A 60948-nucleotide genomic window follows, 5' to 3' on the forward strand; every position below is an offset into this window, starting at 1 on the left:
ATCTAGCATGGTTTTGTTTTGTTTTTGCTTTTAGAACCATGGACAGCACAGCAACTCTCCTCAGCCCTTTCCTTCTCAAGCAGAAAGAGCTACACAAGTGACATCTATGTTTAAAATTTCACCACACATACATCCCATTGTAGTTGTTTACAGTACCAGGTCGATCTCAATGAATGCAATATCCCACTGTAGTTCTGACAACCGTGTTCCTTCAGTGTGAATGCTGGGGGCTACACTATAGTCTCTCAGCTCCACAATATGGCACTGTGTTTTCCTTCATTAATCTATCCCTACAAATTGTATTTATTGCCTTTCTATGCCAGCCCTTCTCCAAGGACGTCAGGGTGGCATACCATGACTTTCCACCCATTTTATCCCCACAAAAACGCTGGGGGGGGGTAGGTGAGGCTGAGGGTTAGTGACTGGCCCAAGGTCACTCAGAAATTTTCACGGCTGAAAGGGGTCCTGGCTCTGTGCTCTAACCATGCTGGCTCCTCACAAGCCGATAGAAACCAAATATCCAACTTGGAACTACTACTCTTGTTTCTTGTTTCTTTTTGCATTATCCAGTTCTTTTAGTATTATGTTGCCATGAGAAACTCCTACCATTGACTCAAATTATTGATTAAAGATTACAATTATATCAAAGTCTTCCGATAATATCCTCCAATTTCATATTCAACACTTTCTTTCATCCCTTTTGTCTGGTTTTCTCCCTCTCCTCCTCTAAATTTGTCCAGGCAACCTTCCTTTTCTGCCTATCACATCACTTTCTCTTGCCTGCTTTCCCTCAGTTTTCTAGTTTCAGCCTATGTGCTGCCTAACAGTCATCTTATCTTCAGTTGAAAGACCAGGATGTTGCTGTAATTTGATAATGCTAGTTTTACTCTGAAGGTCAGACTTGTGTTTTGCTTTCAGAGAATGGGAGGCTAATTACTTGGGGAAATAGATCTAGCACTGTGATAATCACACAAGATTTCAAAAACGAATAACATGCTGCAACTAAACAGACATAAATATCATTTTTATTCTTCCAGTGACTGAATTCATGTATTTTTTGTGTCCTGGGAAATATTGTTTTATATAGAGATAATGGAGTTCTATCCTGTTTCATTCTATATTAAGCCAGATCCAGGCGCTCTTGGAGGAAACTGGTTTTCTAGATCCACCTCACTTGAAGTCTAGGCTCAATGTTGGCACAGAAACTGCTTTGGTCACCCTGTATGATTTAGGGTGATGATTTAGGGTCATTTTTCCCCTCAAAAATTATCTCCTGTAGCACAAATGGATGAACTCTTGCCTATTAATGACTAAAATGAGGTATATTCCATTGAAATATTTAAAAAGGTCATGCACAAACTGTTTTTAATTTTTTTTGTATGCCGTTTTACCATTTCATAACATTGTATTAACAATTCTATATATATTTCGTATCAAATTTGGACACAACACCACATTCCACAATGGGGAGTGTTCTTAGCAACATAGGGTATACAAATGTCACACCTGTGCAAGGTAAAAGCCCCTTTTTGGGACCTCAAAACTCAGCCAGCAGACCCTGCCAGGCATGCTGGGAAAAGAACCTACAGGAGAGGTAGCAAAACATCTTCCTCTAGTGGCATCTATACTGTTACTGCAGCTAAAAAAAAGCTTCCTTGTGTGTTTGATGGCCCTATATAATGTTGTATATATGTGACTCTAAAGCTTGAGTTCAATTTTATATCTGCTTACAGTGACTTCAAAAATGGTCAAAAAACTGATAAATAAAATTTTTAAAATCATTTTGTGCGTGAAGTTTTTTTATCAGATCTCTTTGAAAGTAAGATTTTATCTAATCTTTAATGAAAGCTCATCAAATTATGATACAGGGAAATAAGGTTGTAAAAAAGTCATCACCCTAAGATTATCTCTGTCAGGGGAGAGGCAGGGAAAATGTGTGCCTGTTAGTTTTCCTTGGCTTTTGATACTATCAACCATGTTATCCTTCAGAAATGGGTGTCTGAGTTGGGAATGGGTGGCACTGCTTTGCTGTGCTTTCAGCGCTGCTTGGTCATTTCTCAGGGTGATGCTTGGTGAGTGCTATTCAGCCCCGTGGAGCCTTCGTTGTGGGGTTCCTCCTGGTTTGATTTTATCCCTCTTGCTGTTTAACATCTACATGAAACCACTGAGTGGGGTCGTCTGGAGCTTTGGAGTACATTGTCAGCAATATGCTGACGACACACAGCTCTACTTTCCATCCGCAGGTGGATGTGTGGAACCATTCTCTTGCCTCAGTAATGGACGGGATGAGAGCCAACAAACTGAGGCTCCAACAAGATAAGACAGAGCCACTGTCCGTGGGTGGTTCCCTAGACAAGTGTCTATGTTGATTTAATGCCTTTGATATGAGGCCTTGGGATAGAAAGTCAAGGCTGATGGACAAAACCACTTTGTATGCTCAGATATTACGAAAGCTGGCCTGTGAACACTGTGGAATAGTTTTGTGAACGGTTCAAAATTCAGAACACATGCTGGTTTAGCACAATTTTCAGGACCCTACTGAATACAATGTTTCTATGATTTACAATGTTTCAATAGGTGTACATCTCTGGGAAAATCTCAGTGATTGGCCTAGGACAGGGGTCAGCAAACTTTTTCAGCAGGGGGCCGGTCCACTGTCCCTCAGACCTTGTGTAGGGCCGGACTATATTTTGAAAAAAATATATGAACAAATTCCTATGCCCCACAAATAACCCAGAGATGTGTTTTAAATAAAAGGACACATTCTACTCATGTAAAAAACCAGGCAGGCCCCACAAATAACCCAGATGCATTTTAAATAAAAGGACACATTCTACTCATGTAAAAACATGCTGATTTCCGGACCATCCGTGGGCCGGATTTAGAAGGCAATTGGGCCGCATCCGGCCCCCGGGCCTTAGTTTGGGGACCCCTGGCCTAGGACATATGGGGGAAGGAGGTGATTAAAGCATCCTGAGACTAAGTTGTTTAGGGCAAAACACAAAAATGTAGGTTTTAGTGGAAGTATAATCATTATTATTTTCTAACAGACTCAAGGTGCCTTCAGACTGTCACCATGTCATGGGAGCGATTCAAGTGGATTCCAGAAATGTAGGTGTTTTCACTTAAAGTTGATTAAAGCCCTCTGTCACAACAAATCTACTTTTAAATAATAATAATAATAATAATAATAATAATAATAATAATAATAATAATAATAATATACTTTTGCAGTTAGGAGAGTGACAGGAAAATGCACTGAAAAGTGTGGGATGAATGCATGATTAAAGGGGAGGTGTGTTAACACCCCAAAAGCAAATCAGGATGAATGCTCATCGCTGTATAAATGCCTCAAAGTCAACTGCTGTGTGATGCAAATTCCCACCTGAACAATGAGGACAGTCAATTTTGGGGGAACATGGAATCAATCTTTCTTTAATACTTCTGATAAAAAAAATCATTCGCTATTTGGAGATGGGAAATGCTGAACACTGTATCCCATAACATTTGATTTGCAACTAAACTAGCTTTACTACCCTCCACTGGGCAGTTTGGTTAATTTCTATCCACTTCGAGAAAATAGCTGTAGCTGATACATCACTGCCTTTTGTTCTCTGGCCTCAAAAGATGAGACCTTTTCCTCTTCCTTATGCCTGGCAAACATACTTGGTACACTCTCACCATTAAAACATTGCTGATGAAGAATTAGCGAAACAGGGCCTTGTCCTGGGATTTTCCCACTGGAATTAATTTTTATTTGCCTCACTATCATACTGGAATTGATTCCTATTTGAATTCATCCTGTCATTATATAAATAAAACTTTTTGAAGACTTACTTGAAATTCATCTTCCTTCTGTCCTGAGTTCTTGCAGTTTACTGTTTATTTCTGGACTTCACCAATTTCTATGGTATTAGTGAATATTCACATAACACCTCAGCCTTTGCAGGCAATTGCAGGGGGCTGACAGGAATGTTATGGGTGCTGACTAGGCAGTATTGTTGATAAGCCCATAAACAGTCCTTAGGAGAATATTTATATAGCTATTAGCCAAGCGAACAAGCAAAGGAAAACAGACTTGGGAAAATCTGGTTTTAGGCTGTATTCTCCAGAGCTGCCAAATTCAATAGGACTTCCTTCTGAGTAGAAATGACCCCCAGCTGCACTATACATTTGAAGCAGTACCATACCATTTAACCTGTGGGTTTAAATTTTTTGTGTTGTTGTGTTTTTTTTAAAAAAAAAAAGTGGTGAAGGGTATGCCTGGGAAGAGAGCAGCTGGGGAGAGGTGGGGGGGGGGGCAAATCGCCATGGCTCAGGGTAGGGGGAGGTATGGTGTGGGAGGTGGGGCAGGCCGGGTAAGGGGCATGCCATTTGCCAGCCCCTCCTTGAACCTGGGGGAATTACCTAGCCCCAGGTCTAGGGCTGCTGTTGCTGAATGCCAGATCAGCTCTGAATAAGACCTCCCTCATCCATGATCTGAGTAAGGATGAGGAAGCTGATCTAGACTGTATCACTGAGACCTGGGTAGATGAGCAGGGTGGTGTTGGTCTCAGCCAGCTGTTCCCACCTGGACACTCAGGTGACCCTTGGATGTCCAAGTTAGGGATAGTTAGGGATAGTTGGCAACGCTTTGCAGTGGTTCTAGTCCTACATGGATAGTCATTTCCAGAGGGTGATGCTTGAGGAGAACTATTTGGCCCTGTGGAACCTTCTGTGTGGGGTTCCTCAGGGTTCAATTTTATCCCCTATGCTATTTAGCATCTGCATAAATCTGCTGAGTGGCGTTATCCCGAGGTTTGGAGTATGTCGTCAGCAAAATGCTGATGACACACAGCTCTGGCCAACAAACTGAGACTCAATTCAGATTATGAGGCACTATTAGTGGGTAGTTCCCCAGACTGGATGGAAGGGGAGTGGGTTCCCCAGATTGGATGTAAGGGGAGTGGGTATGCAGCCTAGGCACACTCCTGGATCCTTTGCTGTCGCTTGAGGCTCAGGTAACCTCAGTGGCACAGAGTTGCCTCCATAATCTTCAGATGGTGGCCCCTTTCTGGACACCCCCCCCAAAAAAAAATCATTTTCTTTTAAAAGAGCACCCTCTTAAAGGAGGAATTGTCCATTTTCTGAGAGAAACAGCTAATATGTACATCGAATTTGTTTTAATACTTCTTGTTTCAGAAAAATTGTTATATCCTTTAAAGCAGGCATCCCCAAACTTCGGCCCTCCAGATGTTTTGGACTACAATTCCCATCTTCCCCGACCACTGGTCCTGTTAGCTAGGGATCATGGGAGTTGTAGGCCAAAACATCTGGAGGGCCGCAGTTTGGGGATGCCTGCTTTAAAGTGATCCACATTCCAGTATTGCTAAGAACAGGAAAATTATCTGATGAAACTGAGTTTGGGAGCAGGGGTGGGAATCCTGCTTCTAAGCCAAAGACCTTCTCTGCCCCCTGGTGGAGAAATATTAAAACAACAAAGTGTTGCCTTGGGATTCTCTTGACAGAATAGAATTTTACATGCTGAGTTGCAGCCAAGTGAGGTGCTCATTTAAGCAGAGAACTGCACTGCTGGGATGCCTCTGTCGATGCTATCAGAGTGTGGCAGCTTCTGCAATCTTAGGTAATTAACCTTAATAATAAGGACATGAAATCGTGCACCATATAACAAAAATCAAAATAATTGGCCAAAAAAGCAGTGGCATGCTAACTTCAGATTACAGGGTTGGAAAGGACTCCAATGAATCGATTTATTTTGGTCACTGACCAGAGTGCAACATATACAACAGCAGAGAGCATACAAACATAAATAGACTGAAATTAAGCTCTATAAGCTAATTCAGACATAACACAGCTAAAATATATGTTGAAACCTTAATCGCTAATTTAAAACATATTAAGACATTGGCCGTTAGATTCATTCAAAGCTTGTCTCCTTAATTTTATAGCAGCAGAACAGAATTTAGCCATTCTTAAGGTAATCTCTGGTTCCCTGTCCTCTATTAAGTATTTTAAGTAATAATCACCAGTTCTGCTTGGGGTTTGCTGCATGATTGGAGTGATAAACATAGAGCGTATAACCTTGTAATAGTGACAATGTAGTAGAGCTTGAGTAGCCATTTCAGCTTCCTTCAAACCACATAGGCATGTTCGCTCTGAATATGGTTTGCCTTCAGATCTACTCTGCAGTAATGCTGATGGAAGGACATTAAATCTGGCAAGGTTCAAAGCTCTTCTAAATTTTGGTATTTCTGTTTTGGATAAATACCTCGCTGGAGTAAACCACCTCCCATTATCTGTAATTTCTGGATACCTTGTCATTTCACTCATGTGGCATTGCAGCTAAAAAAATCCCATATTCGTTGCTTGCTTGTGGATGTGACTTTCTCATATCCCCCGGTTATCAGACCCTCGGCTTCTCAGTTTCTCTTGCAATGAGGATTTCCATTTTGTTTGACATGTTTCCATTAAAGTTAAGGGTGCCAGACCTACCAGGAAGAAAATTAGTCTTAGCCAATAATGGATCTTCAGAATCCAACTGCCACATTGGAGACTCAGGAGGGAATCACCAGCAGAGAATAGATTTTGTTTGTAGAATTTCAAAAGGGGCAGTGTTTTGTTAATTGCACGCCTGGGAGCCATATGTCAGTTGTGACATAACTTTTGCTACAAATACCTGGGTGGCTGCGGGAACATATGGACCTCCTTTCCCATAAAAGAACCTTGTGATTGCATTGATGGTTCTTTGGACATCCAAGGGTCACCTAGCCCAACCCCCCTGCAATGCAGGAATCATAGCTATAAAAAAAATATCACAGCTAAAGAAATCCCTGATTGTGCTTGCTCTATGAAAGGAAACAGAAATGTGTTTGTGTAATGTTAAAGCCTAGCTACCGGGTAGTGCTGGGGTCCACACCACTGAGCCTAGGGCTTGTCGATCGGAAGGTCAGTGGTTTGAATCCCCGCGACGGGGTAAGCTCCTGTTGCTCAGTCCCAGCTCCTGCCCACCTAGCAGTTCAAAAGCACATCAAAGTGCAAGTAGATACATAGGTACCGCTCCAACGGGAAGGTAAATGGCATTTCTGTGCACTGCTCTGGTTTCGCCAGAAGCGGCTTAGTCGTGCTGGCCACGACCCGGAAAAACTGTCTGTGGACAAACGTCGGCTCCCTCAGACAGTAAAGCAAGATGAGCACCGCAACCCCAGAGTCATCCGCGACTGGACTTAACTGTCAGGGGTCCTTTACCTTTACCTTTACCCATATTATGGGACACTTGATTATTTAAGCTGGTTTTGTTGTTTGTGTGCGCCACCTAGATGGTATGGGATATGTCCCATCGGCACCTCTTAATATATCCCAGCTTTAATTATTTATTAAATTTATATACTCCCCTTCATCTGGGTATCGCAGGATGGTTTACAGCATAACATCAAAAATTATGATGAATCAGTCATTACAGATAGCAATCAATAACAATACCACACACTAATAAAACTGAAATGTAAATTTAGCCATAAAACACACCAAGTCTCTAATTTAAGGGGATAAATCTGAGGCTCTTGCACCAAAGTGTGTACTGTTACATGATCACAAAAATGGTGTTGCTCCAAGTAAGCTCCACCCCCTTCCCTTCTCATTCATCATCAGCACACCCCTCCCTTATGATGGCTGCTTAAGGCCAATTGCCTCTTAGCTCTTTGCTCTCCTACTTTCACTGCTCGCCGGGTTCTGGGAGAAGGGGGTTATGGAATGCTTTCTAGTGATAATGTGTCAGCCAGCTACTCTGGCTCTGCTTACCCCCCTCCTCTTCTCCCATTATCTCCCAGTTTTGCCCCTATGCCATCTCTGAGTCATGACCTTCTGCAAACCACTGTTGTGAATCTATGCTGTCTTCCGCTTCTCTGAAAGGGGGAAGAGGAGAGGGGGGAAGTCTCCACCGTTCGTCTTCAGTCCAGTCCCTGACAGCTGACTGGACAGCAGCTGCCCATCCTTTGTCCTTTAGATGGGGGGGGCTCTTTTCCATTAACAGCTTCTGCATATCTGAGTGGAAGGTTTAAATGGCCCAATGAGGTGGGCTCCAGCTGATCGTCAGTAAGAGAGAAGCCCTATGTAGAGTGCATTGCAGTAGTCCAGTCCATTGGTAACTTCACCAGAGTTGTGCAATCAGCTGAAGAGCACAGTGACAAAGCTGGATTGAGGAGCATCCCAAGGCTGCAAAGCTGCTCCTTCAGAGGGAGTGGAACCCCATCCAGGGCTGACTTCTCAGACATGAGAACTGCTCACAAAGCCCGTGTCTTGCTGGGATTCAAGCTTACAGTTCTCAAAGAAATACCTAGGAGGGAAGGGGAAAGCCCAAACTGCCAATAATCTATGAGAATTGTGAGCTTCGGTAGTCTTGTTAAGCTTTTACACATGAACCTTAGGTGAGTAATTTTAAACATTTCTATACAATGTTTTAAAGAAATGTATAAGTATTTGTGGTGTATCATATGAATGTATACAAATTTATTACCTAAGAAAGAGTCCGCCCCCTGAGGAAACCATTCCTGTGAAACAGGAAAGAAGCTAGCCGCCCAATGCATGATACATCGTAGCACTTTATTATCGGACTTGATTATTGCACTTTATACTGGACTTTTAAGACTTTGAGCATGAGATTTTGTACACATTTTTGAATTTGAATCTCTTTGTATGTGTGAAGGTTGTTGGTGCATATACATTTAAATATTTGCACTTCACGGTTGTTTACCTTTTCATTGTTTTGCTAACATTACCGTGTTGTCTGTTTGTTGCTGGGATTCAAGCTGAGCTTATTTTACCTCATCCAACCCACCATTGCATCTAGGCATCGGTCCAAGGCCCACACAGTCTCTTCTGATTCTTATGTTATGGGAAAGTACCGTTGGGTGTCATATAAACAGAGTGCTTGACTATTTATATTATTTATCAAATGTATATCCTGCCCTTCCTCCCAAAGGAGGAAACAACAAGCAATAAAACAACAAACACATCTTAATTGCAATGCAGATGGAGATTTCTCTAAGTTCTGACAAGTGTACATTCCTTTCCATTTGGCTACCAAGCTGGTGAAACTAATAATCATTTCTATGTTTTTGTAACAACTTGCCTATAGATGCAAAGAAGTTGGTGACAAGCAGGTCACATTATTGGTTTAAAATATAGGACATAATTTCTTTGGTAACCCTGTGACCCTGAGAAGATACAAGTTCTCCTGCAAGAAAACATCCCAATTCAATTGAAACGTCCAAAAACTCTATGATCATTAACACAAGAAACATAAAAACAAATATTCCCAAAACTAGGATTTATTTCCTTTGTTTTTCATATGTGATGCCAGATCTTGCAGGGGAGAAAGCAGATGCACCCAGGTGGCATGTTGAGGGTTAGCAGCAAGATTATTGGCTTCAGGGGCATAGGAAGGGGTGGTGCGGAGTGTGTGGTGTGCCCCAGGTGTCATCCTTGAGGGGGGTGACAAAATGGCACACAGGTGTGTGTGGCACTTACCGTGGGACCTGGCCTGCAGTGCCCCCAAGCCACGCGTCTCTCCTGAGACTGACACAGTGGCTCAGGGCCCCGCACTGCCTGGAACAGCAGCATGGGGTTTGCATCTGCCAGGCAGACTCTGTGGGCAGCTCGCCGCACCGTCCCCCTGGGCGGATCCCGCGACACCCCCATGGGCGGCCCACCCTGCCCCCACCGCTCCAGGTGCTGGAGCAGCTAGCCACGCCCCTGACTGGCTTGCTAAAAGCTGACTCATTTTACTTACTAACTTTACTCACTAACTGACGTACCTTAAACTGAATTCTGTTTTATATTTATGTCCACACAAAAAATCAATACCATTCTTATAGCCCATGTCCCATGCTATTAATTTAATGTTAATTCAATTCAATTCACCCTTATTAATTTTGATATAAATAATATGCACCCACAGGGTGTAGGCCATCATTATGATCATGATTTATTTATTTATAGCACATAAAAGGCCGCTTTCCACATGGCCAAGGGGGCGGGGCCCAGACTCACCTGCACTACTAAAGAGGTGCCTGGTGAGACCAGAGGGACATCAACAACAAACCCTAACTATTGGATTCTTTTGCCCCATCTTTTTGTGCCTGCCAAACAGCCTTGTCATACTTATGATAATATTTTATTCTCCTGTTATTTATGCTGTTTTAAATGTGCATTTTATATTTGACTTCACTTAGCAATGGTTTTGGGTTGTTGTTTTTTAAATGTTTAAGATTATTATTTTTATGTTAACTTTGTTTGTGTTAAATATATATTCTGTAGTTGACCACCTCTGTAATGTTTTATTTTGAAATCTTTAAGATAGTATCTTAGTTTTCTGTTAATTATGTTGCTTTGACTGTATACTGTATATTTGACTTTCTTCAGAAATGTTTGCTTCTGGATTGTTTTATTGATGTTTTAATATGCTGTAAACCGCTTTGAGGTTTTTCTTAAAAATATAAAGTGGTATAGAAATGAAATGAAGAAGAAGAAGAAGAAGAAGAAGAAGAAGAAGAAGAAGAAGAAGAAGAAGAAGAAGAAGAAGAAGAAGAAGACATATTACATTTGTGCCACTGCCTATGACCCAAATCATTGCCTGGTTGCCACTAAATTTGTCAAGGATTACTAACACAGCAAACCCAGTGCTGCTTTTTCAAAGATGATTCTGTTGCAAACAATTAATATAATCTTTGATAGAATATCAACTCAGATCAATGCCAAAACTGAGAGTACCAGAATCCTAAATGAATTTTTTGTCTTTTTAAAAGGCCAACAGATAATGCAAATGAGTAATTCTGCCAATGTGGCTCTTAAGTATTCCGAGGACTTGGACTCTGTAAAATTTACTTTGGAGCTTTAGGTATTTAAAAACAAGCTCAATTTTAAAGTGGAAATACAGCACAAAGTCACTGCACATCTAATTAACAGAAACTATTTACAGGATGCATTTCCCAATTTCTGCATTGCCCTGAGAATTTACACAGCCCTTTCAATGGTTTTGGCAACCTGTGAAAGAAGCTTCAGTAAAATGAAGTTAATTTTAAAAACCCAACTATTTAAGATCAACGATGGGTCAAGAACAACTAACAAGCCTGGCAATCTTATTTAATGTGAATGGTGTTGCCAATAAAGCCAACAATGATGATGTCATAGTTTTGCAGAAAGAAAGGCCAGAAAAGTTAAATTATAATGTTTATTTATCAAACATCAATCCCAAAGTTTACATCAAAGTAAAACACTGAGGTATCCAAATGTACACAAACATTGAAACTATTTTTGTTACAAATTAGATAAATCATTCATTCACATAAAATAAATGCCTGTGAACTGTGAAATGGAATTTCCTGCATTATATTGGTCACTCAATCAGGGAGCAGGAGGCAGCATTGCAGACTTTTGCCTCCTTCTGCAAAATTTCTTGATTCATCCTAATCCCTATGCAACTTTCGGAAGACCAGTCCGATTAGATACATCTTTAAAACAAGACATACATATAAGCAAGACAGCAGCCAGAGAAAAGAAAACCCATACATATTGGTACCTGCTCCTCCCCATTCTGTTATCCTTGGAAAATGAAGATACCACATCAGAAAACAGCCTGGCACCATTGGTTTAAGATTCCCGCTAGGGAGAGAACAGACACACTGCATGTGAAAGCCATGTGTGGCTGAGGGCTGTGAGCAGTGTGGGCTGCTGGGTGTCTATGACTGGATTTGTGTGTGAATTTGTGCGTGTCAAGCTTGGCAGCCAGCAGTTCAGAATATAATCTGATTAACATGGTTTCATCCTCTTGTTTGAGACTGTGATTCTTAGCACACACACGTGAAAGTATGGTTCGTGAAAATAATCCATGACACAAACTAGTAAATACAGCTTCTTCTTTTTTTAAAAAAAGAAATCAGGTTGAAAATCAAATGAACACATTTTGGTGTGCAAAGCTAGGCATGTGGTTGATATCTCCTGTATGCTTGGCTGTTTTATAAAGCTCAGGGATACTGCCTATGTAACAAACTGCAATAATGTGCACAGCAGTGTATCTAAGGTTGCAATCTTATACACTAACTTGGGCATTTTACTTAACTCAATGGGACTTTCTTTCGAATAAACATACAGAGGATGCATGAATGGCTGATACACCAAGAATTTATTCCACCTCTGCTATGAAGCAGAGTAAATTTACAAAAACAACAAATCTTCTTAAAAGCTATTCTCAACAGCTCTCTTTCCCTACTCGTGTATTTTATTTTATTTTACATTTTATAGCATTTGCTTGCCACTTATTACATAAAAGTTTTTTGGGCAGCTTATGACAAATAAGTAGAAAACAATTGAATCACAAAGATGTAATACCATAAAACCCAAAGCTCCAAAAATACATTCGTTGCACTCCCAAATTTAAAATAAAGATTTAGGAACTGAGAAGCTCGGGCTAGATAGGTTACTTAAAAGGTTTGGGTGATGAGAAAGGTCTTCAATTGGTGCCAAAAAGACCACAAAGGTGGTGATTCCCTGGAAAGCCTGTTTGATAATCAGGTGCCACTCCCCAAAAGGCCCTCCCCCTGGTGCTTACCCACGTAGCTTCATTTGGCAGGAACACCTCCTAGAGCAGGGCCTGCAAAGAGGATCTTAAAAGTTGGGTAGGTACGTATGGAAGAAAGCAGTATTTCAGGTAACTTGGTCCCAAATTAATTTGCACTAAAATCCCATTATCTTTTCTCAGAAGCCTCATTCAGTTCCTTTGCACTTTTGTTGTTTAGTCGTTTAGTCGTGTCCGACTCTTCGTGACCCCATGGACCATAGCACGCCAGGCACTCCTGTCTTGCACTGCCTCCCGCAGTTTGGTCAAACTCATGTTCGTAGCTTCGAGAACACTGTCCAACCATCTTGTCCTCTGTCGTCCCCTTCTCCTTGTGCCCTCCATCTTTCCCAGCATCAAGGTCTTTTCCAAGGATTCTTCTCTTCTCATGAGGTGGCCAAAGTATTGGAGCCTCAGCTTCACGATCTGTCCTTCCAGGGAGCACTCAGGGCTGATTTCCTTAAGAATGGATAGGTTTGATCTTCTTGCAGTCCATGGGACTCTCAAGAGTCTCCTCCAGCACCACAATTCAAAAGCATCAATTCTTCGGCGATCAGCCTTCTTTATGGTCCAGCTCTCACTTCCATACATCACTACTGGGAAAACCATAGCTTTAACTATACGGACCTTTGTCGGCAAGGTGATGTCTCTGCTTTTTAAGATGCTGTCTAGGTTTGTCATTGCTTTTCTCCCAAGAAGCAGACGTCTTTTAATTTCGTGACTGCTGTCACCATCTGCAGTGATCAAGGAGCCCAAGAAAGTAAAATCTCTCACTGTCCTTTGCACTTACTCCCATGTATAAGATTGCAGCCTTCAATAATTAACCACACCCAATATTCACATGAGGCTTCACACCTTGTCTCAAGTGCGAACAATGCATGGGTAGGTTGCAGCAATACAATTTACCAGTGTATTTTATTAGCCAGACGAGTGTGTCATTAAAGAAAACACCCTGCCAAGTTCCTCTAAAGATGAATGTGATATAAGCATCTAATTGTGTTGACACTTATTACTATGGAAAGCATTTTTTAAACATCGTTTTATCCTTACCAAGTCTGTTTTGTTTTGCTAATGTGTTTCTCTTTCCTAGTTTAGAGCTGTGTTCCAAGGGGAGCATACAGCAAATGAAGAATGACCTTGAATAATTTGTTTTGTTTGTGCTGCAGCAAAATCACAAATGGCTCAAGTGATGGCACACAGTCACACGGGGGAGAACTGCTGGCAAAATTCAGTGCACTTCAGCGCACACTGCATCAATTAAAGTATATATTTAAAAACTGGATCCTCCAACAAGGCATGGCTAATTTATTTGATGTTGTTTTTAATCATTTATTTATTGCTTGCTGAGATTATTAAAGCAAGACCCAGACTTATGTAACCGCATGGGGATGGGATCAAGAACTGAAGATGATCCGAAATTATTTATAAAACAAACTGGGGTCATAATAAGGAAAAAAAGAATTAGAGGGTCTAGCTTCTTAAAAGTGTCCAGAAAGTGGTAGACACATGATGCTATTCAGCAGTGCTTTTTTTCTGGGGGTACACATATCCCTAAACATTTTGTGTTTGGAGGGAGCCCACAGAGAGAAGGTGGAGGGAAGTCCCATTGTAAGTATTGTTGGATTTACCTGTGATCTGCTTGATAGGTGAATCACGCCCAAAGGGTCTAATGCAAGTATTAATGGGATGTCACTCAAAGTTATGAAGTCAAGATTAAAAACTATAGACACTTTGCCCTTGCAAAGACACCATTCATATCAATGGATCTTAAGCAGGAGAGCTTCCTGTTACAGGGATGGGGAACTTGTTTGCCCTGACCATTGCCTATGCTAGCAGGAGTTGATGGAAGTCTACCTGGAGAGGCAAGGCTTCCCCATCAGTGATCTCTATGCCTGTCTGCAAGAGACCTACTGGGACTTTAAAGCTGGGTCAAAGCTTTATAACGGTCATATACCAGCTATTAAAACTAAAAATGCTTTACAAAGCTATGGGAGTTGTCACTTGGGGTGGATATAAGAGTCTATGAGTTTGAAGGGGCTATGTTTCCAGAGGGCGGGTCTAGCTGGCCTTTCCCCAGGTGCTGCTCTAAGTCATCAGTTTCGTACCCGAACGGAGGAGCTACTTCCCAGACCAATACCGAGTTTGCTATTCCATTGGCTGTCTTGTTCGGGGGGGGGGGGTAGACTGGTCCTGCGGATCTGCGTGCAGAATCTGGCTACCGTCCGAGTTAACTTTTGCTCCTTTCCTAATAGTAGGGCATTTAGTTTGGTCTTATCTGGGAGGTCGGCCAGGCTCTCCAGAATGGGGGCGATGGTATCTCTGCGTGCCTTATCGTACAGAGGGCATCTAAAAAATAGATGTTCGGGGCTGCCTACTTCCCCCAATGGGCAGGAGCAGAGTCTCTGCTCGTATGGAATCTTTCTGAAGGAGCCTAACAGCACTGGCGAGGGCAATGCCGAGCTTCGGGCGAGCGTGAAGGTTCTTCTTGAGTTTCTGGATTCAAGGTAAAAGAGATACCCTGCCGGGGCAGCAACGTATTTCTCGTTTTCAGCTACCGTAGGATCATGAAGGGTTGTAGCTCAGTGGTCAAGCATCTGCGTTCAATACAGAAGGTGCCTGGTTTAATCCCTAGCATCTTCAACTTGGGCTAGGTACCAGTATGTCCCCTATGTGAAACTCCAGAGAGCTGCTGGCAGTCAGTTTAGACAACATTGAGCTAGATGGACCAATTGTCTGACTTGGTAGAAGGCAGCTCCCTACGTCCCTGGGATGCAAATTGACAAAACACAAAAGGAAATTCACTGGTGCAGTTACAAATTGTGAAATTCACTGCCACAAGCCATTTGTCTAGATGGGTTTCTAATGACAAATCCATGAATAGAACTTTCAATAGCTATTAGCCGCAGTACCCAAATCAAACCTCTATGTCCAATATGTTCATAGGTTATATATACACACCTCTGAGTACCAGATACAGTACATTGTTGCCAAACAGATAATGTCCACTGTGTTCACCTGATGCTTCTGAGCATCCAGAGGTAAATGGCAGGCTGTGCCAATAAAAGTAAATGAATTGTGGCCTGGTTCGGTGCCTGTGCAATGCATATGCTCTCAGTAAATCTTCCCCAGGTAAGTCATTTTAAAACTTAAGTTTTATTTTATTTTCCCCAGCCCCTTTCCCCTGTATGACTTCTAATCCACTGAACATATAATTCAGATAAATCACTACTATGTGGCATCAATATGCTCTCTTACTAATTACTATTGATCATTCCAGCACAAGAGGCATGACACACCTGCAAGTCCCACAAGTGATGTTTTTGCTTTCATATGATAAATGCTATTGAATAAACCTTATTACTAAACAGGAGTCTCCCTGCAAATGCTTAAAACACTAAGAATAGTGAGCTCTTTGCAGATAGCTCACTGCATCACTGCAGACTGAAGGTTCCAATTCTGCAGGCTGGTTTAAAAACAAGCAAAGACCCAGTACATAGCAGGCTACCTTATAACGCTGGTCCATGTAGTTTAGTATTGGTTACAATACCTGTATACTAACTAGCAGCATCTCTCCAGGATTTTATTTGGCAGTCCTATTAGGTTCACTGGGATTTCCCGCACGTATAGGATAGCAGGCTTACATGCACGTCAGAGCCAGTTGGACGGGACCTGCCTCGTTAGAACAGAGACGTCAGTATTTAAATCGCTGCACGTTACGCACAGCATTACTAATGTAACGGAGCTTCCACAGGCTCCTTTGCTTTCCTTTTCAGAAAGGTCATCATAGGATCAAAATCAAAACGAGATAGGCCAAACAAAACAGTTGCGATGGTAAGGTCGGCAGGTTAAAAGGAGAAAAAAAAACCCACCAGTAAATGGGAACAGAATAAACTGCGACCTTGTATTTCAGGAGAGCGAGTCCCGTTAATCTCAATTACTCTTACTCCCGGGTAAACATGCATTGGATCGGTCACGATCCTTTACAGTAGAGGAAATCGTTTTTGGGTAGTGGGTGGAGATTTGGGTACGGGGAGATACTTCCCAGTAAACATGCATGGGACGCTATCCGCAGGATCGGGCTGTTGCAATGTCAAAAGAGAGGCAACTCTGGTCAGGCGGCCGTCAACTTTTCTTTGCTTTGGGAGGGGTGGGCTGCAAAGAGCGAGCGCGCAATGCTGCAGAAGAAGAGAGGGGAAAGAAAAGCCCGCACAAAATGCGAGCGCAGGTTGCTGCTCGGCTCGCGTTGCATTTGCCGCGGACGCTGCTCTGCTTCGGGGGAGGACTCGCGCGGCTGCGGCTGCTGCAGGCATCGGAGGAGCATGGCGGGGATGTTTGGCTGCCAGGCGGGCTGGCGAGCGAAGGAGAGGAGAAGCGAGGGGGGCGGGCGGGCGGGCGAGCAAGGAGGCATTTCGGGGCGTGCGTGCCTGTGTAGGACTCCCCCAGCAGCGCCGAGGAGGCCGGGCCTCCACGCCAGCCAGCCCGCGTCGCTTCCCTCCTCCTCCTCCCGGTTCGGGGGGTCCCCGGGCTCGGCCCCCGAACGCCCCTCTCTTCCGTTCGCCATGTCATTTCCTGTGCTAATAAGATGGTGGTCACGGCCGGGAGGGAGGGAGCCGCCGCCGCCTCCTTCTCCGCCGCCAAGCCCGGCCCGCCCGGGGGACCCGTCCTCGCCTGGGACTAGCGCGCCAGGCTGGGCTGGCCGGGACGGCGCCGAAGGAGGGGGACGGCGCCGCGGAGGGCCGCCGCCGCGGGCAGAGCCGGGCTGCCCCCAGACGACGAGCCAGGGCCCCGCAGCGACGAGGTGAGTCAGCCCTTCGGTAGCCAAGGTGGCCACGGAAAATGGCTGCGGAGCGAGCGAGGGGAGGGCAGCGGGCGGGCGGGCGGGCGAGCGAGCGCCAGCCTAGGGAGCCGCGGACGGAGCCCTTGCCGAGGAAGGGGGCGACTGTGGAAGGGGGGCGCCTCTTTGCACAACGCTCGCCCGAGGGCGCGGCTGGGCGGGCAGGTAAGTAAGTAGCCGCCTCGCTTCCCTCTCCACCCCCCTTCCTCCTTCTTTGCTGGGGCGAGCGCTGAGCTCGGCCCCTTCCTCTCTCCCTCCCTCCCCTTCCAGCGCCTCCTTCTCTTCCCTGCCTGCCTGCCCGCTCGCTCTTTTTTCTTTCCCTCCACCCCTCCCCGTTTCATTAAATCCGGTGAGTGACGTGGCCGCGGCCCAATGGGCGGTCGCAGAAGACGGCGAGCGTTCGGGGATGGAACGTAGGGGCGGGCCGCGAAAGAACGGAGTGACTTTGGAAGCGCCGTCGCGGGGAAGGAGTGGGGAAGGCGAGGCTGGCAGGCGGGAGGGTCGCGTCTGTGTCTTCTCGTCTTCCGTTCTTTTCGCCCTGTCCAAGGGAACGGAGGGAGAGGCCGCGCGGTCCGCAACCGGTTGCAGCTTAAGCTTGCCGTGCAACAACATGCATGGGGTGGGGAAAAGCGGCGCAGTGGTCACGAGACGTTGCACCGGGAGGCCTGTCTTTGGGTTGTGGGTGGGCGGACGCGTGGGACTGGAATGGGCTCCGAGGGAGGGTGGATGCACGATTTGTACCTATGAGCGTTTGGTGCGGGTACGTGGACGACAGGGAGGTTTGCACCGGTACTGTATATGGACGTTTGGTTTGCAGAACGCATCCACAATGCCTTTCCGGGCAGGAAGTAACCAAACAGTCGGGACTGCGAGGGTCCTTGTTTTTGCGTGCTTTCCTGCTCCCCTAGAAGGGCGAGGTGGATATTGCAAACGTATTCTTCAGTTATACATACCGGTATACTGTATCTCCCCAACACAAATAATCAGAAACTGATCTCTCTCCCCCCCCCCCCCAAACACAAACTATCAGAAACGGGGGCAAGTCTAGAGGTGTTTTAGCTTAGTGAAAAAAGGAAGTGGGTGAGGGGAACATGAAAGGTGGGTAAAATGATGCCTCATGCTTCATGTAAATTCCTATAAATTCTAATTATTGTTGATACAAAATACCTTTTGCTTAATTACTTGTCCCCAATCTAAGCAATGATGATTACTAGACATCATTTCATATCTGTAATAAATTTTGGTATGTACACACAACTTTGTTAATCTATTCAGAAACGTTTATCTGAATGTTGATTGCTGTTTTGCTTTTGTTTTTGACCAAAATTGTTGCGTGTCGTATGCTCTAATGTAAACAAAAATACATCTCAATGCAACCGTGTTTAAAGATTAAAATGAATAAAACTAAGTTAGAAAAAAAATGATGCCTTGTGTGGTGAAAATGAGTAGCAAGAAATGTCTCAAAACCTGGGGTCATCCAGGGAAGCTGAATGATTGCAGATTAAGGGCATACAAAGGAAAGAATTATTTCACACAACATGTAAATTAGGCTTCTGCTGCATTGTAAATCTAAAGCACTTGCATAGGACTTTAAGCAGTTCAGCCTTCTCTCAAAGAATCCTGGGAACTATTTTGTTGAGAGTGCTCAGTGTTGTTGGGAGACCTCTGTTTCCCCTCAGAGCTAGAGTTTCCCGAGTTTCCTGGGAAGAGTGATTGGTTCTTAAAGCCTTCTGGGAATTGTAGCTTCATGAGGGGAATAGGGTGTTTCCCAAAGGACTCTTAACAAACTACAGTTCCTGGGATCTGGGGGGGGGGGGGAGGGAGAGAAAGTGCTTTAAATGTATACAGTGGTGCCTTGGTTTGCGAACGCAATCCGTTCCGTGGAGGCGTTCGCTCGCCGGTAGAGTGCTTCTGCACATGCACGAGCTGCGCAGATTGCGTCTGCGCATCTGACGCCGCGGAACCCGGATGTAAACCCTCCTGGGTCCGCAGCGTTCGTAAACGGAGGTTTTTGTAAATGGAGGTATGCGTAAACCAAGGTTCCACTGTACTGCAGATGGGGCCTCAAACTGTGGAGTCTGTTACCGGCTGTGATGGCTCTGAAACGGGATTAGGTGAAATCATGAAGGATAAGTCTCAATGGCTACTAGTCAAGAGAACTGCTACCGGGTTTCTCCAAAAATAAGACACCGCAAAAAACAACAACGGTGGCTTATTTTCAGGGGATGTCTTTTTTTATTAAGTATGGTACAGTTTAACCTACAAGGTTAAACTGCCTATCACTGTGGGTTATTTTCGGGGTATGGCTTATTTTTGGAGAAACACGGTACCTCCAGGATCAGACACAGCATGCCCCTGGATACCAGTTTCTAATGAGAAACAGCAGGAGAGGGCAACTGTGCTTGTGTCCTGCTTTGGGCCTCTCAAATGCATCTGGTTTGCTCTGAGAACAGAGCGCTGGACCAGATAAGCATCTGGTTTGATCCAGCAGGGCTCTTTGCTTGATTCCTTTGCATTGGTTATAATAAGAATATCCATATTGGTCCAGGTCAACTTTATGCTGCTGAAATGATTCTTCCTTTATGACCTATACCAGGCATCCCCAAACTTCGGCCCTCCAGATGTTTTGGACTACTGTTCCCATCATCCCTGATCATTGGTCCTGTTAGCTAGGGATCATGGGAGTTGTAGGCCAAAACATCTGGAGGGCCGCAGTTTGGGGATGCCTGACCTATACTGTAGTTTAAACAAATCTTCATTGGACTGACTACTTGAGTATAAGCCACACTGGAAAAGGGCGTGCATAGAACTGTAGCCCCTGAAGGAGTTGAAATACTGTATAAAGGACATATCCAAAAAATGATGTACACATGTAGCCCCAAGTAGTTGGATGAACTTGTCTCTGTGTGTGAATGAATTGGCATTACCAGCTATATGGAAAGGGAATATGCACGCTTAAGTTGTTAGAACTAATTCTGTATTGGTGGTCAAGGAATATGATTTATCCAGTTTTGCAGAGAAAACGTGGCAACCAGAATTGAATTTTTTTGTTCTTCTGTGCTTGCTCAAACATACTCTCCATCATTTTTTAGATTACATTTGTGCAGTAAATGCAAATCATCCTAACACTAAACAAATATTTACTATGTTTTTGACACTTTCTGGTTGAATTCTAGAATTAAGTTGATAGCTTGTTGGTTCCTATTTGAAGTAAAAATAATAGTTAAGCATGCTACCATTTGCCATTTGTAGTGTAGTATATAAATACATGCAGTGGCATATGAAGAAGTGAATTGCTGTTTGGCATGGAATGCTTTTTTATTAGATGATTTTTGAGGGATTTTGCATTAAGGCTGTTGCAGAAGAAACAAGATTTGCATGTTTCATGTTGCAGTGATAAATACTTGGGAGATTGATTTTTATTCAGTGTTTAATAAGGTTGTGATCCTGTGCAGTTTACCCTCCGAGAACAAATCCCAAATAAAGCGTTTGAGTAGTGGGAGCTTTTTGGCTCCTAGCTGGGGTGGGCAGTTCTATCCTAGTTGTGTATTTTCCACCCCACTTACTTCTCCATCTGTATATAATCTCTGTGGGTGGTAAGGTGGTTGAGTGAGTGGTCTCTCTTGGCAGCTTAATCCACACCTGGACACCAGTTCTCTGCACTGAGGATCTGTCTGAGCATGACACTGAGAGCCCTGCTGGATCACCAATATTCTGTTCTTACAATGGCTGACCAGGTGCCTAAGAGACCTGAGTGCAACAGCGCTCTTCCCACTTGCGATTCCCAGCAGTTGCTATTCAGAGGCACACTGCCTCTAAAATTGTAGGTAGAACATAGCCATCATGGCCAGCCTTATTTGCCTGACATGGAGACTGCCACAATCTCAATCAGATTAGAGATTAATAAAGAAAATTGTACCCAATCTTGTTAATCTTTCTGTGGTCTTTGATAGTGTTCATCATGGTATGTTAGCAAATTGACTGTGGGACATGGTTACAGCTTATACTCGAAATGAGCATTTCTGATCAGCTGATGGGACAGTAGCCAACTACTGTGTCCTGTCACAGCAAGGATTTATACTTTTGCATCTGGAGTTCTTTCTCTCATTCAAGCACCGTACCCTCTCAAAATCTGCTCCAGAGGATTGGGGGAACCATGAGCAGATTTAGGGGGCAGGTAGGGGAGGAGATGAGCCAATTCTATTGTGCAAGCAGGAATCCGTGCACTGACAGAACATTCATATAGCGCTGTTGGATATATAGATACAGAATGTAGTCTTAAAATGTGGAAAGGTGCCATTGGTCTGTTTCTGGCAAGTCATTAATGTGTCCTCCAGTTTCACTAAGCCAAGTGGGACAGATTGTGCAGAGTCTTGTGTCTCTGCTGAGGCTTTGTCAATAGACTACCAAGCCTCTTGGGCTTGCCGATCAGAAGGTCGGCGGTTCGAATCCCTGCAACAGGATGAGCTCACATTGTTCTGTCCCAGCTTCTGCCAACCTAGCAGTTCAAGAGCTTACCAATGCGAGTGGATAAATAGGTACCACTGTGGTGGGAAGGTAAACAATGTTTCCATGCTTTCTGGTTTCCATCATGGTGTTCCGTTGCGCCGGAAGCGGTTTAGTCATGCTGGCCACATGACTCAGAAAACTGTCTGTGGACAAACGCTGGCTCCCTCGGCCTGAAGCGAAATGAGCGCCACAACCCTATAGTCGCCTTTGACTAGACTTGTCCGTCCATGGGTCCTATACCTTTACCTGTGCGTTTCAAAGTAACAGAGAAGAGGCAGCGTTGGCTATTTAAATCCTAGACAAATACACATTTTGCTATTGCTTACTTTACTTTTCCACTTAATTCAGTAACAATCACATAGTGTCTCCAGATGTGTCTTTAACTTAGGGCTGGGTGATATATGGTTTTCAACATTGTGATATACCACCAGCTAAACACCACAATATATCACAATGTCTGAAATAAGGATGGAGCTATGTTAGAGGCATTGGCTAGTTTCAGTTTTCCCCACATTGTGATTTTTTTTCATGATTCTCAATATATTGCCTGGTCAAAAATTACAAAACTGATATCACAATATGGACTTCAAACCAGTTTTGGACAATATATTACCCAGCCCTAACACACTTCATGGTTTGCGATATATTGTCAGGTCAGAATGATCAATATAACGATACGGACTTTTTTTCCCCAAAACTTTTTCAGATGCCCAGCCATTCTAGTCCACTTTAGAACAGAACAAGAAACTGAGTGAGGCAAGTGTACTTGTTTGCTAAACTGCAAGTCCGAGATAGGCATGAGGTAAGAAGGCAGTGGAGGCAACTTCTGAAAAGATGTAGAGCAGGTCTGAGCTGGGAAACACTAGCATAGTGATAGGTTTAATGTACTACACTCAGCATACAATACTTACTATAAAATAAATATATAAGAGAGCTGCCATCTGGCCAGTTTTAAACCAGTCTGACAGCTTTTCTTGGCATTTTAAATGTATGCTTAAGAGAGACTTCCCCCCCCCCCCACTATTACAAGAGAAGAGAATGGTGGAAAGATCTGATAATTAAATTACTGCATTGGCTGTTTTTAAGCATTTTAATGAAATTGACGGACAAAGCAGTAAATTTGACTATCTCCTTTAGCTTCAGATGTGACACCTTTCTTTGAACAACTTGCTGTAGGGGAATATACACACAACTCTGTATACCAGAGATAGCATGCAGTTTCTGGTGCAGAGTCCTGTATTGTAATTAAAAGTGTGGAAAACTTACTACTTCAATGCACTCAGTGATTGCTATTACAGCTATATTCCACTAGTCCAGGGGTCAGCAACTTTTTCAGCCATGGGCCGGTCCACTGTTCCTCAGACCATGTGGTGGGCCGGACTATATTTTGAAGAAAAAAATATGAACGAATTCCTATGCCCCACAAATAACCCAGAGATGCATTTTAAATAAAAGCACACATTCTACTCATGTAAAAACACCAGGCAGGCCCCACAAATAACCCAGAGATGCATTTTAAATAAAAGGACACATTCTACTCATGTAAAAACACGCTGATTCCTGGACCGTCTGCGGGCCGGATTGAGAAGGCAATTGGACCGCATCCGGCCCACGGGCCTTAGGTTGCCTTCCTCTGCACTAGTCTTCCAAGGAGCTGAAAATGGTGTGTGTAGTTGTTAGAACTAATTTAAACTTTTGAATTCTCACATGTAATCCATTTTTTTAATCCAGTGGCATTTTAAATGCATTAGGGGCCTCAGAGCTTGTGGAAAACTTACGTTGAAATAGGAAGTGCAATGAGAAAAATCTGGTGGCGAGGTTTTTCAATTCCAGAGGAAAAAAGCAGTGTTAACGTTTTTCCCAAGCAATAAAAAACATGATGTGTAAGAAGGGCCTCTGAAAGTGCTCAGTATGCGAAAGCCTCAGGGCATGGTCTGAAGGGGCATGATGGTGGCCCCTGCGTGGAAGCCGAATATCAGGATCAAAGTTGCCTGTGAATGCATGCATGAATAGCCATGTGACCCTCTCTATTTGGAAGATGTTTTCGTAAAGCCACCCATACTTTTTAGTACTGTCATGCTGTTGGTTTAACTGATTGATTTAATCACTTGTATTTGTGTTTGATGCTTTTGCATCAAAGGCAGCCCTGGGGTGTCTTGATGGTTTGGGACTGACCCAGTCCCAGCAATCTGCATGGTAGATTGCTGGCATGGGAACTGTGTGCACTGCCATTTGAGTTCCATGAAATAAGTGTGGGATATAAATGAGAACACAGCAAGATGTAGAATGTTTCAAAAGTAATTGGGGGAGTATAGTAGGAGACTTAGATCCTTGTTTTTCCACCCTGCTCCAGGCTCTGTTTTAACTGATTGGAGAGCAGGGAGCATTCCCATCATTGCTAATGTGCTCTACAGTGCATTTTTAGCATGATGGAGCTTCAGTAAATAAGATACTAAGGCACGAGGAAGGGGTTTGGCACAGTGCATTGTGCTTATTTGCAACCAACTTTTCTTCTCACACTACTGTGCTCTGCTGTCTGATATCAATCCTTAGTGATTCTTAAAAAGGTAACTTCTGTTTCAATTCTCTAACTCCATTAGAAGCACCGTGTACCTATTCTACAGCTATCTTCACCTTGGAAGTTACAATCTTGTCACCCAGCAATATTTTCTTCATTCTTAAGGTGTGACCAACAGTTCTATAGAAATTTAGAAACAATGGGTAAAGTCCAGTGGTAGAAGGCCACTTGTGCAGCAGCCAATCTGCCTACCTCTCCAGGACGACACAATACAGTGGTACCTTGGTTTACGAACTTAATCCGTTCCAGAGGTCCGTTCTTAAACCAAAACAGTTCTTAAACCGAGGTGCGCTTTCCCTAATGAGACCTCCTGCCACCAGTGCCCTTCCACTGTTCCGCTTCCGTTCTTAGACCGAAGTAAAGTTCGCAAACCGGGACACTACTTCCAGTTTTGCGGAGTTCATAAACCGAGGTACCACTGTACTGGGAGGGGTCTCCTGAACAGCATCCCTTGTGTTGCACAGAACTGCAGGAGAGAATTGCCTGAAGGTGGGTGGTGCATGTGTGTCCTGCACCAGTGGTGTCTGGCTCTATGCAGTATTACAGTTTTAAGTTTGCAAGGGGTTACGCCATGGATACAACCCAATATTTGCAATATTATTTTGTTTTGCATGGATGATGCCAAGGGAACAAGTTGAGGGATACTGTATTCTGAAAAACAGTATATCCATATAAAATATAAACCAAATACTGCAACAAGGCATCAAGATTATTTTGATTGGAAGCTTTGCACCAAGCCTCAAGGTCCATGTAATCGTGGTTGCAGAATTTACCTAGACTTCTTTATCCCACTGTCTCCATAGCACTTCAGCTTATTGAACAGCTATAAATAGCTTGGATTCTCAGATACCCAGGACCTGAGTAAGACGGGACTTCTGTAAGTTTAAAACCAGCAGCTTCAGTTAAACCTAGAAATTTATGATTGGCGCTGATTCCCTGTTGAGTGCATGGCAAGACTTTAGGTAGGATGCCCAGTTAAGCAGGCAAGAAGCTTAGATAAAGCATTTGCAACTGGATTAATACCTGTAGCTGCAATAGCTGCCCATCTCTGTCAGATGAGCCAGGCAGAGGAATGCTGCAAGAAGACCGACAAAGCCTTCTGAAGACACCAACGTTCTGTTAGTGCTACACGCCACCCCAAGAGATTCCAGGGGTACCAGGTGCACTTACCAGGGTCTCCGTTTCCTTTTGGAAAAATGAGGCACAGTGGAGACTGGTGTCTTTATGACATATGTTTTATTTACACATATATACAACCTGAAGCCTAGGTAGAGGAGAATCCTAGCATTCCCCCCATTACAGAGGGACTCGCTTTCTCTTCTTATAGACGCACATGGCAGGCTTGCCTTTAAAAGCAGAGACACCAGCCATGCTCTGTGTCTCGTTTGTTACAGCCCATCACAGTCTGCTCACATGCTGTCCTTGCTAGCTACCAGCAACATACAAACAAACATAAGCAACTGTTTGTGCAGTTTAGTTCATCAGTTGATTGTTGTGGTCTGTGATAACAGAAATATGACCCATGAGCTGGAGCTGGAATAAATGAACTTGTATAACTTAGTCTGCAAAGTTACCCCCTCCCCCCACCTTTTACTTGATGCACTTGCTTGTGTCCACCAATGTTATTTTTACAAGCCTGGTATAAATACTTTTTGTGTTTGGTGTAGATCCCTCTCATGTTCTTGGCACGGGCAAAGGCTTAAGAGAAAAGCAGAAAAGAAAACGTTTGTTCATTCACTTTAAGTGTCAGATAGAGAGCTGCACATGGGAATCTATAACAGAAATGTGTTGGGCATCAAGCTGTTTATTTCCATCAGACTCCCCCACCGCCATTGCTGGTTGGTTCCTCATAGGAGACTTACTGACCTTTAAGCCTTTTTTACAGTAGTTGGAAGAGTTGATGAAATTGGGGGGTTCTTATGCTGGGGAGCACCTCACTCCCCAAAGAGAGGTGCCTCCTCACACCACCCCCCAGGGGCCTGGGAGGAAGAGGATGCCCCCATCCTTAGTGGTGAACATGAGGCCAACACCTTACTCACCTGAGAAGGCAGCATTGGCAGCAGCAGGTGCCACCAGGCCTGCATGACTGAAAGGCTTCCCTTTGGCACTGGGCACTCAGCTCCCAGGCAGGTCTTGCACACAGCAAGCACAAGAAAGACCAGCATACTGCCTACCTGCCTGTACTAGTCCCCAAGGTCCAGGTCTGGTCCGTGGTCCAAAGAGTCAACATAGTCAGTCCACTATAGCCAAAGCAGGGTACAGGGCAGGGAAGCAGGCAAGGTCAGGACCACAGACAGGATCTAACAAACAGCAATGTTGCACCCGCAACCTGGGGCAGGGTCTGACTGCCTTTTATCTCTGACGGGGTAATGGCCAGTCCCGATTCCCTGACGACTCGCCACCCTGTCTCGCCTGAAAGCGAGCACTCCTCCTGCGAGTACTCGGGTCTCTCCTTCTCTCAGACCTGAATCTCTGCAGCTCGGGAGATGCCGGTGGGTTACTAGGCCCAGGAGCCGCCTCAGCATCTCCTGACTCAGCCGGTAGTGGGTCAGCTGTCGGTGATGACCTAGCTGACGGCAACAAGGTATTCCCCACATCTGGAGCCAGGACAGGCTCAGGCCCCTGACTTGGCCCAGCTGGTGCTTGTTGCAAGGGAATCTGTGTACACTGAGGCTCTTCAGAATCAGGCCCCAGACTTGGTTCAGCCATTCCCCGAGGCAGAGGATCCAGTGCAGACTGAGACTCCTCTGGTTCCGAGCCTGAACCCGAGTTCCAGGCCATCACACTGACTGCCCAGCATCCTGTTTTCCCATCCATTCCCAACAGTAAGGGCTAGGGGGCTGGGCTCCTTTGCCCTCTTGCTTGCTTACTCTGAGGCTGCTTCAGCTCCTGGCAACCAGCATGCCCTTGCCAGCCCTAGAGGCACCATTCACCTGGGGAGCTTGTAGCCAGGGCTGCTGCAACAAACAGCTGTGCAAACCTTTGGGAGGCAGAGATGTGAGAGGGCATCAGAGGGAGGGAGGCCAGGGTTGCCCACGGCACCCCTGACCATCATTCAAGGCACCCCAGGGTGCCACGACACACTGGTTGAAAACTACACCAAAGGTTTGAGACTCATTGGCTAACCTCACCTGGTTTACCTCTCTCGGACACCTGCAAGGCCTAGCAATAATTTCTTCTGGAAGGTGGTGAGCAAAAATTATTCAACACCCTTTAGGTTCCAGTAGCAATCTACCCTTTTTTGTTGAATAATATTTAGGTCTTGAGCAGGCGTCCCCAAACTGTGGCCCTCCAGATGTTTTGACCTACAACTTCCATGATCCCTAGCTAAGAGGACCAGTGGTCGGGGAAGATGGGAATTGTAGTCCAGAACATCTGGAGGGCTGAAGTTTGGGGATGCCTGGTTTTGAGGTATATATTGTTAGTAATAAATTTATTTATGACACCCCAAACAGGAATGATACAAAAAAGAATAATTAACAAAAGTTCGACAAGTTGCAGGAATGGAGACATCAGTGTTATAAATGAGCTTGAGAGAGGAGGACATAACTGTTTGGCAGGCCTTTCTGGAAAAGATACATTTATAGATAATGGAATGGGAAAGACTTTGTTCCTGTATTAGACCATACCTTCAGTGTTACATAAACTATTCTGTTAAGTTCCCGGTAAACTAAATGTATGGCTTACCTTTTTAAAAGGTGGTTTTTCTCTGCATAGCTATTTTTGGAATATAGTTTACCTTTGCTTCAGTTCAATGAAGGTTTGTTTTGAATATATTTCATGCAATCTCTCCTCTAAAATCTGGCACCAGATTCAGGGTTTTCTGATAAGACCAGAATTGGCAGCGGAGGCATTGGGGAGCAAGGTGGAGGAAGAGGGCTTGGCTTTTTGGAATGGAAACCTTGTGTGTGGCTGTGTTCAGTGTTCTCACTAGTTTCGAAATGTCCTTTGGAAGAGTTTCAAGAGCCTTTTCTACCTTGAATTGTTTGTGCCAAAGCTTGTAGCCGCAACAAGAGTTGCTGTTTGGAATAGAAGATGCCAGAGAAGACCCCTCCCTCCAGAAGCCACTGCATGCACAGAATACTTCTTTTTCTTTATACTGTATCACTATTTCCTTCCACTGCTGCTTCATTGCATTTCAAGAGCAGCATCTAGCATGAATTCCTTAGTTATTTTTCTTTAAAAATGTTTCGTAGAATCTTAGCATTCTGGATTTGGAAGGGACCTTGAGGATCATCTAGTCCAACCCGCTGCAATGCAGGAATATGCTGCTGTTCCATGTAGGGATCAAACCTTCAACCTTGGCATTATCAGTGCCACACTCTAACCCAGGCCTCCCCAGCCTTCAGCCCTCCAGATGTTTTGGACTACAATTCCCATCATCCCTGACCACTGCTCCTGTTAGCAAGGGATCATGGTAGTTGTAGGCCAAAACACCTGGAGGGCCACAGGTTGTGGATGCCTGCTCTAACCAGCTGAGCTGCCAATGGTGAATTTTATTATTTCAGGTGGCAAGTGGATACATATTTGCATGTTTTGATGTTGGGTTGCCTTGGAGCATTCAAATACTGTCCACGGGGCTTGGGGGTAGTTCTTGTGGGTTGGACTTCATACCCATCTGCAACAAATCCTGAGCCCCGTGAATAATGGGTGCTGGACACTCCAATGTGATCCAGCATCCAGACAGGCAAATATTGTTGTCTGAAGTACTTAACCATAACATGAAGACAGAAGTGCTTTTGGTGGTAGGGTGGAAAGAGAAAAGCCTCTGTAATCTCCCTGCACAACATCATTTTTCAGTCTGTGTCAGAGTCCTAGAGGCCAGAAGGGTACACTGGGCTGGAAAGGCAACATGGCTAGTATCCGTTTCTGCAAACTACAGTGGTATCTCAGTTTATAAACAGTCCCGTTTACGAGCACCTCCGTTTGCAAACACCGCAGACCCGGAAGTGTTTACATCCGGGTTCCGCGGCGTCAGATGCGCAGACGCAATCTGCGCAGCGTGATCTGCCTCCGTGGAACGGATCTTGTTCGTAAACCGAGGTTCCACTGTATTGACATATTCCTGGCTGCTACTGGAAATCATTCCAAGATTGATTCAAGTTGCTGAGTGTCATAGAAGGGGGACCCAGATGCTTTACAAAAAAGAGGTGTGTGTATGTAGATATATACGGCTGACTTTCCCAGGATCTTCTTGGAGAATCTGTACGAGCTCCTCAGTTGTATATTTACTATTTGCTGCATTTTCTTCCCACTCTTGCTCCAAGGCGCTCTGTGCACTGTGCATGGTTGTTCTCTCTGCTTTCCTACATCAAAGGGTTGCTGTGTATCTCTTTTATGAGATAGAGAGGTACATAGGAGCTGCCTTATTCCGAATCAGACCACTGGTCCAAAATGGCAGCAGCTGTCCCAAGAATTCTGAGAAAAGTCTTTTCCAGCTCTACTTGCAGATGGCATTGTTTGTTAATTTCAGTTCCTTTATTTTTCGATTTCAAAAATATAGCACACAATCCACATATAACCCCCACCCCCCAAGAAACATCCATTGCATATACAAAGTAAAGGATACAGCCAGACATTAAGCAAGGTTGTCCAGCAGGTTAGAGTTGCTTATAGCAGTTAAGGTCTCCTACTCTCCATCTTAACAGGTTGTCCCAGAGTGAGCCACGGGTAGCTGGTGGCAATTGTCCTTTCTGGTGTACTGAATAAGCATGTACCAAGCGATTTCAAAATCAAATTTGGTCTTTGTGTTCCTGAATGCTGTAAGATGGCAGAGATTGAACCTTGAATCTTTTGCACACTAAACTATGTTCTTGCTACTGACCTGTGGACCTTCTTCAAGGTCACCCAGTAAGCTACATGTCTTAGTGGGGTTTTAAACTTGGTTTTCCCAAGTGCTTGTGACATGAAGGAGTTGCTGAGTGTTTTGTTAAACAGTACCTTTTTCTGCTTTTTTGCGAAAACAAAGGAATGATAGGTATAATTTTCAGAGCTGCTTTGTCTTCATGTGTGTGCACTTCAGTTAAGTTCTTGCTGTGTGGAAAGGAACAAGCAAGAAGAAAAATAGCACTCAAGAATTCAGCATGGGGATCTGACTTACTTAATTTTATTTTTGGCCAATTTGATGCTAGGAGGAATTTAGACTGGGGAATGTGGGTCAAAATGACCTGCGCTGGTGCAAGCTGTCCAAAAGGAGCTTCAACCATGTAGATTTACCAGCTCTAAAACACCATCAATTATACTATGAGATCTTTATCTACTAATGACTTAACCAAAAAAGAACAATGGAGGGCAGGGAGGCAAATATTTTACCTAAAGCTGTTTTATAGAAAAGAGTTCTTGGCTTCCTTCATTTTAAAAATAGGTGATGTTTCTAAACTGCAATGGTGTTAGAAATCCAGTATTATTAAGCACGTGAGGCCCTTTTTTGACATTAGCAGACAAGAGCTGCCACACTGTGGTTCCTTTGAGAAGGCAACTCAGTTGTGTTAGAACCTGAAGGCTGCAGTTGCATAGGACAAATCCACATTGCTGCACTTTTTCATACTGGTGTCTGCATTCATAGAAGCAGGTGCCCAGGATGGAGCTACAACTGTGATTTCCAATGACCGTGACCTTCCAGTGTTACCTAGCAGCACAGGAAAGGGCCATACTCCTGTGTCACCCATGCTGCTCAAGGTAACCTCAGAAAGACCCGAACAAAAGATGAAACTGATGCCAATATGTTAGTGCATTGTGCTTACTCCATTCCCATCCTGATGCCATTGTATTGAAGGTAAAACTTCAAATTGGAAGTAGCATGATATGTAAGAACAAGATGAATTGGCAGTTATTCTATATCTTTTAAGGGCAGACCAACAAGGCAGAGTTCATAGCTGTTTCCAGCATCACATATTTAATGTGCATATTGTAGTAAGTCCCTGTCTCTCTGCAAAGTTACCTGTTCAGAAGTGAAGCAAGCATATGTGTTCAACTTTTCAAGTGATGCTTGCATGTGTTTGTATTTTCAAAATACAACATTGCGAGTTATCAAAAGTTGTGTTTCTTCGCCCCTCCCTCCTGAGTCACTGATATATAAGAGCACATGAGGGACAGGCATTTTTTAATACATTTATTTGCTGTTTTCAAAGGATTTTTATCTTGTCTCAGCATAAAGCTATGCAGGCAACTGCAATATTTAAAAATAGATGATAATTGAAAAACCTCAGTTGAAACTCGCAAGATGACAGCAGATTTAAAATGTCCATTAAAGCCAAGGCAGAGGTCGAACCACCCATTATGAGCAATGATGATGATGATGATGATCATAATGATAATAGTTATATTATTTATACCCTGCCCACCTGGCTGGATTGTCCCAACCACTATAAAATATCAAACATTAAAAACCTCCAGAGACTTCAGATGTCTTCTAAAAGTTGTATAGTTATTTATCTCCTTGACATCCAATGGGATGGTGTTCCTGTCTTTGCCATGTGGCTAAAAACTGAGAGTAGGTGCAAGTTGAGTTGGGGAAAATATTTCACTGTCAAGGTGATGCCACTGAAAAATCCCAGGTGACAATCCACTTGAAGCAGACCCATTGAAATCAATGGTCTTAGGTCTGGTGCAAGTAGGATTAAAGTTGGATATCACACTATCTCTGGTCACCACTGCCTCCCCTCTGAAGCTGATGACACCTGGAATAGGGCTTCGGAGGAAGATCTTAGAAAAGGTTCATATGAGAGCTGACTGTCCTCAGGCCATGGGACAGGAGTGCTTGGGAAACTCTTTGGGAACTAAGTTGAAATACCCAGTGCCGCCTTGAGAAGGGCAACCATGAAAAGTGACCGAGAAATCTGGAAAGGGAACAGAACTATTTACCCTTCTGTCCATCTTTAAATTTCTTACAGAACATGAGTGAAAAACTGAACGATTCTTTGGGGGAAATGGTAACTATCAAGACAGAACCCTGCTCTCCATGCCAGGAAGACGAATATGGGCAACTCTGGTAAGGAGATTTCAAACCAACTCTGTGGAAACCCCTTTCCATATTTATATGCTTGCTAAGGAGCACCTGTGCATCTTCCATGGGCTGTGTGCCTGCTAAAAACATTTTTGTTTGGACAAAGCCTACCCAGATATTTAGAATGCTGGTGCATGTTTTAATCTGTTTTTCATTTTTTGAATTGTTTGTTTGTTTGTTTTAAATAAAAAAATATATAGACCTCTTTGAGGTGGTTTGGGGTTGTTGTTGTTGTTGTTTTTACTATCAAGAGCTGCATAGATTTTATAAAATAAACATGGGCCATCACCCCAAAACACAAAAGTCCCTTGGATCTGTGCATCATGTTTTTGCTCCAGGAGAAATATCAAGCTTCCTAGGAACACGGTTTTAACTATAAGTAAGATTAGAGCTGACAGCACAGCTAAATTCCTGCATTGCAGGGGGTTGGACTAGATGACCCGTGTGGTCCATTTCCAACTCTACAGTTCTATGCTTCTATGATCTAGGACTGTGCAACCAGTGGATCCCAGGGCAACACAGCGTTCTGGATCACCATTTAAGGAGTCACATCCTTATCGCTCTGCTTAAGACTATAGGAGCATGGTGTAGTGCTGTAATTCACAATAAGCATATGCTTACAAATTGAAACTTTAGTTTTTAATATCAACATGAATGTGTTTCAATGCTTGTAGCTTATCGCCCTCAATTTTTTTCCTTTCCCATAAAAGCCAGTGTTTACTCACTGTGTTTAATCCCCCCCAAAAAGTGTTTGCTGTAGTGATTGTTACTAATACTGTACATGATTTGGTGGTATGCTCAGTAGAAGCCTGGGAAGGCCAGTATTCTGAAATATTTCAGAAGAGCTAACATCTGTTGAGTAAAGTAATACAGAAAACAATAGAGAGGTATTAATTATGGAGAGTCCAAGAAAGCCGGTGTTTATTTTTTTTTTTGTCTGAATGTTGATAAGAAATACATTTACTCTCTAAACATTTTTTTTTACCCCTTCCTACAATGTATCTCACACTTGTGTTCTCTTGCTTTCTCATCAAGTTCTGGAAAGGTTGACTCGCAGTCCGTGAATGTAGAGCATAAAAAACTGAAAGGAAAGCAAGATTTGATCATGTCCAAGAGTTTTCAGCAAGTAGATTTCTGGTGTAAGTATCTCACTGGTGAACAAAATGAATTGATGTATCATTTCCCTCCTTAAGCCTTCAGAAGGGGGAGAAAGTTGTCTGTTGAAACCCCACTTGCTGAGTCGGAAGAGCTAAGAGAACCCTTCTTTTTCATGTACTGGAGTGCTCCTTGTGTACTGGAGACAGTTTTAAGCATGAAGGCATGTGCCGTGATTCAGACTAGTCCTTGGCATCAGCTGACATGTAAATAAGGCTAGCGGTCAGAGGTTCCAGGATGGAGATTGAGCAGAACCATTGATAGGCAGACACACTAGCATAGATTCAGATACCAGAGAAAATAATCCTGCCTCCTTTGTGCCCTAGTTTGTCTGGCATATTTGCCCTTTAATCCTCAGATCTTATTTATTTATTTCAAATTAAATTTCTATCCCACCTATCCTCGCAAAGAGGTATAGGATGGCAAACAACTGGGCAGCAGAACAATACCGTTTTGTTTCGTATATAAGATTTGTGTTACACAGCAGAGAAATGCCTCCTGTCTCCTGCTACATGTAACACTAGCCGACATGAATAGAAATATGCTCTTAATCTTTCTAGGGAACAGCAGAGCTCAACCATGAAGGAGCTAAATATACTTTATCAGGAGGTACATAACTCAATAATGTAGCTAGCTTTTATTTTAATTTGCAGAAGCGCTCTATTCTTGGTCCTGTTCCCAACATCACAGTTTCTCGGGGGATGTCATGGTGGATCCTTGGCAGGGATTGCTGCAAAACTTTGGTCACTTGCTATTTTTGCTTTTGCTTTAATTGTGTACATTTCCAGTGCCTGAAATCTGTAGTCCATACTGGCTGAATAATGAAAAGCAAGAGGGTACATTCACCCTGCCAGAGCATTATTTACTAGTCTTAATTCCACAGACTCGTACATTTGGAGGGGATCTTATTGTGGTCCAGTTCCCTGCTTGACGCAGGAAATCTAGAGCAGGCATCCCCAGACTTCGGCCCTCCAGATGTTTTGGACTACAATCCCCATCATCCCTGACCACTGGTTCTGTTAGCTAGGGATCATGGGAGTTGTAGGCCAAAACATCTGGAGGGCCGCAGTTTGGGGATGCCTGATCTAGAGCAAATGGGTGCAAATCCAACACGGAACAGCCCACTCCTCTCCCAGGCAATTGGTTCCATGCTCTTACTATTAAGAAATCACCATCCCCTTCACTTAAGCCCATTTCTCTGAAATTATGCCTCTCCCTCCCCGCTCATCATTTGTACTCCGACTTTTATGCTTAGAGGAAGTGAGGTGACATTGGCTTGGTTGCTGGTCAGTTTGGCTGGCTATATTTTGCCCACCTACATCTGGGAGGAGAAGCATAACCAATCCTCTCAAACAGAAATAAATTCCCCCTTTAACAGAAGACGTCCATTTCACCCTAGCTTCCGTCTCTCTAATTGTGGCAACCATTAAAAAAATCCCCACCCCCCGGGGAAATTCTAACGGTATTGAAAGCCAGTGACCTGGGTCCAAGGGTTACCATGCCCTCCTGCCATCTCCCCTGCTCACCGGCATGAATTTCTGAGCAGTTGCAAGATTGTGTTAAGTCGGCTGTGGGCCTCTACACTACGATGAACTGCAGTGCAGGAAGTTTTAAAGGAAATGTTACCTAGGAAGTGGAAAGGCTATGGGGAATGCATTACCTCATTCAGCAAGCAGCAAGTGCCACGTTTTACAAAATCTTCTGGCACCACAGATGAAGGTGTGCTCCCCTCTCTCTGCCCCAACTCTTGGTAAGGAGAGATGATGCAGCTCACTCTCACAGCGGTGTCTCTCTGGTGTTGGCTACAGCTGGAGGGCCAAGCAGATGAATTTGGTCTGGATTACAGAGGTCAATTTGTGGGCAAAAATGATAAATGCTGCTTTGGGACAGTGGGTGGATTAGAAGCTGCCTTATTATTATGAATTATGCCTTCTATGAAATCCTTTATACTGGTACCTAGGTTTTCAAACAATGCGTTCCGGGAGCCCATTCGATTCCCGGAACCGTTCAAAAACCAAAGCGCGGCTTCCGATTGGCTGCAGGAGTGTCCTGCAACCAATTGGAAGCCACGCCAGTCGTTCAGCTTCCGAAAATCGTTCTAAAACCGGAACACTCACTTCCGGTTTCCGATCGTTCGGGAGCCAATTTGTTCGGGAGCCAAGGTGTTTGGCTTCCAAGGTACGACTGTACTTTTCTATGTTAACATCAGGGCTGAGCTAAAGTTACTTTGCAAGCTGTCTTCAGGGAAAGGGACAGTCAGGGACTGCGTACTCTCCTCTTCCCAAGTCTCTGGACAGCATAGGTTCTTCAAGGCTGGAAACTGCTTTCACAAAGCAGTCTGCAAAATTTGCCAAAGCTTAGAATTTTGATGAGAGGTTCTACCTTGCCAACAAGTTTGATGTTGCATCCCTTTGACAATATTCCATGGCCCAGAGTAAATCCTTCTTTCCTTTTGCCCTACAGTCTGTGAGTCCTGCCAGGAGTATTTTGTGGATGAATGTCCAAACCATGGCCCGCCTGTCTTCGTATCGGATGCTCCAGTCCCCATTGGCATCCCTGACCGAGCTGCTATGACTGTTCCACCTGGCATGGAAGTGGTGAAAGAGCCCAGTGGAGAGCGGGATGTGCGCTGTGTGAACGAAGTTATCCCAAAAGGTCGTATTTTTGGACCATATGAAGGGAAGCTCTCCAGTCAGGACAAGTCTGCAGGATTCTTCTCTTGGCTGGTAAGTATCTCAGTGCTGTGGCTGTGGAGGAACCATTGAGTTCAGTTCTTCAAAACTTGAGCTAAGAAAATGTGTGTGTGGCTCAGTTCCTGCTTGCAGCCGTGCTTAAAGTGCAGACTAGAATGGAATACAGTTGTACCTTGCTTTTTGAACAGCTTGGTTCCCAAATGTTTTGGTTCCCGAATGTTGCAAACCTGGAAGTGACTGTTCTGGTTTGCGAACTGTTTTTGGAAGCCGAACTTCCAATGAGGCTTCTGATTGGCTACAGGAGCTTCCTGTAGCCAATCAGAAGCCGCAATTTGGTTTTCGAACATTTTGGAAGTTGAACGGACTTCCGGAACGGATTCCGTTCAACTTCCAAGGTACGACTGTACTAGAAGTCTAGAGTAAGATTTTTACTGTTGAAGCAGACTTTAATGAGTCCATTGGAAGCAAACAGTTCTTCTGCCCAAGAGATAACTTAGAAGTGATGCTTAGAATTGAAAGTAAATTGCTACAAATCTTTCTTCTGCTTGTGTATCCTCCTCCCTCACCTTTCCTCTCTCTCCAGATTGTGGATAAGAACAACCGCTACAAATCCATAGATGGGACCGATGAGACTACGTCGAACTGGATGAGGTGAGTCTAGTTCTTGTCTATTTCACCTCCCACTTCCTCCCGTGGGATTTAAGGCCCAGGGGAGGAACGGTGCATGTTACTTACATTCTTTGTGGTTAATGCTTTGGAAATGACTGCCGCCTGCCTGAAGCTTTTGCTTTCTGATTTTATCACTCCGCATTCTTGCAAGAGACACACACTTCCGTTTTCTGATCTGCTTCGGCATTTGAGTCGTCAGGCTACATTTGCAGCAAAGAAAAGAACTTGGATCAACATTGACTCCTCCCAAAGTGGTTCATTGCTTCTTTATTATTTGCTTTTCTGTGTTTTTAACAAAATTTGTTGGTTTCCGGGGGTGGGGTGAGGTGGGGGGAGGATTGCCGTTGGCAAATCAAGAAAAAAGAAAAATTCTTCCTAAGCCATCTTGTTTGGACTTGCTTGTTTATTGCAATTTGTTGTCTCCTTTGTTGGTTATAAAGGCACGATTGGGGAAATAGAATTCATTAGTGTGTTTGGTGCATCTGCAAAGCTAGGAACACCCACAATATTTTTTTTCTTATTGCCTGTCACTGACCATTGTGATCTGTTCCTATTTTATTTTAAATTCCTTTTCCACTCTGCTCATGGAGCACAGAACAGGTTAACCTATTTTTAGGTGTTCCTGCTTTCTCATTCCCTAAAGGACAGCTTTTGAGAGAGACAGGTGTGTGTGTTTATGTTTGTGTGTGCTACTTACAAACTTGGCTCTATAGCAACAGGAATTAAAACACTTTGAAGACACTAATAATGGTGTTGAATTTTCCTTTCTTTTTAAATCCATGCATATGTTGTGTTTTCCCCTTCTATACATTGCTTAGTTTGTGACTTAATTATGTTATAGGTGAATCTAAATGAGGCCAAAGAATTATTAATCTAGCTGTGGAAAGCAATCCAGCTGGGAATTTAACAAGTTGATTATATACTTGCGGAAAAGAAAAGGGCGAACCATCTAGATGTTATATGAGCATTACAAACAGTAGCCATAACACAGTGCTGCAGTATGGAATGCTTTTGTCCTACCCAGCCTTACCTTATTCTGGGTAACTCCATTCCATTTCCCCCTACTTTTCTACACCCCTCCCTCCAAAATAGACACTCTTGTCAATGATCATATTCTGTCCTCATTGTGCTGTTTCTTGGGCAGCTGGTTGGCCACTGGACTAGATGGGTCTTGGTTGATCTTTTGCTCTCATTTATCCCCACACCCAGTCTCCCAACATCAAGTGACATGTGATTATTATTGGGTGTTTATAGTGCATTACCGTGACATCCAGGAATCGTAGAATTGCAGAGTTGGAAGGGACATCTAGTCCAGGGTGCAGCAAACTTTTTCAGCAGGGGGCCAGTCCACTGTCCCTCAGACCCTGTGGGGGGCCGGACTATATTTTGGGGAAAAACAATGAAAGAATTACTATGCCCCACAAATAACCTAGAGATGCATTTTAAATAAAAGCACACATTCTACTCATGTAAAAACACACTGATTCCCGGACCGTCCACGGGCTGGATTTAGAAGGGGATTGGGCCGGATCTGGCCTCTGGGCCTTAGTTTGCCTACCCATGATCTAGTCCAACTCCCTGCAATGTAGGGAATTGCAACAAATAAAATTATTAGTAGTAAAAGTAACAGTAGTATAATGCCCTGTGGATCTCAGGGTGGTTTATAACATAAAATTACAATATAAAAGAACTTGGATAGGTGGGCAGCCCTACCTACATGTCAAATGTGACCTGCAAGGGGTAGGGGTGATAAGGATTTGGCTTGTTGAACACATCAGGTTCCCCACCCCTGCTATAGGTGGCGAATTGCCTTCATAATTCATATTCTATAGCAGCAGCTCTCTAGTCAGCAGCTCTTCCAGCCCTACCTGGAGATTCAACCATGGTCCTTGCTCTACCATTGAGCTTTCACTCTTCCCCATTCCAAAGATTATTTCTATATGTGGTGGTTTTATGCGTTGCAGTTGTTATACTTGTTCCATGTTCTCCTTGAAAGCTTTTAAAAATTATTATTATTTTTAAAAGGCCTACCCAACAGCCATTTACGCTAATGGTTCCTGGCCATGAATACTATCAGCTAATTAGGTGTTGTGTCCTGTTTTGATTGTACTTTAATTTGCTCCTGGTGGATCTCTTGCTCTTGAACTTAAAAAGAAAAGAAAAGGATGGATGGATGGATGGATGGATGAAACTCTAAATAGGGCAGTTAAGCCAATAAGAAGCTGTCTTGTACATTTTCCAAGGGAATTCCTTTATCCTAGTGTTCTGCTCATTCAATTTGCAGGTGGCACAGAAAGGAAAGCTGTAAAACACTCAAGGATAGTAGAGTGCATTGACAAAGCAGAGAACTGAAGAGTGTTTATTAGTTGATTTTTCAGCTGAAAAAGATGTCATAACGCTAATACCCTTTTGCAGCTTCAGGTGGCAGGCCTAGGTGTTGGACGGTCGAGGTGACCATGTCCTCTAGAAGACAAGAGAAGTCAGGGCGCCACCTGCACCTTGCTTCAAAAACCAGTCTGGTATTTTAAAATCTGTTTGTAGGTTATATACAAACTCATTTAAGTGTCATACGCATCGGTGTTGTCTGAACTTCGCTACACTACAGAGAGTGTAGGCACTTTGACCCCCTTCTTAGCTTGCGGCCTCATCACTTTCGCGCTCTCAGATGTTCTCCTGTTGTAGCTGGCTGTACTTGCCTCTCTTTTCCTTCTGGGGATGCTTCCACCACCAAAGCTATGGAAGGAGAGATTGGACATGCGGAAAGTGAAATCTCCACTGAGACGGGAGAGAGAGCGCTCATATTCTCTGCAGCTGAGCAGGCAGTGTGCTTTTGCACTAGCAAAGGTGAACAAGAAGGCCACCCCCTGCCTTTCAGCATCAGACCAGGTTGCAGTATTTCAGTGATCACCGCACGGAGCTACACCATTTGAGATGGTTCTCTCCCTAAGAATTGCTCAGATACAAGACGGTGGTGGCTAATCATGGATCTTTCTGTTCTTGATTTTTGCTGCTGTGTTTTAGCTTGGTAATTGTATTTAAACGATTGGATCATTGCTGCTTTTATGTTTGTAAGCTGCTTTAAGCAACTTCTTTTGCAGGAAGTGGGGAGAAGGGTATATAGAATTTTTAAAATATATAGAACAGTTATTTTATGGTTTGACCACTGGGCAAGGGTGATCCAGAGTGCTGAAACCATAAAATAAGTGGAAAAGATAGCTCTGACAAGGGCCCTTTTAAAAACAGTAGCTAAGAGGGCTGGGTGCCCCCTGCCCTCCCCATGATTTCTGTTGCGGTTCACATATATTTTAAAGAAATATATAGCTTAAGAAAAAATTTTAATAACCAGACTGAGTCCTAAGCACTAGGGGGTAATCCCCACTGAACTCTGCGCAATGTGCTTCTGAATAATGAGGTTTAGGAGTGCAATGTGATTGCAGTTTGCTTGAAAACAAATGGTTATAGCTGAGATTTAGATTCAACAACATGCATAAAAGTTGTTCTTTAGACAAAATAGAGCACAGGTCACCCAAGGCCACTAAGAGTCCAAACATGCAAATTGTATGAATAATTCACGTGTGTTTATCCTATTCTTTTCACTTATTGTGTGCGATGAGCACCTTACGCTCCATAGCGTGGAGGAGGTTTTGCTTGTTTGTTTTGCTGAGTGTTTGCCATGTATGCGTGGATGGGAAGTCTCAATTAAATCCATGGAGGGGGGGGAAAGGTACATATGTAGCATGCAAGGTAATAGGCTATAGCAGAAATATCATGGGTACCGGCTAAATTTGTAGCGTGAGATGGTCCTGAGATAGCTGGTGGAAGTTCTGGTGTCAGCCTGCAACAAAAGTCTTGCAAAACATTTTAGGGTGCATGTGTGTGTATAGAGGGAATGCTTTCTGCAGGAGCTCTCGCAAAGTTGTCTACTCTTTTCCCAGTCCCTTCCCCAAGCCAAGTTGTAGGCTTGGTTCCTCTTAGTATCCCACTCTTCATTTGTTTCTGCTTTTACAGAAGTAAATCCAGAAGTACAGAAGTAAATCCATGTAATTTATTCAGTATCAAAGAATATGTGCAATATTTTTCTTTTCTTTTGTTAGAATGATTGAACAGAGCCTCCAAATACATGGTACCTGTCTATGAATTCCCCCCCCCCAAGCCCCCATTGATTTCTAGTTTATAAACAAATTATCTGGCACTTTCTACATTTAGTAGGGGGAAATGGAAAGCTTTATGTGAATAGAGGAGAGAAACCTCGGCAAGCCGGGAGCGAATGCGCAATTGGTCGTGTATCTTGCTTGTAATGGTTTGGGTGCTTCACATTGATTTCCTTTTACCCATTTGTGCTTTGTGGGATATTGAACTCAAGGAACATGACAGAACGAAAGAGGAAGCCCAAGTTCTCCAGGGAGGAGCTGGACATTCTGGTCACGGAAGTGACTCGGAACGAAGCCAGGCTGTTTGGAAGGGAGACGATACGTCTATCCCACGCAGACAGGGACAAGATCTGGGAAAGTATAGCCAGGAAAATCACATCGGTGAGCCAGGTCCCCAGGTCTGTGAAAGATATTAAGCACAGGTGGGACGACATGAAGAGAAGGACCAAAGACAAACTGGCATACATGCAGAGGTCCCTCTCCAGTCCCAGCAGCCCGGGGAGGCCCTCGGCCATTGTCCTGACCGCCCACGAGAGAGCCATCGAGTCGACGCTGCATTCGTCACGCCAGAGGCACGGCTTCCGGAGAGCGGATCTGGACGTGGTTGACAGCCCATCAACCAGCTGTAAGTATTAACTCCCCCCGGTCCCCTGCTGAACAGATCAGTTCTGACCAAAGAACTGCATGTATTGCACGAAAGGTCCGCCCTGCCCTGCTAGCGAAGCTGTTATCTCTGGTTGGCGTTTCCTGTTGCGCTTTGGTTCTCTCCACCCTATTTCCTCCCCCAGCCTTGGGTTAGGAATAGACTGTGCAGAGCTGCACCTTGAATGAACTAGCATGAGCTGTGCTACTTCGGTCAAGTTAGCAAAAAAGGGATAGGTATTGTCAGTGGCCATGGTCTGTGGAATGGCAAATGTGAAGATGCTTGGAAAGTTGTGTGCACACATTGACGGAGGGAAAGGGAAGACCAAACGTTTGAACCAAATCTTCATCCTTAATAAATCCAATATATGGGTCAGTAGATGAGTTCACAAGCTCATAAATGTGGATATTTCTACACTGCGCAAAGGTAGTGGATTTGGCATATCCATGGGCAATTCCATTGATCTTTCCATCCATGTACCACGATCAAGCGATTGCCAGCACCAATTTTACGACATGCAAATGTGTGTACTTGAGTCATACAGTACTTCATCTCCTATCAAAAATTTCCACATTTGTGATTACATGATCCAGCCCTGGCACTTTTAGGTACAAAATGGTGCTTGGGTTTTGTCCATTTTAACATCTTACAAGGTATTTGTGATATTCAGGACAGCCTTTACAAATGTAGGGTAAGAACTATTTTTCATTGCTCTTGTGGAAACAAGTGATTGGCGCTACACTTCTGGCTTGCAGCCTTTGATCTAGTAGACTAAACCTGAAGAAAGTTCCGTAAGTGCATAGGCTGCACTTATCAGCAAGGTCTTCTATGGTTTTCCCTGTTCAACAGGCAGCACTATGTTCTAGGCTTATAAGGCTCACCTTGCCACACGGCAAATATAATTAAGCAGTGGGAGAGGTCTATGACCCATTGCCTCATGCTTAGTCTTAGACTGGACTGGGCCACTCCAACAGAAATTCTTGTCATAAAACATCCAGTGAGATATGGCCAATCCCCTATTTGTTGGCTTTATTATTCTGTATTAGTGTTAAACTTCCTCTTCTGGCTTATATTTCATAAAAAGGAAAAGGTATGCAAAATACTGCACTAAATCACCTTTTACAGTGGTGACGCCTCTTGTCCCTGATAAGGAAGAGCTTTGGTGTGTGCAGAAACTGGAAATGTAGGTGTTACCACTTGAGAGCTGCTTCCTGTAAACTAAGGGAATGGGTAGAGGATATCAGTGTGGTGCCTTCCAGATGTTGCTGGACTCCAACTCCCAGCATCCCTTAAGATTGGCCATTTTGGCTTGGGCAATATCTGGAGGGGCACCACACTGGCTATCCTTACTGCACACCCACAGTGGCTTGTGCCATTGCGTGAAGCTGTCTAGCGGTATCTTTCCAGTATTGTCTTCTTCAGCTTGACTTTCCAAGATTCTGACAGGGGTCTCCCCTTGCCTTGCTACTGAGATCCTTTATTGGATGGTACCTGGGACCTTTTTGCAAGCTAGAGCCCTGCCATTGAGTTATGGACTGCTTTGGGATTACTAGTTCCTTACAAATTGACAAATATTACTTAATGGTGGATGACTCCTCAAAGGAAATGATTCTTTGCAATTGCTGCTGCTGAATGAAATGACTTTGGAAGCTCTTAATATAAAATCAGTATGATTAGATTGATAAAGCAGCAGTCATGGTGGTGGTTGTGTACACTTGAAAGTCTACCATTAACTCTCCTCTTATCCTGGGAAGTGCATAATTTCAGTTTTTTTGTTGGCATTTTTGTGCCCCACCCAAAGAAAAATCTATAGTTGACCTTGCACCTAGTGACTTCAAAGCAGTCATCTTAGAGGGATGCTAAGCAAAATGCGTTTTGTGAGTGGACATTTACATTACACAAGAAATTATTTTTAAAGGAATCAACCCCATAGTCTATTCTTTAAAGAAATCTCTTTCTGCATTTTACCAAAATTCCAAGTTGAATGATTGCTTCTCCTGAACTTATTGAAATAGAGATTGTCAGAAGAAAACATTCATGCAAATAATCCGGTGTTTTCTGTTTCTGTTTCAAGCTGACGAAGATGTGGAGGTGCCCGGCCCCTCGCGGGAACACCACTTTTCATCACTGCAGAGGCACGCAGAAGAAGCTGACCTTATCTCCATCCCATCATACCTTCATTCTTCTTCTCTGTCAGATCACTCGGATGTTATTAACCAAAGGCAGGAAATGAGGCAACCAAACCCATGTTCCCAGTCCTCCTTTAGGCCCTCTCGGCCCTATGCCCAAAGCCCACCCATCTCTGGCTTTGACCGCCAGCTCTTCGACACCCACATTGAACAGACGGAGCTCTTCAGGCAGTTCTGTCAAGAGCTGGTAACAATCCACAGAGACATGGCAAATAACATGCATGTGATCAGCCAGAGGATGTCTGACCTGACTGGGCAGGTCAGCCAGATGTGCCAGACCTTGACCAAAATCAAGGACGAGCTTCAGACTTTGAACAAGGGTCAGGTTCCCAGCACTAGCCAGGTGGCAGCACCAGTGAACCCTTCTGAACCCAAGGCAGGGAATAGCCAAAGCCATCCCAAGCAGACGCCTCTTCCTCGGACGACTAGGTCACGCAAGAGAAAGCACCACTTCTAGCTCCCTTCGTATTAAACAGGAAAGAGTAGCTGAGGTTGGGTTAGAAAAAAAATCCATTAGCATGACTATTGGGGAAGATCGGTGAGAGTTCCCTATTAAGATGAATATAAATTATGGCAATTTAGCAGTAGGCTTTGCTCTGTGCACTTGGAAGCGTAGCACCTTGCTTGCCCGCCCTGTATTAGAAGCTGGGGACACCTTAAATGCACACAGGTGAAATTTAATGGCCGTCTTGCTCTATGGAGTCAAGGTGCACATAGATTTGTTTCCTTAACCTTTTATGCTCAGGAAACGTTACTTAGGCTTTGCATTTAAATAATTGCACTTAAGGTAAAACAATCCACAACTATATGCTTCTGCAAATGCACTATGTGGATCTAAGAGCCGTAAACGGACTACGTTCTTTGCCATAATTAGCTATTGTGGTTTGAGTACTAAAGCTGGGTAGATACTGACAAAAGGAGGGACCTGGAAAAATAGGAAAAAACAATGCCTGCTTTTGAAGCGTGCAAACCACCACCCAGCACACTGGACTTACTCATCAGCTTTTTCTGTCAGGTAGCAAAAGCAGTTATGGCAGGTGTCAGACACTTCAGGCCTTTAAAGGGGGTTAGCTAGCAGAATTTGGTAATATTGCAGTCCATAAAAATAAGTGCATTCTTTTGAAAGTAAGTTGCACTGAAATCAGTTTGCTAAACCTGCTAGAAGCATGTTTTGGATAAGGTAAACCACTGGTTAGCCTGCTAATTTTTCTACTTGGTCATGCCAGACTACATCTTCAGTTCTTTAGGATATTAATAAGAGTAGTGCAGTAATCCCTCAGCTTAAATGGGGGTTACATTCTGGGTATCGCACCTAAAGCCAAAATTGCTTATAGGCAAACACTGGGTGCAATAGTTGGTGGAATTGCCAAAACATTTTTCTCCTGGATGCCCACCCCGCTTTCCACCCATATATGTCAAAGCTGAACGCACACAAGTTAAATGTGTGGAAGTTGTGGACTTAACTGTATACTAAGCTGTACCTTTTAAAAAAAAAGCTCACAAATTTAACCTTTTGAGTTGAGGGATGGCTTTTTCAGAAGCAACTAACTGGAGCATGCTCAAATGCTGGCTTTGACACCAATGTGATTCTCCTGAGATCTTCAGAATTGCTCTTTTGTTTGCAAACACGATGCCGTCTTTTTAACCTCCTTGTCTTATCACAGGCTTGCTGGTGTGTGTTGTCTTTATACCAGCTTACTGCTTAACAGGAGCGCTGTGCATGCATTCAAAAGAACACGTAAGGGCTTAAACTGGTGCAGCAGGTGTTACCCACTCCCACCCGTCCCCCAGACTTTGCACATTGAAAGGTTTCCGATCTTAGGGAGGTATGCAAATGTGTCCAGCCAAACGCTCCCAAGTCTTCCCACCTTCCTTCCAAACACAGGAAAGATGCGGAAGGAGGTGTGCCTGGTACGCACAGGGTGGGTGCGGATGGCATGTGCATGGTTGCTTGCCAGTTTAAACTCTCATATAATTATTTTGAATCCAGGAATAGGGCAAGCAGGAGATGTAAGCTACTGCCTATGTGAATCAAGATTACCGTCTACTTAGTTCTAAATGTAGTCTAGCCTGGCCTGTTAGGACTCTTCTATGGTTCTGGAACTGGATGTTTTGATCGTATTTTCACACCTGCTCATAGTACATAAGCTAAAATTGCATGTGCACTGTACACTTTTCATACCTGCACCTGCTCTTCTGCACCCTACAGATGTCAAGAGTTGAGACTCAGTCCCCTTAAAGTCATAGCTGCAGTAGTCTACATTCCACAAGGCCCTTCTGGCAGGGAGGATAAATTTAGGGTGCACACTTATCGGGGTAGGGAAACCTAATGAACTCAAGGAGACTTCCTTCTGTGTAAACACACATAGGATTGTGCTGTGAGGGTTAAAGCGTGTTGGGGCAGCCCCACCTCCACTTTCCCTGGGGCTACTTAAGACCAGAGTTCCTTAAGAAGAGGCAGAAGAGGAGAATCTCGGCCAGGCCACGATGTTAGTGCCACCAGCTCCTGAAGTAGACCTGAGATTAATTTGCACCATTTGCTTTGTATTAATATTTTAACCCGCAAACCTCCTTGGATGCCTTGATAGAAAGGCTTCATATAAATGCAATAAATAAATGATGAAAATATAATCAGACTGTTTTTTTTGAAAGCCTGTTTTGGAGGAAACTTCACTTTGGAGGAAACATCTGGAAGGCATCACACTTATCTGAATTAATTAACAAAGTTCAGCATTTGTATACTTTTGAGGCAGGCATAGCGCCATTTAGTTGCAAATTCATGTGAAGGAAATAATGGCGCAGGGTCTGGAAGTGCCTGGTCCCCAGAGCATTCCACCACCGAAGTGGATGGGCTTTGCTTCCCTCCAAACCAAGTCTAGATTGTAAGCTCCTTGGAGTAGAGACCTCTTTCTTTTGCTCCTCTTAACCCTATAAAGGACCATGTCCTTTGATGGCACTCTATAAATTAAATAATAGGAATGTCGTCTGTTACAAAACTCCTGGTGTCTCATGTGCTTGTCTCCAAGCCATTAGGATGAATAAGGTTGCTTTGCTTTCCTGTTTCAAACTTTTGTGATGTGTTGTTGATTCAGCTATCAGTTGTTGGAGAACTGATCCCAGAGACAAAAAACAATTTGACATTCTAAGCTACCGCTGACCTTTTCTGAAAAGCTCAGGTGCTTGTGGCCTCTGGATTTCTGGCACTTGGGAGAAATGTACACGATGTGTGCTTTCTTTTAGAACAGGATAAGAAGCCGTAAAGCTAAGCTTGAGGAATCTGGGATGTTAATATATAGAGAAACATATCTGGGCAAATGAAGGTATGCCCCATGATTGATTTATTTTTTCCATGGGAAATGGCAACAAGGGGTGAACTGTTTGCTCTCTGAAATGCTTTCTTTGTGATCATCCCCACAAGGGGATGTTGTATGTGATTGTGTATACCTGGCATGTTTTAAAGTGCCCCTTGTTTGACTGAAATGCTGTGCTTGCCCTAATATTTCTTATATATGATGGAAATTTATGAGTATTTTTGTTAACAATAAATATATAATACTTAAAACTCAAACTCTTTGTTGGGTAACATCTTTCCTTCTCTACATGGGTGCTTTCAAGTTGTGTTCTGAAGCCTGTGTTCCATTTCAAGGACATTTCAAGGATAGTTTACAACTTACAGTACATATCTCTGCATGGTGCACAAATAGCACTTTTCTATCAGGACACATTTGTCAGATTGGGGTGGGTTTTTTGTTTTTTTGTTTTGCTATATTTTACAGACAATTTGAGGACAAAAAGCATTTGCTCATCAAGAAGGAGCAAAAGAAAGGTGAATGGTTTGGAAATGTTCCTAGTGTGAAAGTTTGTTCATGTGGCTAATAATATACAGAAAAAGCTACAAATCTGCCCATTTGCATTGTTATACAAAAAGAGACCTCACAAATAGTAATGTTCCAGATTTCATCTGCCTCATTTATTACTTTATTTATTTCATAAAAAATTATATACTGCTTGATTTGTAGAAAACCTCACAGCTTACCTGAAACAGCATTAAGGATTCCATGAGGATCTCGCAAAGATAGGTTGGAGATCTGAGCTGTCCATTTAGGTATATCCAAGAGTTGAGCATCCATGCATGAAAGTTTCCTACGGCTTTTTCAGAGACATCTTCCGAATCTCTAATTAGGTTTTGGGATTGCTTGTCACAGCTTGTCACAGCCTGTATAAAAGCACATATGCATACATAAAAAGGTGACTCGTTCTTTCAAACAGATTACTCCCACAATTGCTTTGGGACAGTGAGACCCTTGGCCAGTGCTTTTTAGCTTTCCTAAGTGCATCTGGAAAAGAAGTAGATGTTCATTTAACTGAATGGAATTGTTTAATTTAGGACTGATTCTGAGCTTTTCTTCCTTTAAAAAGGAAATAGAGCAACCGCCACCAGGAAAGAAAGAAAAACCACCCTGGTCAGAGCAACTCCTGTCTCCAAATGTCTGAGGAGTGTATCTGATTTCAGCAAACCCATGAAAACTTAGTGCAACTGGGGAAATCTTGAGAGTTGCTGCTTGGCTGGAATGGCACCATCTCTGTTTTCCTCTTGGCTTAGCAAATCTAGGCAATGAGACTGAGGTGGCGGAAGCTTGGTTACAAAGTCAGAAGCTGCTCTGTTCTTCTTGACTTACCCTACAGCAGTGATGGGGAATTTACGGCTCTTCTGATGACATTGGGCTCCTCCTCATCCCCCTCCACCTTGGCTGATGGTCAGAGGTGATGGGGATTTGTAGAGCTGAGGGCCACAGCTTCCCTATCTCAGCCCTGTGGTGTCCAGATCCCTTGGCTTTGTGCATGTCACTCGAAAATATAGATGCATAGCTGTCAACTTTTCCCTTTTCTCGCAAGTAATCCTATTCGGAATAAGGGAATTTCCCTTAAAAAAGGGAAAAGTTGACAGCTATGTATAGATGGAAGCAGCCCCTTCTGTATATTGGATTGTGAAAGAAGTTGCCTGCACCCCCATAGCATGTGTGTAATAAATTGAGCTGTCAGTCGGTTAGCAGAAAACCAAAACTGAGGCAGAGAAGGGAAGGACAGCTCACTCGTATCCGAGGGGTCTGGATCAGTGTTAAATACGCCAAGTTCTAAACAGCTTTTGTTCTGTCACTTATCTGCTACGCAGTAAACGAAGGTTTGGAGTCTAGTGTTCACCTGTCTCTTTTCTGACACTATGATTAATTATTTCGCAAAAGTGCAGTGCAGTGCAATATGAGCATGACAGCCAAGTATGGTCAGCGGACACATATTAGAAGGATATTAATGGAAGTGGCTGGTGTGGTATGTGATAAATCACCTTGTGGGGGAAGAGCAGAAGCTGAGTATTCCCAGGAGCAGCTCTTAGCTAGCAGAAGTAATGCGGCATGACCTCTGCCCTCTCTCTTATTCAAACATTGCCAGCTCCACAATATAGATGCAATCCACTAAGCACGGTTTGTGCACAATCATCAGTAACTCTCAATTAAATTTGAAACATGGCTCCCATACAATTACTGGGGAAATATTCTTGCTCCAGCAACATCTCTCTCACCACTCAGTACCAAGCCTAGGTTTTAGTAACGTATGTTTGCATATTGTCTCTGATAACTCACCTGATAACTTGCTAACTTTTATGCATGCAGATTATCGAAATGTGCACACCAAGGATCAGTGTGACTAACTAGGTAGAGCTAATGTGTCAAGATGGCTAAGAGATGCAAGCAAGTTCGTTCTTGATTCAGATAATCTCCCCCATGGATTCTTAAGTTTTCCTTAGGCAAGCCACTGTCTCTCAGCTGCTTCATCCAACCAGTGGTTGGATGGAGAACGCTTGAGTTAAAATCCCTACTCTACCATGTAGCTCACTGAGTGAAACTGGGCCCATCACTCTCTTTCAGCCTAAACAACTTCAGTTTAGTTGTGAGCATAAATAGGAAGGAACTGTGTATGCCTGCTTGAGCTCCTTGTAGAATATACAAGCCATAAATTCATTAAAACATGGGAAAGCAAGATTGATAAACTTTACAGGGTTAATAATAACTACCCCTTTGCCTGCCTCCAGACGAAATTGGCTTTGGGGGGGTCTGGAGAAATCCTGGAACAGCATGCAGGGAAAGGTGAGGATAAACGGTCCCATCAGGCCAAGAGGAGATGCTCGCACTGGTGGCGTGAACTCCTTGGCACTGCTTTGAATTCCACCCAATGAGTTTGGAACACAACTTATATAAGTGCTATATAATAAGAACTTTCCGTGTTTGCCAGATAAAGAGTACTTGAAAGCCTGCATGCTGTTTTGTAATATTTTCACTGACAAATAAAATCCCTGACGTGGATTTTGGTATTACCCTTGAGCTGTAACTTAGTGGCTTGGTGATGGTAGATGAATGGTTTTCTCATGAGGTTGCCAGAAAGACATCCAACTTTGTGAGAGCCAGTTTGGGGTGCTTGCCTGTTTTGGGGGGGCTCATTACAGTGGCGATTGTGTGGTTGCCTGACAGCAGCCTTATCCCTTGTAAGTCTTGACAGTAAGAAATCCGACTACCACCCGTTGTCCCTTTCCATTTTGAAATCCTTTGTTTCCAACCAGAAAGAGATATGGAATTGGATTTGACATTGTTTTTCTATCTTTTTTTATTGTTGCTGTTTCTTATTGTTGTAGTGCTTTGGAATGCCTTGAGGGAAACAATTTGTCAATGATACCAATCAATTGCTGAGAAAAAGCAATGGCTGGTACAAAGTTTTCAGATGCTGAAATGCTTCTCGCTGCGCAGATGCTACGTGGAGGGTGCTCAAAATGGCTTCTTTGCAGCAGCTTGTTCTGTATAAAAGCCCATTACAAGAATTGGCTATTGGCTACCAGGGTGGGAGTGAAGCTTGAGGGACAAAGAGAAGCAGTGAGGTCCAAGGGCCCAGTATCAAATGCCATTGTAAACACTTTACAAGCAGGCATGTGGTTTTCGGAGATTGAAGAGGAACCCGTTGCTCCCCAGATGTTGGAATTCAACTCCCATTATCCCTGACCATTGGCCGTGTTGGCCGAGGCTGCAGGGAGTTGCGTTGCAGCCACATCAGGTGGGCTTCGGGTTCCTCGCCCCTGGGTTAAAAGCCTGTGCTTACAATATACCAGATTCAAGAAGCTGTTTGATATTCCTTCGGTGTGTGCATGTTATTTCCTTGTGGCTTGTGGCATATCATTATTCATGCCATCCAATACTCCTCTGCCTGTGTCTCCCTTTTGAAGGTCACTCCTGCTGCACTGTGGCTTCCTTATGTTTCCTTTCTGTCTAAGCCTGCTTGTGAGTCAAAAACCACCTCTGTCCTTGTCCTCAGGTATGTGGCCATATCCCGGGAGGAAAGAGAACAGAACCTCATGGCGTTCCAGCACAGCGAGAGGATTTACTTCCGGACCTGTCGAGACATCCGGCCCGGGGAGAGGCTAAGGGTCTGGTACAGCGAGGATTATATGAAGCGATTGCACAGCATGTCTCAGGAGACCATCATCAGAAACCTCACAAGAGGTGGGTGCCTTTCCCTTCCCTTTGCTGTCTCTGAGTTTGTTCTAGCATTCTTCTCTGACAAAGATGGCTCCTGAAGCAGCTACAAACACCTCTGGGGGACAGGGGGTTGAAACCAGCAAACAAAACATTCCATATCACAAAATGACTGAAAGGAGCAGAATGCCTGGTTGAAATGAAATCCATCAAATAGCACTGTTGGGGCTGTGTGTGTGTGTGTGTGCCAGCTGATTTTTATGCCTGCCTGTGAGTCAGAAGCATTAGGTCGAAATAAATGCCCTTTGCTGGACTAGGTTTTCTGGCTTATGGTTCATTTTGTAGGGTCCTCCTCTTGTTGCAAAAATACCAAGGGGGACTTCACAATATTACACTGGTGACAAAAAGCAGCAGGCATTTATACACATCAGAGATATATCTTTTTATATAATAAAAATGTAAGGATGTCATCATGGAGCTATTGTTGGAGGATTTGTTGAGCCACATCACAATCCTGGAAGTCAGGGTGGGGTGGGGGAGCAAAAGTGAAGGCAGGGTTGCACAACAGCAATGACCATGGATTGGGAGTGAGAAGAGAGGGGACACTGAGAGGGGAAGAGTGGTGGTTTAAAACATGGCAGAAGTTTGAGTAAATTGGGGATGGAGAGACAGCAATGGCAGCAGGGGGTTGACAAGCGAACTGGGGCACAGCCCCAGGTGTGGAGATAGATTGCTGGCAGCGTCCATTAGCTGTTAAGGTAATTTGAGGACAGGTTCTCTGTGGGGGGAATTTCTACCAATAGTAGAGGAATACCCCCCTTTTCTTACATGCGTTCTGTCCATAGGCCATCAGCCTAAGGCTGACAGGCATTTGCTGGATGGGAACTGTGGGTTCCTTCCTAGAGCGAGAACCAGCTTCCATGAGTCAATTTCTCAACAGTCTCCAGGACTGATGAAAGAGGTTGGGAGAGAAGAATGGGGAGGAGGGACAAAGTTAAGTTGGGGTGGTCCCTTTTTCCGCCTGCTGCCTCCGCAACCCTTCGTGGGGTGTAAAATATTTTGCGTGTATCGGTGCAAAGTGTAACAGGTGTCATGGCCCCACGGTATGAGACGACGTTTGAAAGCGTGTGCAAGGGCATCATTCAGTTGGAAGTCTTTTGATCGGGACTCCGCAGAGTAGAAGGACCCACACTCCTCTGCCTGGTCTTGCGCAGCTCCAGTCCTATCTTCTTTGGTTTCACTAAAAGAACTTTCCCAAGTTCTTAGCCATGCCCAGTTCGGGGGGGGGGGGTAGAAGTAAACACAATAATGGTAAACGAGATTCCTTTCTGACCATTCCAATAAAAGGATCTCAGGTGTGTGTGGTGGTGGGGTAATTGCCTGAAATCTCGGAGAGCAAGTCATTACTGAACTAGGCAGGTGAATGGTATTTCTCAGAATCAGGCAGCTCTGCATATCCTATGGGCCATGTCTGCTGCTAAATCACAAGTGCAGGGCACAGATGCTGGATGAAAAGGTACAGTCTGGCACAAGGGTGTCTGTTGCACAGAGCTCTGTGTACAGCTTGGGGGTGTGTGTTTTTAAAAAGTACAGAATACCTTGTCAGTGTCCGTTTCATCACCACAAACGGCAGCAGGAAATCCTATGCAGTCACCTCTTGAGTATTCTGTCATTCAAACACCCATGTTCCGGAAACGGTTGACATTCATTTGGTTAATGACAGCGCAATATATTATGTAATTCTACACATAGAAAGAGTAGCTGGAAGCCAAATTCAGCATTTGGCTTTAAAAAAAATTAACACTAGAACAACGTGCAGAATTCCTGCATCTCTGTCTAATGAGCACTTTTCTTAAAAGTTCCTCGGCATTTTGATTTAAGAAAGTGGCTTCAAATTTTGATAAGGTCCAACTGGTGGACACCCAAGAGTTCTTAAATTTGGATCTAAACCTGCTGGCTTCCTGACAAAAATAGGCAATTTGTGACTAAAATCTTCCCCTGACTGGAGATTAATCCCAATATGGGGTTTAATTCCTCGTAGTGCTACAATGCTCATATTGGGGTAGTTGGCAATCCTTCACCATGGAAGAGTTATTGCAGTTGCATTTTGGTTATTGGTTGCATTTTATCTAGTACATACTCTTTGTTGGTTAAAAAGGTGTCCTCGATTAATTGGGCAGCACTTAAAAAAAAGTTAAGTAATTTTAATTCAAGAACTTTAAATAGTCTATGTGTGCAGACATCCTATATAATAAAGTGCAAGTGTCTCTGCGTCCAGTATTCCCTGTGTCCCTGGGTTTGCACTACTGCGCATGTGCCCCACGGACACAGGGATTGGACGCAGAGACTTGACGCACACGTGCACGCTCTCCCCACCCCTCTGCCTACCGTTTCCCTCGCAGTCCTCAGAAGAATCACGGCCTTCTCCTGGGCGCCCGCTGGCCAGCTGGGCTCAGCGGAGCGCCTCGACGAAGCGGCGGCCGTGGGAGGGGCCAGCCGGCCCCCCCACTTGCCGCCGCCACCAAAAGAGGCCGAATCACGGCCTTCTCCTGGGCGCCCGCCGGCCAGCTGGGCTCAGCAGAGCGCCCTGACGAAGTGGCGGCCATGGGAGGGGCCAGCCGGCCCCCCCACGCGCCACCGCCGAAAAAGGCTGAATGTTCTAGTGCCCGTTTAGTAAACGGGCTGAATGACACTAGTTGCTGTATAAAAGGCATTCCCTCTTCTTTATTGCAAATGACCATCATGATGGTTGCTGCAGAAGGCGCTTGCATAACCTAAAAACAGAGAGGGGATACTTTTCTTCAGAAGCACTGCTTTATTCATATGCAAATGTATACAGAGTCAATTACTTAATTGACTAAAACCACCAAATGACTAAAATAGCAACCTTTCTATAAAGCGTGCAAATTAAGCTCATTTGCACATATTTAGTCATTTCCCTTAATTTGTTTGTCTCATGTAGTTAGTCATAGGGTTGGAATCCAGAGTTGTGCAGAGCAAAATTCCACAAACTGGATGCTCCTCTAGGCAGAAGAGGAGGGGGTGTGAATTTTGCTGATTCTCTCTTCCCCTTGTAGTGTTGCGTGCCTTACCCACCCACCCCCATCTGCTCTGGGCAGTTGGGACACCCACCAAAACATCGTAGGAGGGGAATGCAGAAGAGGAGACCAGTGAAAATTACCTCTCTCTGCCCTCCCACACCCATTGGAGTATCCAGTTTGCGCACAGCTGCAGCATGCACTGGATCCAACTTACCTTTGTAAACAAAAGGAGGTCTTCCATTCACAGAATCGCATGTCAGGACCCAACCTCCGTAAGGCCCTAGTACCTCCGTAAGCCTGGCACCAAAGCTTTGCTGCAAGCACCCACCCACCCTTGGCCCACCTTCTGAGATTCCATCAAGTAGTGCCCAAACACAATTTTAATTTAGTTTTTCCTCCCATGAGTGTTAGTAACGTGTTTCATGTTTACAATGAAGATGGGTCGCCCAGGTTGATTGATTCTGTACTTAATACCAAATTACATATTATCATCAGAATACATGCACTGCTGTTTAGGATGGAAATAGACGCCCAGTTGGGATAGACTCTTGTCCAAGAATACAGTGTAATTTGGAAGAAAAAAAATCTGCCATGTCTTATCTGGACCTCCAGCCAGTTGTCATACCCTTACAAACTAATTAGGCTGTGGCATGGGCTCTGTCTTGCCTGGCTTCTCCATCTCTATAACCAGACCTTAAGACTTGTGGCGTCAACAGATAAATGCTGATAATGAGGTGCCCCTGCACCTTCACACTATCTGGAATTGTACTCACCTTCGTGGCAGCTTCAGACTTGCAGTTGTTCAGGACTTTGATGCCAGCGTTTGAGATTCCTATGTAGCTCTTACCAAAGCACACACGTGTTTCAAAATGAAATATGTATACATAGCAGCATAGAACAGCACCTTGTTTGGGAAGCAACCATGTGTCTTGATGCTTGGAGTTATTTGCAAGATAAGAAGAAAGATGGAAATTGAACCAAACCCATCATCTTCTGAATTTCCAGGTAAGGATATATGGCTACTCCCTTTGTTTTAAGTTACAGCTAATATGCACAATCTCTCCGCTTTATTTTGGTGAACTTTTGGCTAGGGGCCATACATTTAGCAATCTTGTCGGGAGCAGCTATAGGCCCCAACCTTGGAGGTCACTCAAAAAGTCCTACCTCATTTTGCTAGTAAGTTATATGGGAAATGAGATAGCGATTTCCTTGTGTTCTCACGCTTTCTGTCACTCTGGAATAGAAAAATGGTCCTTCAAGCCTACAGGTTTCACATGGAAATCTCTGCATCACACCCTTCATGTATTATTTGCCAGATACGTTTTACAAGTCAGAGTTATCTTTTCAACAAACCAACACATTGAACATTATTGTCTCATTCCAGCACAGGTTGGCTGCCTGTTATTTTAGACCACCTTCCTATAGTTTGTCTTCTCCTGAAACCATCTGAGGCCTACTTCTGTGTGGCTGCCTCCTAGAGACTGTTTTCCCTTTTAAACAAATCTCCAGTCTTAGGTTTCCTGAGACCTTCATTCCAATAAGTTTCCTTATTGGTAATGCAAACATGTGAAAAATGAAGATTTGTGTGCTCCCAGTTTGCTTTTGCTTTGGGGTGAGGAATGTTGCGGAATTCCCACTGATAATTCCAACTCCTGATTTTTTCTTTCTAGGAGACAAAAAATTACTAAGGGAAAGGTCAGAAAGAAATCTAGAAAACCAAGACGATATGAGCTACCCCCTTGAGCTCACCACGTCAAAGCAAGGGAAGAGTTCCTACAAGCGCAGCTTTGAAGAAGGCGTGTCTCAACCCCAAACAAAGAAGAAGAAAATAGACCTCATCTTCAAAGATGTTCTAGAGGCTTCTCTAGAGCCAACAAAGATGGAAGAGCACAAGGTGATAAAGAATTCTGCTCCTTCCACTAGAAAGTCCTCCAGATTTCAAGCGCGAGATGCCTCGGAAGGTTGTGGGCCTGGTATTCATCACAGCACTCCAAATCACAGTAGAGGCAGGAATGAGGGTGAGTGGAAAGTCCCCCGCAGCTCCAAAGACATTGGCCTGCCGGAAGACGAAGGGGAAGAGGCCTTGTCATTTAAAGTGAACAGCCCCACCGATCTGTCTCTGGCATCGACTCAGGATGATGCCCTTGAGATCCCAACAACTTCGTTGTGTCCCAACTGTGTACGGTTGAAGAAGAAGATTCGCGAGTTGCAGGCTGAACTAAACATGCTAAGATCTGGCAAGTTAGCCGAGCCACCTCTACTACCTCCTCAGGTACCTGAGTACCAAGCATTTTCATACCCCTCAGGTAAGTTGCACACAAGAAAAGTGTTCCTCAAACACTGTATAAGGAGTGCCATTTTGTTTGACATTCGTGACTAAATATGTTCCAGCGTTGAGTGTTCTGAGAAGCACCTGAGGTCTCGTTGGTGGGTTTCATGAAGCAGGAACGTAGTCCGCTGGGCAAGTGGTCTTGGGATTGTGACTGTAATGATGAAACATGATGTTTCTTTTCACTGTAATCAGGCACCTTCAATAAAAAAATTCCATTGCAGCGAATTTGTTTGCTGTATTCTTAATGCATTCCCTTGCAGGAGAAAGAACAGCATATTGTTGTTTTTGAATCTTACCTAGAAATTGCAATTGACTCTCTTATGTTGACTATGAAATATACTGACTTGTGGCGTGTGTGTGAAGTATGTAATTAATATTTTCCCTTTTTCTTTTATCTAAAGGATTTTGCTACTTTTGTTGGTTGAATGAAAGTGTGCATTTCTTTATGAAGCTCTTTTGATTTCATTTCGGAACATGCTGTGTCATTGATGCCCTTCTGTGAATATGAAAGTAGTCAGAATATCAGAGTGGCGTTTTCTACCCAGGCTTGCATGGACTCTTGGAAATTATGATTTTAGATAACGATGATCTCGGAATATTTATAAACCAAAATATACTCTAGTAACAAGTTCAATTTTTGCTGCAAATGGCATGAGTAGCCTAGGGGGGCATGTGGGATAGTTGTCTTAATAATAATAATAATTTATTATTTATACCCCGCCCATCTGGCTGGGTTTCCCCAGCCACTCTGGGCGGCTTCCAACAGAAATATTAAAATACACTTAATTTCTTAACAGTTTTGTGTTGTTTCTTACAACCCTACCTTAAACTTTCTCCATTTTTTCCCTCTTTTCTTTCGCAGCTTCGGAAAGCATCATGTCTGTTCCCACCATGATGGAGGACGACGACCAAGAGGTGGATTCAGCAGACGAATCTGTCTCCAATGACATGATAACAGCCACAGATGAGCCTTCCAAATTGTCTGCCGTCACCAGGAGGATTCGGCGCTTCAAGCAAGAGTGGCTCAAGAAGTTTTGGTTTCTGAGGTACTCCCCAACGCTCAATGAAATGTGGTGCCACGTCTGCCGCCAGTATACGGTGCAATCCTCTCGGACTTCGGCCTTCATCATCGGCTCCAAGCAGTTCAAGATACACACAATCAAACTTCACAGCCAGAGCAACCTCCACAAGAAGTGCCTGCAACTTTACAGGCTCAGGATGCACCCGGAGAAGACAGAAGAGATGTGCCGAAACATGACTCTGCTCTTCAACACAGCCTACCATTTAGCGGTGGAAGGCCGGCCCTATTGTGACTTCAGGCCTCTTGCGGAACTACTGAGAAAGTGTGAGCTCAAAGTGGTGGATCAGTATATGAACGAGGGAGACTGTCAAATCTTGATCCACCACATTGCACGAGCTCTTAGAGAAGATCTCGTCGAACGGGTCAGGCAATCTCCCTTCCTCAGCATCATTTTGGACGGGCAGAGCGACGATTTGCTTGCCGACACAGTTGCGGTTTACGTGCAGTATATCAGCAGCGATGGGCCTCCGGCCACTGAATTTCTCTCTCTCCAGGAGCTGGGCTTTTCTGCAACCGATAGTTACATCCAAGCATTAGATAGGGCTTTCTCCGCCCTGGGAATCCGGCTGCAGGATGAAAAGCCGAGTGTTGGTTTGGGAGTCGATGGTGCTAACATCACTGCCAGCCTTAGAGCTAACATGTACATGACAATCAGAAAGACTCTGCCTTGGCTGCTCTGCCTGCCCCTTATGGTACACAAGCCACACTTGGAGATATTGGATGCGATTAGTGGGAAAGAGCTTCCTTGCCTGGAGGAGCTAGAGAACAACCTGAAGCAGTTACTCAGCTTTTACCGTTACTCTCCCAGGCTGATGTGCGAGCTGAGGGTCACTGCTGCTACTCTCTGTGAAGAAACTGAGTTTTTGGGAGACATCAGAGCAGTGAAGTGGATCATCGGGGAGCAGAATGTCCTCAACGCTCTGATCAAGGATTACTTGGAAGTGGTGGCCCACCTCAAAGATGTCAGCGGCCAAACACAAAGAGCAGATGCGTCTGCCATCGCTTTGGCTCTCCTGCAGTTCCTCATGGACTACCAGTCAATTAAGCTGATATACTTCCTGCTGGATGTCATTGCCGTGCTTTCACGCCTTGCCTTTGTCTTCCAAGGCGAATACCTCCTTGTGTCGCAGGTGGATGACAAAATCGACGAAGCCATCCAAGAGATTAGCAGGCTCTCCGATTCTCCCGGCGAGTATCTCCAGGAGTTTGAGGAGAGCTTTCGAGAAAGCTTCAATGGCGTCGCTGTGAAAAACCTACGGGTGGCAGAAGCCAAATTCCAGTCCATTCGAGAAAAGATATGCCAGAAGACCCAGGTGATTCTAGCTCAAAGGTTTGAACCTCGCAGCCGGGCATTTGTGAAAGCCTGCCAAGTGTTCGACCTCACAGCTTGGCCGAGGAGCGCAGAGGAGCTCATGAGCTATGGCAGGGAAGACATGGTGCAGATTTTCGAGCACCTCGAAGCCGTGCCAACCTTTTCCACGGAAGTGAGCAGAGAAGGCATGGACCCCAGGGGGAGCTTGCTCATGGAATGGCGGGAACTCAAGGTGGATTATTATACCAAAAATGGTTTCAAAGATTTAATCGGCCACATTTGTAAATACAGGCAGAGGTTTCCTCTTTTAAATAAAATCATCCAGATCCTCAAAGTTCTTCCCACCTCCACAGCCTGCTGCGAAAAGGGGCGCAATGCCCTGCAGAGGGTGCGCAAAAACAATCGCTCTCGGCTCACCCTGGAGCAGCTCAGTGACCTTTTGACAATTGCTGTTAATGGACCACCTATTGCCAACTTCGAAGCCAAGAGGGCACTAGATAGTTGGTTTGAGGAGAAATCTAGCAATAGTTACGCACTGTCTGCAGAAATGCTGAGCAGGATGTCCTCCCTGGATCAGAAGCCAGTGCTGCAGAGCATGGACCACGGGTCGGAGTTTTACCCTGATATTTAGCAAGGAATGCCTCTCGTTTAGAAAGCTGTTGAATCCCTTTTTTAAGAAAAAAAAATCAATACTCTAAGCTTTGATATAGTATATGAAATATATATATATATATATATATTATATGTATGTATGTAAAGCCCAACACTGAAAATTTAAAACTTATCTGATGGAAGCTAAGAGGAATTTTTATGAATGAGACAAGACTTAACATTTACTGACATCTTCAACCGTGGCAGCTGCAATGTAGGTGGCAACATTTCATTCTTCAGAATCATGTGCTAGGGCCATAGTCTATATTTTCAAACTGAATCGATATTATAAGCTAGACGTGGCAGGCCAATGTCATCCTACTTCTCATTATGCTTCTGTGTGTATGTCTTCTCTCTGTCTCTCCTCTCTCTCTTTCTTTGTTAGTTAGCAATTGAGCCATTTCAGCCCTCTACTAATGATGCTTGGGATTTTTGAGCCCAGTGCCTACATCTTGGTATTTCTTTTCCAGCTTCCCAATTTTCACGTAGTCTAGAGTGGATTCTTACAGCTTCTTCTGATGATCTGGTTCATTTTTTGTTGTTTCTGTCAATTGGCCCATGATGCCCCTTCCTTGGTCTTAACCACCGGGGTGGGCGTTTTCAGTGTAAGGCAAACCTTTTTTTCTGCTACTCCTGTGAAAATTCTACTAACGATTCATGTATCTTACAATATTGATAGCATGTTCAGATGAAAATAGCATAATGCAGAAGATGGGGAACTATTGGGGTGGGGTGTTTTTTTGCATTTATATTTTTATATAGTAGACTATGAGAAAAATTAATTAAAACTCTTTACTGAAAACCCGGGCTGCTGTGGAAGCTAGAGAGCCAACGAGTCAAAGCCCCGTAACAGGGCAGAGACTCCAGGGCTTAAAATATGTATGCTAATTTTATGTTATTTATACTCGGTCTTTATCATCATAAATGGGTTGTGTCTTTGTTTGGGTTTTTATAACAAGTGAAAGAAACGCCTGCCAC

At 44.1% G+C, this 60948-nt stretch overlaps 1 protein-coding gene across 3 annotated transcripts; it reads left to right on the top strand.

Moving 5' to 3' along the window:
• The first annotated feature begins 17186 nt into the window (after positions 1 to 17186).
• PRDM11 (PR/SET domain 11) lies at positions 17187 to 60736 on the top strand. 3 transcript variants are annotated; one of them, XM_035115824.3, is made up of 8 exons: positions 17187 to 17408; positions 32424 to 32521; positions 33572 to 33675; positions 36155 to 36417; positions 36968 to 37035; positions 51393 to 51580; positions 56265 to 56900; positions 57789 to 60736. In XM_035115824.3, exons 2-8 carry the CDS (start codon positions 32427 to 32429, stop codon positions 59948 to 59950), a joined length of 3516 nt encoding a protein of 1171 aa, XP_034971715.3. In that variant the 5' UTR covers positions 17187 to 17408; positions 32424 to 32426; the 3' UTR covers positions 59951 to 60736. The 3 variants fall into 3 exon arrangements, with proteins under 3 accessions (XP_034971715.3, XP_088525315.1, XP_088525321.1); XM_088669189.1 differs by lacking the exon at positions 56265 to 56900 and having other exon boundaries at positions 17202 to 17408; XM_088669195.1 differs by lacking the exons at positions 51393 to 51580; positions 56265 to 56900; positions 57789 to 60736 and adding exons at positions 41417 to 41829; positions 43922 to 47604 and having other exon boundaries at positions 17202 to 17408.
• The last annotated feature ends 212 nt before the right edge of the window (positions 60737 to 60948 follow it).

Source organism: Zootoca vivipara, chromosome 1 (assembly GCF_965207765.1).
Source record: "Zootoca vivipara chromosome 1, rZooViv2.hap1.1, whole genome shotgun sequence".
NCBI lineage: Eukaryota > Metazoa > Chordata > Lepidosauria > Squamata > Lacertidae > Zootoca > Zootoca vivipara.

Excerpts from the sequence above, each read along its gene's own strand:
- PRDM11 (XM_035115824.3), top strand. The coding sequence starts at position 32,427 with ATGAGTGAAAAACTGAACGATTCTTTGGGGGAAATGGTAACTATCAAG. Across the intron at positions 36,418-36,967 it reads CAGGATTCTTCTCTTGGCTG|ATTGTGGATAAGAACAACCG; the intron begins GTAAGTATCTCA and ends CTCTCTCTCCAG. Across the intron at positions 56,901-57,788 it reads AGCATTTTCATACCCCTCAG|CTTCGGAAAGCATCATGTCT; the intron begins GTAAGTTGCACA and ends TTTCTTTCGCAG.